The sequence below is a fragment of the Elephas maximus genome, chromosome 10 (assembly GCF_024166365.1).
Source record: "Elephas maximus indicus isolate mEleMax1 chromosome 10, mEleMax1 primary haplotype, whole genome shotgun sequence".
Classification (NCBI taxonomy): domain Eukaryota; kingdom Metazoa; phylum Chordata; class Mammalia; order Proboscidea; family Elephantidae; genus Elephas; species Elephas maximus.
This window is the reverse complement of record NC_064828.1, coordinates 72,636,408-72,708,496: the sequence shown is the minus strand read 5'-3', so window position 1 is coordinate 72,708,496 and position 72,089 is coordinate 72,636,408. Positions and strand designations below refer to the sequence as shown.

The 72,089-nt window shown below is 37.9% G+C and overlaps 1 protein-coding gene across 9 annotated transcripts; it reads right to left on the bottom strand.

Moving 5' to 3' along the window:
* Positions 1–18,957: 18,957 nt before the first annotated feature.
* PPM1A (protein phosphatase, Mg2+/Mn2+ dependent 1A) lies at positions 18,958–66,264 on the bottom strand. Of its 9 annotated transcripts, XM_049897853.1 has the most exons (8): positions 65,520–65,858; positions 65,309–65,410; positions 42,028–42,079; positions 37,345–37,460; positions 34,633–35,486; positions 32,204–32,321; positions 27,905–28,013; positions 25,563–26,557 (listed from the first exon to the last, which is right to left on the bottom strand). In XM_049897853.1, the coding sequence occupies exons 5-8, from the start codon at positions 35,464–35,466 to the stop codon at positions 26,452–26,454; spliced, it is 1,167 nt and encodes a 388-aa protein (XP_049753810.1). In that variant the 5' UTR covers positions 35,467–35,486; positions 37,345–37,460; positions 42,028–42,079; positions 65,309–65,410; positions 65,520–65,858; the 3' UTR covers positions 25,563–26,451. The 9 variants fall into 9 exon arrangements, with proteins under 9 accessions (XP_049753812.1, XP_049753814.1, XP_049753810.1 ...); XM_049897855.1 differs by lacking the exons at positions 37,345–37,460; positions 42,028–42,079 and adding an exon at positions 18,958–25,554 and having other exon boundaries at positions 26,500–26,557; positions 65,520–65,857; XM_049897851.1 differs by lacking the exon at positions 42,028–42,079.
* Between the last annotated feature and the right edge of the window lie 5,825 nt (positions 66,265–72,089).

The following is a 72,089-nucleotide window of genomic DNA, read 5'->3' as shown; positions in this document are numbered from 1 at the left end:
ATTGATTTCCAAAGTGGTTGTACCGTTTTATATTCCCACCAGCAGTGTATAAGTGTTCCAGTCTCTCCACAACCTCTCCGACATTGGTTATTTTGTGTTTTTCGGATTAATGCCAACCTTGTTGGAGTGAGATGGAATCTCACTGTAGTTTTGATTTGCATTTCTCTAATGGCTAATGATCGTGAACATTTCCTCATATATCTGTTAGCTACCTGAATGTCTTCTTTAGTGACATGCCTGTTCATATCCTTTACCCATTTTTTAATTGGGTTGTTTGTCTTTTTGTTGTTGAGTTTTTGCAGTAACATGTAGATTTTAGAGATCAGACGCTGATCGGAAATGTCATAGCTAAAAACTACCCAATATGTAGGTAATCTTTTTACTCTTTTGATGAAGTCTTTGGATGAGCATAAGTGTTTGACTTTTAGGTGCTCCCAGTTATCTAATTTAGAGAACGAGTGGCTTTTATGTCCTGTTTATGTGAATGTCTCTCCAAAACTTTTTTTTTTTTTTCTTCAGATTGTCTTTATACCTCAGGGCCCAGCTGATGTGTCTTTATAAGTCTTTGTGAGTCTAGCTTCAGGTGGGTCACCTTCTGTATGCTCAAGGACAGGGAATAATGATTTCAATATTATTTTCCAAATCATTCCCTCTTGTTCATCAGAGATTGGAGATAACACATCAATGATCAATACCTGGACTTAGTCGAGTTCCTAAGTGGCGGTCACTGCAGGCTCTTTAAACTCACGGTGCTGGTTTTCCACCAGATACCATTTGGTTCTTCACCAGGATAATAAGTAAGAGTGATATTCTCAATCTCGTTGCTGGAGTGGGCAGATTCAATGTACATCAACATTTTAGCCCTTTTAGGTGTGTAAGACAATAGAAGATAAATTTTATTATGCCTAATACTATCAGAATGCAGACTAAGAATATTATCCCTTGCAGTAGTGATCTAGCCCCTGTACTTATTCCTGATAGTAACCAACCAAATAAATCTGGTGTTTGTAAGGGTGTTACAGCGTGTAGCCACTAATTCTGTTTATATCCTGTTCTACTTCTCCTGTGTTATTTATCTAAATGCAACAGGAGGTATTTGCTACAGATAGACTACACTTTCTTGGGCTAATAAAAAATCTTAATGCTATTTTGTTATCTTACATCATCTTGGCTAATGAGGTCAGAAATTATTTCTGTTGTGTCTTTATCTCATTAGCAATTTTGTCTGTTATTTGTCCTATAATGATTGATAAATTTCTTAAAGATTTTTCCAATTCAACTATACTGTAACTAAGAATTAAAGCTACCAACCATACTTTGAGTATTGGACCAACAGATTTCTTTAGACTCTTGTTTTATGGTGTGTAACAATTTAACATTACCTTTTCAATATTTACTAGTATCAGTTCTATGAATATCTGAAGGTAATCTTAAAATTCTCAAAGTGCATTGCTCATGCATTCACCAGGAATCTAAACAAGATATTGTCCATGTAAACTCCCTGTCGGTTGGAAAAAATCCAAAAACCAAACCCACTGCCGTCAAGTCAATTCCAACTCATAGCGACCTATAGGACAGAGTAGAACTGCCCCAAAGAGTTTCCAAGGAGTGGCTGGCAGATTCGAACTGCTGACCTCTTGGTTAGCAGCTGTAGTACTTAACCACTATGCCACCAGGGTTTCCCGTCAGTTGGAAAGGGATCATTTAAAACCAGTACGACTCTAAAACATAAGCAATATTCCCACATAAAACCCACAGTTAATTTTTGTCTACTCAGTCTTATGCAGTTAATTTCTGTTCCATGTGATTTTGGATCAGCCACAGTCAGCTTCTGTATAGGAGTTCTAGAAATGTCATTCAGTCTGGTCACAGTTCTTTTCGCAAGTCCAATTTTTGTTGAGATATTTTTGTCAAACGTTCTCAGCAAATCAGCAAAGTATAAACTTATCTGCAGATGACGAAACTTAATATGGCCATGATTAACTTATAAAAATAATACTCCTTGGCATCTGTGGTCTTAAACGGTAGCAAGCGGCCATCTAAGATACATCAATTGGTCTCAACACACCTGGAGAAAGGAAGAATGAAGAACACCAAACACACAAGGTAATTATGAGCCTAAGAGACAGAAAGGACCACATAAACCAGAGACTACATCAGTCTTAGACCAGAAGAACTAGATGGTGCCCGGCCACAACCGATGACTGCTCTGACAGGCAACACAACACAGAACCCCTGAGGGAGCAGGAGAGCAGTGGGATGCAGACCTCAAATTCTCCTAAAAAGACCAGACTTAATGCTCTGACTGAGACTAGAAGGACCCTGGAGGCCATGGTCCCCAGACCTTCTGTTAGTCCAAGACAGGAATCATTCCTAAAGCCAACTCTTCAGACAGGGATTGGACTGGAATATGGGATGGAAAATGATACTGGTGAAGAAAGAGCTTCTTGGATCAAGTAGACACATGAGACTATGTTGGCATTTTCTGTCTGGAGGGGAGATGAGAGGGCAGAGGGGGCCAGAAACTGCCTGAATGGACACAAGGAGAGAGAGTGGAGGGAAGGACTGTGCTATCTCATTACGGGGAGAGTGATTAGGAGTGTATAGCAAGGTGAATGTAAATTTTTGTATGAGTGACTGACCTGATTTGTAAACTTTCACTTAAAGAACAATAAAAATTAAAAACAAACATAAAACTCTTACAGTGAAAGACCTGATAGACATTAATTACAAGCATAATGTAAAGGACAAATAAAATCAGGTAAAAAAGAAAAAAATCAGATAAACATATCTCTAAATATAACAATTCACTGTATTTTTAAAGATCTTCAGCTATAATACATAATAATCTTGAGACATAATACCAGGATATACCAAGATTATAAAATCTTTAAATACCTGAATAGTAATAAAAGAAAACTTCATAGGTAAATGATGCGAATTCTCAGTCGTACACTTGGCTTTGATAAAGTTGTGAGCAAATGAGCAATTAAGAAATAATAAAATTATGACATAATATGCATTTTCTATCTAATATTAGGCAGAATCATAAAAGGAAATACTAGCATATGAAACTTAACACAAAGAGAATCAGGCATTTTTCTTGATTTTGAAAACACCTTCCACGTAATTTATTAAACCTCTTAAATGTTGTCTTTCTTTGTTGCATACCTCTTATATTGCATCTCTTTAAATGGTGAAAATGAACACACTCATTAGCAGACCCAAATACACACATACACATATATACATCCTTTCTCTTGTGGCATAAAAAGCAAAAGTATATCAGCTTAAATTATGACAAGTATCTATTAACTCAATTTCACATCAGTAAGTTACCTAAAAGGTCTTAGAAAGTGTTTTAAGCCTGTATACCATAAAACATAAAACTATTGTTGAAAGAAAGTCTGTTTAAACATTCTAAATTTTTTATTTAACTTTTACTATTTCCTATATTTTCTCTATTTAATTTTAGCCCTTAAAGATTTTATCAACTGGCTTTAGAAATCACAAAGTCTCTGCTCAACTGACCAATTCATTGATATGGATATAAAGTTTTCCAGACCATTTTAGTTGTGTCTCATTGTGATTTTTATATGACCTTGAAGACTGGTGGCTGGGGAACCCTGATGTTGCCCTACCCTCTCTATTTTTTGACTCATGGTAGAAGACAAGGTTAGGACATTCGGATTCATTTACGTATGTTTAAATTGATCTAGGCATTTTGAAAGACAAGAGATAATTCATTTCTTTCCCTTTTATTATTTTCTTGGAAAGCCGTTTTTATTTCTCTTTATTACAATCTTTTATCTACCTAGTCAATACCTAGCAATTTTTTTCATACTCTAGAACTGTTAGTTTTACTTTAAGACGAAAGTATCCTTTTTTCCTTAAAGGAAACACATTTTATATAATGTCTAGCTTAAGTTACATAGAAAGGCTTTGTTTTCATGATTGACTTAAACATAAGTTTTTCAATATAGCTACTAAAATCTAAATCATAAGACAGACACAAGACACAGTTTTTCTTGACTAAGGAAAGAAATGAGGTTCTAAGACAGCCTTACCAAAAAAAAAAAAAAAAACTCAGCCATAGCCTCCAACCTAATACAAGACAGAAACTTAGACACAGGGCTCTAGAACAAAAGGAAACAGAAAGCCCGCATAAACTCATCGAACAATACCATACAAAACAAGGATATGTGTATAGCAACTTTTGGTAAGTTTGGCTCAATTCAACAGAAAAAAAAAAAAAAAAAAACCGGGTTCTAGATAAAACATTAACTTGCCAGAGCCTCAGATAGAGGACAATTAGACCTTTTGACAAAACCTGAGCATCAAGCAAAGTTCCCCAAAGAGGAAGAAACGACACAAATGACAGCTCATTTTCCCAAAGTAGTCACTGACATTCCAAATTTATTTTAGTATACGCCATTTATAGTGTTTTTAAATATGAACTGCAAACCAGTGTCTTGGTAGCAGGGGGAATTCTAAGCTCATTTATCAAAGATATTAAGCTCTAAGGTTCAAGCTTTTGGTGTCCTTCTTTTGGAACTTAATTCAGTCAGATAGCTAGAGACCTAGTCTCTTATCTCAGACCTTAAATATACTAGTTCCTCTAATTGGAAAGTAAAGTATCTACTGATGATTTTAACATTGTGATTCTTTATTGAGAAACTATATCATAAAACAGGTACAAACCACCACTTCTCCCTGCAAATTTGGCAAAACAGAGTACTATTTTCCAGGTTTTCTCTGAGCCGCAAAAAGAAACCTAAGGAGGAACGCCACAGCATTTGGACAGTGTTTCGCTTAGACCAACGTGTACCTTCATTGCGCAAGCATTATCTTGTAGGTGGCAGGCAGCCTAGTGCCCGCCCTAGCCTTATCCTGTCACGGGAGTCTTTAATGCTCGTGATGAGTGCTGGCAACCACCCTAGTAACTTTTACTGGGTGACCTGTGCCCGAATTTTTGCAGCTTATAGTGGCTCAAGGCTCTTTGAAAATAGAATTACCTCTTTAATGTTTTAAACACCCAAATCTGGATTTAAACTGCAGTTCACCAAGGGTTACTAGATACCACTCTTAAATGATCAAGCAAAATCTAAGAAAGATTCTCCTTAATCAGACAACTGGTTTTTCAAACAAATATGCCAAACAAAACTTAGGAAAACATGAGAGAAAAAAAAAAAATAAGCAAAGGCTCGTTTTCCGAGAGCACTCATCCCCTGGGTGTCAAAGGGACGTGGAATGCGAATGCTTGGGTCCAGAAGGTAGGACCTCTCTTTTTGCTGCCATGTGCTCTGCAGTCCAGGTCTCCTCAAGTTTGCCTGGATTCATGGTTTTAGAATCCCTGCAGCAACTAACGCCTGTAGGGTCAAAACACCACAAAGTTTAGTAAAGCAAAAAGAGAGGTTTTATTGGGCATAAATTAAAAAAGGCAAAAGTGGGAAGCAGACAAGCATGCTGTCAGAGCCATGTCTTTCCACGTCTCTGTTCCCAGTTCTTCAGGATGCGTTTTAGCAGGCGGCATTTCAGGATCCCTTAAACGCTCTACATTCTCTAGGTACGCACACTTAGACACTCACACAGCCTAATCCAGTGCACCAATTTAACAGATACCTGAGCCTTTTATGCCCTTAGCAGTCAATTCCTCCCACTTCTTGAGACTCTTCTAAGGTCTTATCTAGGAATTACCCTGTTACTTCCCAAATAACCTCAGATTCATAATGCCCTCGGTGGTCAATTTCTCCCGCTTCTTGGGACTCTTCTAAGTCCTTACCTAGCCACTTACCAAACAACCCAGGTGGATTTCCTGTCTCTCACAGAGCCATCGTTTGGGTCCTGGCAGGGGGAGGGGGATCAGCTTTCAGAGCTGCCCCAAGGTCTCTAGGAGAAATCTCCTGGTGGCACCAGGTATTGGGGCTTTTCTGTTTTCCCATCCTGGTCAGGAATCAAGCAGATGGCTCCTGGCTGGCTGGCTCTCCAGAAATATTATTAGGTGAAAACCTCAGATTCCTACTCAGCATGACTTTTATTGGCCGATAAACGAGAGACCGAGGTGAGAGAACAAAAAGGGCACCTTTTTTTTCATTGTACAAGGAAATGGAGTCACTTGGAGCCTACTGCTGCCAAGACTGCTTGCCAAGGGCAGGTAGGCATGTTACTTTTAAAAGGGTTTACAACTAGGGAGTTTATACAAGTTATATCGGCAACATTCTTAATCATACTTTGCAGCCGCAATGGAGTTTACATAATAACTTCCAAGGAAAAGCAGGATTCAAATGCAAAGCTGGGGATGGAGGGGGAGCCCAGCAAAGGAAAAGATTTTTCAATACAACACTGTAGGGGAGTAGGGGAGGAAGCCAGGTAAAGAAAACAGCACTGTGGGGGTTCTGTCTCACCTCCTTTGAGTCTTTCTTTAGCAGGCCCAGGAGACCTACTGTTCTGGATTGAGAGCTTGGAATGTCTCCTCCAGCAAATTAAAAGGGATTAGAAAGGAATAATTAGTAAATAACTTTCAACTTGGATGACAGAGGGATGAACACATTTCATATCGTGAGTCAAACACAGGGGACACGACTCTGTGTCTTCAGTGTGTCTCTTCTGCTTTGGAGTTTCTCAGGGGGTGAGATAATGAGTCACAATAGGCATAGGAGTTAGCTGAGGCTACGACAAATCCCCAAGCTCTCTGAAAGGAGGGTCTCCAGTCCCTTTGGGAGCAATGCCTTTTATAAGGAGCCATTTTCGGAGGAGCTAGCCATCCTAGTTTACAAATCAAGTTCCCCTGCTGCCCCTCCCCACCAGTTCTTCTGCAGCCTACACTGCCTTTGAGGAGCTTGTGGCCATGTTCCTTTCTGTCTCAGAGAAAGAGCTCAAGTTAAGAATTTAGGAAACGTGGAATGGTCATGTGGGGTACCTGAGAAAGGGAAGGGAAACGAGGGAGAATTGAAAGTGTGATAATCAGCCACTTCTTCCTTTCCCTCAGTAAGCTGTGAGCCTTTGCCCTCACAATAGCTGAATACATGCTCATCCTCCTTTTAAAAAATAATCATAATTTAAAAATTAGAAATAAGGTCAAATTTAGTCACAGGGATATAATTCATATTCACATCCCTTGACACGAAACTCTTCCCCACCCCCAGTACCAGCTGAATAATCTGACTCATGGTGACCCCATGTGTGTCAGAATAGAACTGTGATCCACAGAGTTTTCAATGGCTGATTGTTCACAAGTAGATCACCAGGCCTTTCTTCCGAGGTATCTCTGGGTGGATTTGAACCACCAATCTTCAAGTTAGCAGCTGAGTGGGTTAAATGTTTGCACCACTCAGGGACTTCCCCCCTTCCACCCCCAGTAAGGAGCAGTTACCGGGGGGTGCCTCTAGTTCCTCTCTCCACCCTCCCCTAGTTCCATCAGGGCTGTAGCAGCATTGGTGGAGAGGCTGGAGAGAGAACTGTGCTCTCCTGGAAGTATTAAAAGGGCTGGCTTCTGTGCTCCCTGGAGGCTGAGAACCTGCTTAAATATATTTCGAAGATTTTTAAAAAGTCGTGATTACACGGTGATCTTGAGTTTCTGTGGTTAAAAGATTAACTGGTCAATTTAAACTTAAGACCAAAATGAACTGGTGCCTTCCATGTTACACAAAATACTCTTTGCTATTCATTCAACACAACGCACCTGATCTGGGAATCATATCTCTGAGCCAAGGGGTCACCCTGTCTGCAAAGTGGTGGGTGGGAGCCCTCCACGTGAACATTCCTCTTACCCGTGGTGATCACAAGGCTGCAGACACCCAAGGAAACAAAGCCACTTGCTATTCAGAAAGGTCCTCCAGCCAACCCCTGTGGTTTAGGGCTTTGAAGAAGTTGAAGGTGCCATAAAAAGCCCAGCAAGGGAAGTTCATCTGAATGTACGAATTCCAAGACAGCCATCTGAGCTGTGCTCCATGAAAGGTGTTAGCTGGCCTGCTGACCAGCCAGAGGTAGGGTGGGTTGGAGAACTGAATCCACTCAAATCTTCTTCCAGTGCTCACTCCTGGGAAGAGAGGAGAGGCCCCAGGTGAGCACCTCACATTAGCCCAGCCAAAGTGCTCCTCTGGCCTCAGAAACTGGAATGATAGTGTTAGTCCCCATGTTCTTTGCCCCTGCCCTGTTCTCTCATTTTGCACAAGCAGCTGCACCTCCACAGCCGGGCTTTGCATTGCTGGCCAATCCTTCTTGGCTCAGCATAACCGGTGGGACACAGAACATGCAGGAAAGCTCTGGGATGGAGCCTTTTCTGCTGCCTCCATGGTGACAATGATTACTTATTGAGCTCACTTTCTGCCTCAGCAGGACTCTGTCATTTTTCCACTCATTGTTCATTCACTGTCTCGTACAGCATCTATCACTGTTCGTCAATGCCAGGAATCATGTCTTTCCCACATCTTTATCTCCTACAAAGATTATCTCAGGGGCTTGCATGTATTGAAGAAAATGTTAAAATCCTTCACTTACATACTAGATATGATATACTGAGTGCCCGCCTGCTCAGTCATCTTTTGGTGGCCTTAAAAGATGCCTTGTTTTATCAACCGTATGTGATTCTGCTGCCTTTGGTCAGAGGTTGGCACCTGAATCTAAGGCAGCTTTTGAACAGGCTGGCCAGTGGCCTGTGAAGTGCTCGAAGGGGGACCTTCGTCCAATAAGGACTCTTGATAATAGATGTTGACTAGCCAGCCACTTAGATCCTCTTGGGGAATTTGGATTAAAGACCCTATGCAGGGAGCCCATCAGTCAATGGCAGCAGACACAGTAGAAAGAGACTGAGTCACAAATGTGGTGGAATCTTGAAAGTGAACAACAATGGTGCCCAGGTATAAGAGGATGCAGCTACACTATTATATCCTTGAATGATGCAACCCTGAGGCTTTGTCTAGCTAAGAATTACATGCAATATTTAGGAACATGTTTACTCTTCAACAGCTGTCACCCAAATGTGTAAATACTGTAAAATAGTTTGGGAACACAAACCAAAATGAAAAACAGCCAAAATGCCAGTTCGTTAGCTGAGCCTCTTGTTTTGAAATTCAGGACAACGCCAACCAGTCTCCATTGCCTGCGTCCTCTCTCTCCCCTTCTCCCTCCCCTTCCTCACTCAATCTGGTGGTCTCACAGCCCTGACTATGGAATGGAATTGCTGGCCAGACAGCTGCTATACCTTGATCTCCAGAGTGGCTGTGTTGAGGAGTGGAGCCCTATTTGAGTAAGTTGTATCTTTAGTTGGCCAGGGAAGAGCATTCTCAGGTCGCAGTAGATCCAGTGTAGAGTCTCCTGTTACTATGTGTTGCTGTTGTTAGGTGCCACTGAGTAGACTTCAACTTACAGTGACCCCATGTGGCAGAGGAGAACTGCTCCATAGAGTTTCCTAGGCTGTATGGTATTTTACGCAAATAACTCTTGTCTTCTGCATTTGTTTGACGGCCTCACCCTCCCCAGCCCAGAGGTATTCTCTATGCTAATTCTTCTAGAGCAACCCAGTAGAAGAGGATTAGCATGGCGGCACTTGTGAGGGTGCCTCACGTGAGGGGTGACGCAGCTGGCAAACAAATGCAGAAAGCCAATGTTACTTGTGTAAAAATACAGTAATCTTTATGGTAGCAGATTCCCATTCTTTCTCCTCAGAGCTGCTGGTTGGGCTAGAACCACCAACCTTTCAGTTAGCAGCCGAGTGCAGTCATGCTACCAGGGCTCCTTGTGTTACTATGTAGGGCCAAACAGTAGATGACTTCCAGGATGTAGGTGCTTTTTCTTGATTGCTAGTAATTTCCAGTTTTTCCCAAAGTATACTGTTTTTTTCTATTCTTCACTATAGTTTACTTGTCCCCAGATAATCGGGAATTGCATATAGTCTAAAACAACACATATCCATACAAGACGCAAACATGTTTACGCAACAGGCATTGTCAACAACTGTGACATGACGATCAACAATAACTGAAAAAAGAAACCAAACCCACTGCCGTCGAGTCAATTCTGACAAATAGCGACCCTATAGGACAGAGTAGAACTGTCCCATAGGACTTCCAAGGCTGTAAATCTTTAGGGATGCAGATTCCTACATCTTTATTCTGCAGAACGGTTGGTGGGTTCGAACGGCCAAACTTTCAATTGGTAGCCAAGTGCTTCAACCACTGTGCCGCCAGGGCTCACTCAATAATGGCTACCTACATTCTATAAAAGAAGTCTTCAGTTTAGCTAACCACATGACCAGCCACTACAAAATTTCTTCTCCCCAAATTATTGTGGACTTGAGGACATCCAACCTGAATGCAGTTAGAAGAAATAAAATATCATGGAGTTTCTGTTGAGGTATTTTTATATAAATGTTGCCTGGAAGAAACAGTGGTTCCTGAAAATACCCCATCACAGGTAGTGCAGTCTCAGGGACTAGATTTATCCTTCCACATGAAGTAACTAAGGAAACAGACAAAATACATGAAGCAAAGGTTCTCAAGTCATTTGACAACCAGGCAGCAAGGTTCAGGGATGGCTGAGAGACAGAAATTTACCAGGCAAGCCCTATGAATGTCCCACTTCCTGCCTGATGCAGGAAGGGGAAACCAGGTGAAGCCCGGTGGCCTCCCTGAGTTGAGCAGATGGAGTTGGTCCAGGGGAGCCATAGCCGCTAAATCCTCAGGGCAGAGTCCTTGAGAGAGCCACAGAGAGGAAGAGCTCTGGAGCTCTGCAGAGGTTCCTTACAATTCTTCATCTGAGTCCTGCTCAGAGCAGGTAAGCACCTAAGATCAGGGCCCAGTGCGGGATGATAGAAATGTTTCATATGTTCAGTAGCAAACTTTAAGTGACTGCAGTTTAACTGAAAAATTTAAAAAGTATCACCCTCTACTTGATGGCTATACATATACATACCAGTTGCCATCAGTTCCGACTCATGGCGACCCATGTGTGTCAGAGCAGAACTGTGCTCCACAGGGTTTTCAGTGGCTGATTTTCTGGAAGTAGATCTCAAGTCTTTCTTCTGAGGCACCTCTGGGTGGACTTGAACCTCCAGCCTTTCAGTTAGCAGCTGACTGCATTAACCATTTGCATCACCCAGGGACTCACCTGGTGAATAAAGACCAGTTAATGATAAAAATCCCTTTTGCACTGGCTACTAGGAAGCTCCAAACCTAGCAAAATCTATATGACATGAATTTTGTTTACTGGTCCAACTCCAGAATTAATCTTACTTTTGCTATCCTCACTTCCTTTAAATCCCAATACCCTCTCTTTAAAAAAAAGAAACAAAATAAAACACTATTGAAAACTACTTTTTAGAATAAGGTATAAACAAAAATGACCAACTCATGTTTTAGACAAATTCTAGTGAGGCAGGAGCATTTTGGGGAGCGTATGAATGTAAAAGATGTAGATGTGGATATTGAGAAACCCAAGGCGTGAATGAAAGCAGAGAGCTGTCATAGATTGTTGCCCAGCATCCTTGCCCTCTTCCCGGTTGCACTCTGAGTTCCTTTTGGAAATCTCTTATACAATATTATGTGTAGTCTTGATGCTTCACTAAATTTTGGTGTCTTCCCACTGTGGAAAGTAACTAAGAGGAGAGTTTCTTTCTCTAGTTACCTTGGTTCTTACCCATTTTCTGCTAGGGTCAGCATCTATTGCCTGGAAACTAAGAACCCTAACCGGTTCATTCATTCACTTTGCTAGGTGTCTTGAATACATTGTCTCATCAATTTGCCCAGCCATCTGCCAAGATCATGGGAAGGCAGGCATGTAAAGGTTGTTAGTGAACAAGAACTGCAGTCCATTTGTTTTGCCAAATTAAAAATTTCAAATGGGAAGTACAAGTGCCATTATTCCAATAGGAACCTGTGTTGATCCTCACCAGCCAGACAGCAGGGAGAGAGAAGCAGCAGCTGGCAAACTTTTTGCCTGCCACCTCTGCCCAGTGCCAGGGGAGGGTGGAAGAGGAATAGCTGAATTCATCGTTGCAAATAAAGCTGGCGAGAACTTCTCCAAGAAGTTAACTGTGGTGGCTAATATTGATCAAAGATGTTTGAAAAATAGTGTTTCTTCTGGCTTTCAGGATATTTTCCTTTTTGGGGGAGGTACAGACTATTTTAAATTATGGTAGGAGATAAATCTAGTATGCTTTAATTATTAATATGTCTTAGCCCTGGTGGCACAGTGGTTAAGAGCTATGGCCGCTAACCAAAATTTAGGCAGACTGAATCCACCAGCTGCTCTGTGGAAACCCTATGGGGCAGTTCTACTCCATCCTATAGGATTGGCTATGAGTCAGAATCAACTCAACAGCCATGGGTTTTTGTTTTAACCTATGCAGTAATCCATATAAGAATTTTTATTTGATTTTTGGTCTTTTCCTGCATCACAAGAAATAATTGCAAAGATTGTCACTAAATTTGGCTTAAGGTAGCCGAACTTCAAATATAGGCTCCCAAAAACACGTCAAAGAGATAAGGAGTCATTATCTAGAGAAGATGAAAATGAGGCCCAAGTAACTGTGGATGCATGGTAGGATGCGGTAGAGAAAACAGTCTCCCATGAGAACTGCAAATCAAGTCTCAAAGGCAGAAATGTAAAATAGTAGGTGTGGATTGTAGTGATGAGGCCTCTGACACAGGCAGCTTACTCTACAGTGTATTTCAGGGGAGTGGCAGCAGGGATTTACTTATTTAATGATGGTTGATAATTCTCCCCAAAAGTATCGGGTAGGACAGCTGGAGCTGCAGTAAGACAAAGTATCTAGTAAGTGCGCAGGGCACCCCCCTGTGAGTTTGTTGTTGTTGTTCACCATTTATATTGAGAGAATTTCTAAAGACTTACATTTACAAAGAAAACATAGTTTTATCCTATGTTGCAGTCACAACTGGTATAGGTTACTGCTTTAGAATGGAAAGACGCAAAGTTCCGTAGGTAGAAGGAAGTTTTCTGATAAAACTAAGAGTCTTACAATGTTTATGTCTAGATGACTATATTCAGAACGAATTGACTTTTGTAATAGCATTAGAAGCAGCTAAAAAAATATGCACATAATACATTTAAAAATAGTCACATCAAAAATGAACTGCCGATAAATTGGAAGCTCTGTTCTATAACATTTTTTTAAATTACAAAATGCATGTTGTCCATTGTGAAAAACTTGACAAATGACAAAGTATCAAATATTTGAATGCCTTTAGCTCTAATTCCAGCTTCTGAATGTGAAGGTGGTTTTGTTTTGCCTTGGAGGGTGGTGGTGGCAGGGGTCAGCAGCAGCAGCAGCAGCAGCAGCAAACAGGAAACCTCAGAGTATTTCATGTGGTCTGAGCCTCTCTACCAAGCACTCATCTCGAAGTGCACAGTTCAGATAAGATCACGTCTCCTGGCATGTTCTGGCCAGACGCCAGCCAGGCCAGCTCAGTTGTGCTCAGCTCTAGTTATGAGAAATGCTTTCTACTGTGGAATCGCTGCCAAGGCAGTCCATATCTCAAGGCTGCAGAACACCCCATTTGGATGGGTGGGAGGATATAACAGATGAATTTTTATGACTGGTTCAGCCAAAATTAAAGACTTCTAGGTTTGGGACAGGTGGCTTAAATGGTTAAATGATGGACTATGAGCTGAATGGTTGGCAGATCTAATCCACCCAGAGATACCTCGGAAGACAGGCCTGGTAATCTGCTTCCGAAAGGTCACAGCCTTGAAAATCTTATGGAGCAGTTCTACTCTGCACACACATGGGGTCACCATGAGTCAGAACTGACTCCACAACCAGCAACAACAGGTTTGGGGCAACACTGCACTGGATGTGTGTGAGAGGAAGTCAACAAAACCCATCAATTACAATTATCCTCTGTTATTAAAATATTGCTGGATTTGAGAGGAAAGCTTCTTTGAGGTAAGCAACCTCTGTTCCTAATCAGGGTGTGTATAAACTTAGTGAAAACTCTTTTTAAGAAGGACTTAAAAACCAGGCCTTTTCTTTAGGGAAGTACCTTTATCTAAACCTCTCTTTCAGCCCCCTTAGGGAAGGGTAAGTTGGCTGAGTGTAGAAACTTCGTGATAAGCCCAACCACCCCACTGGTCTCTGCCCCTTCCCTACACAATGCATTTTCTTTGCTCTTGCTGTTTCCTCTCCTTGGAAAACTCTTCCTACTTCCATTTGCCTATGCAAATTTGATTTCACCATCAAAGCCAAAGTCAAGTACCGCTCTTCCCCAACGATGCGTAACACTGACCTCTTCCTAATAGTTAAGTGCTTACATGAGACCATTGTATGTAGTCCCAGCCTCTCTGCTACAGTGCACTTTTCTGAGTGTACAGTTCAAAAAGACCATGTCTCCTGGCACATATAACACCAATCTCATTTTCTGCAGGTGCACACACATGTATACTTTGTCATCAAATACTTCTTAGGCCCTGTGTTAATTATTAGGGTTGTTCACAAATAATCCAGTTAGTTCCTTTCAGGCCCTCTTGAAGGTAGGTGTCACTTGCTTTGGCCAATGAAACAATCTAGGTGGAAGGATCAGTTACAGCAAGTGCCTGTAAGACCCTAGGACTAAAGGGCCATTTGGCTATAGCAGAGTGAGTGGGGGAAAGAGTAGGTGCAAGTGAGTTTGAGAAGTCACAGGGACCAACCAGATCATATAGGCAGCTTTGTAGGTTCCCTTGTAAGGACTTTGGTTTTTACTCTTACCAAAATGGTAGTCATTGCAGAGATTAGAACAGTGACATGATCTGAAAGCGGCACAGGAGGATGCAATGGGGATGGGGGGGGGGGAGCTTTCAATGTGAACCTCCCAGCTTAATCTTCACTGCTGACTTTTTAAGCTCTCCAGATCATTCTATCTTGCTGGCAGGTTGATAACCACTGCTCCAGAGAAGCCAAGGGACAACAAAAGTCTGCAATCCTTATCTTAAACCTCATTTTAATTGCTTTCCTAATCAAAACCACAAGTGACATTTGACCAATGAAGTTACATCTCCTCGTTTCCCTACCTGTGCCTCCATTCTCTGTAATGCTGTGCGTATGTAAGAACATAATGGAGGGAGAAAACAGATGACTAGTTGACCAAGCAGCGATAACATTAGTGATTGCCATAAACATAAAGATGACATACGGTGCCAGAATTGATAAATTCCATTTTGAACTCAGAAAAATAGAATTTTTCTAAACTTTTTAAACCATGTTACCTTGCTTTTCACTTTAAAATCCCCTCTTCTTGCCCTTAATATTTATCTCCTATTCTTCCTCTCCTACATTGTCTTTTCCTCTTCCATTCTTGCCAGATAGAAAAATGCCAACTTTATTCAAGGACTTTAAAGATCTAAGAAAATCTCAGATCCTAAGATGAAAAAGCACAATTATTTTCACAAAGTATTCAAATTTTTAAACCTGAAAAAATAATTTTTTGAACAAAAGTTTTTGAATTTCAGTGCAAGAAACTAAAACATCAAGACAGTTCCAATAGATTTAGAGAATGAACTATGCAGTCTTCATAAATTGCTACTGCATTCTTCCTAATTTCAAATTGTGGAGTCTTGCCCTCCAGGAAAATTTCTTCTTGAAGCCCTGAGCCTCCTGAGATGAAGTATGCACCCACACTGCGGTCCTGTCAGATGCCAAATCCATTTGGTCGTGAAGCAGGCAAACCTCTCTGAAGGTCAAGTTGAACCGGTACCACCACCGAAAGGTACTGTGGAGTGGACCTTGAACGAGGATACTTACACACGTTCATCTAGTACACTTAGAACCATATTGCCCTTACAGTCTGGCCTATATGTTGTAAAAATCAGGACAGAGCACATGGCACGTAACCCTTACAATGTCCAAGGATGCAGAAAGTGATGACCTTAGACTTTTCTAAAAAATACTTACAGAGGCCCTAAACCAGAATGTAGTGAGTGAACCTTTACATTAAAAAAACAAAAAAAAAAAAAAGGAGAAAACACACAAACTTTGAGTCTTGAAGAGGCAAACAATTCTTATTTTAGATATATAATACAAAGGAAGGATACCAGACAAGCTTCCTTTCTGTGATCTAGGCAGTTTCATTGCCCTTATTAAAAGCAAAGACCTGTTTTTATTTTATTAGGGGTCACTGCAACAAGGTGTCTGCCTATTGAAATACATAAAAAAAAAAAAAAGTGGACACAAAAGCTGAATTTATATCAGTTACCTGAAGACTTTTATTTGCTCCTAAGTTTTTTTAAAAAAGTCTCTTCCAATGTGCCTCTACTATATACAATCACTAGAGAATTTTAGTTATTTTGTTAGGAGTTTCTGGAACTTTTGGTTAAAACTTAAAAATTCAATGGCTAAAATGATCGAGAAGAACTTTGCTCTTATGATATACACTGAATCTTCGCAAAAATACTTTCTTTATTAAATGGAGTCAAATACACATTCATCCCTGAATAGTTTCAGTATGCTAATGTAAGGTATATACATCACCCTCTTTGACCCAGAACAGTCACAAACTCTTTGTAAGTTTTAAATACTAGACAATTTTAGTCCACTATACCAAGATAGGAGCCCTGGTGGCGCAGTGGTTAAGAGGTGGGCTGCTAACCAAAAGGCTGGCAGTTCAAATCCAACAGCCACTCCTTGGAAACTCTGTGGGGCAGTTCTACTCTATCCTATAGGGTTGCTGTAAGTCAGATTTGATTTGACAGCTACAGGTTTGGTTTTTGGGTTTTATATCAAGATTAACACAAATAGCAAAATATAATACAAGAAAGATCTTCACAAAGGGCCCTGCATGGCCACAGCTTTGGCCAGAGTTTGCCACCTAGAATAAAGCTAGACTTCTCATCCACCTTTAAGAAAGAACATTTTCAGAGACTTCTTCAGTGACATCTCAGTTGTAGACTGAGCTAGATCCATACATCTCAACACCTAATAAAATATTAGAAAGGAACTCTTCGCTCACCTCACTTCGTTATGTAATTTGAAATAAATCCTTAAAATCATTCCCCACCTTATTGTTGCTCTTTATTATAATCCTGCCCTGAACATCTAAATTCAATGCTATTTCCTTTCCTGGTCTCTGCTGGATAGTGGTTCACAATAGTGTCTAGGAAAAGCTGGGATGACAAAAAATATGTTGGTGATTTAAAATAAAAAGTGATCTTAGGGGCTTTCACTTAATTTCAAGGTAAAGATTATAAATTTGGCACTGTACATATTTATAAAACTTCATATTTGCAAATTTGTTCATCCAAAACTCAGTTCTAGGGAGATACACTTAAATTGAAACAGAAGTACCAAGTACTGAGTTGCAAACTGATCATTTAAGAACTAATTTCAGATACTATTAAATTGAACCAGATAAAACTGTCATTTTTGTAGATAAAAATGGGTCAGATATTGGAAATTTTTCTGGTTCATATTAATACCTGGAAACCTTTTTGGTAGCTGTAAGGAAAGCCACAGAGAAAGTGCTTTGGTCTGGAAGACCCAAGCCCATACCTAAACTACAGCAGAGAATGACACACATGTATTATTTTTAGCTGATCCACTGTTAAGGGAATGGCATTAACTATCAACATGAAACACAATCTTATAAAAAAGTTTTTAATTTTCTTTTAAACAGATACCATATCCTGTAAATAACCTTTTCAGGATATCAGAACAAATAAATATATAGCGAAGAGCCAGCCAGCAGAGTACAGATCTTTTCCAGGTTTCTGTTAAGTTGCTGTATATGGCAAGTAAACAAAGCCCTAGAGAGGGCATGTAGGCCAAGGTTTCTGGGGTGGCTCATCAAAGAACAAACTTTTCAACTAGAATCAACATTTGTGTTTTGATGGAAAGTTTGGTCAGAGCTATTAAGTGGTTAGGAAGGAAAAAGAGAAGAGTACCCCAACATTAGTTTTTCAGTAGTTGATTAACAGAACCAAAAAATAAAAAAACCTAAAAAAGACTATTTTTACTAAAACTAGCTTTAAATTTCAAAAACATGACTACAAAAGCAAACTATCTAAACTTCTGACAAGTGAAGAGGTATGTACCGTTTACACATAAGCCAAATAAATCCTTACTGAGACTTGCTGCCTTTGGCTAGGATGCCTTGTTATTGTTATTTTCATTACACATTTTACAACAAGCAAAATGAGCTCTCGCAGCTCTTAGGATTTCACTTACATCACCAGTTCAAGTGTTCTAAAATCCCTCTGTTTGATTCAATTAAGACTATACCCCAAACTCATTGCCACAGAGTTTATTCCAACTCAAAAGTGACCCTATTGGACAGAATAGAACTACCCCGTAGGGTTTCCAAAGCTGTGCTCTTTAAGGAAGAAGACTAACACATCTTTCTCCCGTGGAGTGGCTGGTGAGTTCTAACCACTGACTTTTTGATTACATAGCTGCCGCACGCTTAACCACTGTGCCACCAGGGCTCTTTCAATTAAGACTAGACACACTCAAACCCATGAAATAAGCAACACTTTCAGACACTAATGAATACAAGTAGATGTAATACAATCAATTATCAAAATTAGCAGAGGAAATAAGCACCTCCCATCCGCATCCTAAATATAATTTAAGTGTCTACTAGAAGCAGGCACTATACCAGGGTACTAGGTCCTTTCCCAGACCACTCCCAATTCCCAATCTCAACTTATCAAAGGAGTAAGAACTACATCTATAAGAAGACAGACATCTAGAAATGTTCTTATCAAAGAACAACAACTTCTAGCTTCTTGATTTCTGGAACGTTTTAATGACAATAAATACCAACTCAAACTTACTGGCTTTCAGTAATCTTTCTAAATTCAGGAAGGGACAAGTCTAGTTCAAGTTGTATCAGATTTAGCAAACTAACCAAGTTCAGTTGAAAAATGAATTCTGTTAAGGTCTCCCAATAACTAATTTCAAAACTTCCAGGTTTCTTGGCAGAACAAAAATGCTGCTTGCAATATTAAACAATCATAAATACACACACATTATGCAATTGCCTGTTTATTTAGTGGCACCGTTTTTCATTTTTGCAAACTAGAAGTACTTTCTACTTTTCATCTCACATACAATCAGCAACCATTCACAGGCTCAATGCAATTTCTTCATCGGACTTGAAAACAAAAAGTACATTCTTAAAGTTAGAACTAAATTCACATATTTTCTTTGGACCAGGAAATGGTACATAATACAAAATATACATTTATGGAACTTCTTTGAACAGTTTAGATCACATAAACTGCAAACAGTGGGTGAGTTACTATGGAAAACTTTGTTACACAGTGTGTTTAAGAAAAATATTTCTGCCGTTGTATTAGTCTTACATTTATAAATTTAAAAAATGAATCTATATATAATGCAATATGCTTTTAACACGTACATGTCTCTCCATTCATAACATTCATACAAATTGAGTGAAATAAATCATTTCAAGAGTGAAACCAACCAAAATTGGGGCATATCACTACATTTTCCTGCAGTTAGGCTTGAATTAGTCAAGGGCTAACCAGGTAAACCACGGTTCCCACAAATGGGAATTAAACAACCTGTAACTGAACAACCAATTTTGGCAACAAATGTTTAACAGTTTAATCAATTTTTCATTGCAGGTATATTTTAGTAGAAATCTCACAAACCCTGAACATTGGTGGCTGTCCATAGGAGATCTACTTTAATATTCTGTATTAGTACTTAAATTCCTAATTCCTTACAATCTGAAATAAATTAAACATTTCATAAACTCTAATACCAGGAAGTTCAAAGTCATAAAACCTGAGTGAGATTTGACAGTTAAATGTATCATTTGTTAATACATTATATCTGCACGATAAGGGTCAGAAGCATTTCAAAAGTGTTAACTATTTCCCTGTTTTATCTTTTTCCTGTTGAATTTCAAAAGCTGCAAACCTTATTAAAGACAATATCCTCCAAAACCAGTCCTAATACTACATTTAAAAACCTTTAATCACTCTCCCTTTTTTCCAAACACCTTAAAAAAAGAAAAAAAAAAAAAAGACATTTTAACATCAGGTTCTAGCCCAGGCCTCGACCCACCTCCCATCTTTTAAAAACTGAAACAATTGCTTAAAATAGACTAGTTGTTTTTATGTCCTTGAAATACTTTTTATGGACTTTGCAGGAAAAAACTGTAATACCCTATTATGCTAAAGTGTGAAATCATTAGGGGATCCCTGAATCATTGCAACACTGAAAACTTGGGGGGGGGGGTTATGTACATTATGTGCATTTTCCTGGGTGAGGGAGACCATAGGATTCATCAGTCTCAAAGGGCCTCAGATCCCAAAAGGTTAAGAACCATTGCTATAATGAATTTGTGCTAGTCACTGTACCTAATTAGGACATTAATTTTGTTTTGCAGTTACCCAATCTCTTACGTAAATCTAATTTACTTCAGACAGTACAACATAAATACAAATGTTACAAAAGAGTTCTTTACTGGATCAGGAGGACTATGTAAAAAGAAAGGAAAAACTCTAAACAACTTTTCTATAACATTTGATTTAATGAGAAAGCCATTAGTAGAAAACTGGGTTTTCAGGCAATGAAAAGAACTTGAAGGGTTGGACTTTGTGGTGAAGAAAATGCATTTACTTTTCTCAGTTGCTTCTATGTTGAAGAAGCAGTAACTTTTCTCATTGTATCCCTTGCTGGAAAAATCCAATTATTTCAAGCAGTAAAGGTTGGTTCTTGCTGGTTATGTCCTTCACAGCTGGATTCATGGAAGACATTCCTATGGCTTCTGAGAAAATTAAGAGTAATCATCCCTTTCCCTCCTCACTGACATCTTCCCATCCCTCTATTCCCCAATTCCCTTACTTTGAGCATTAATTGATGAGGCAATGCATTAAGCTCTACCTCAAGAAAACTGAACTGGCCTGTTTTAGTTTGGAAGAAAGAGAAAGAAGGAAGGAGGAGAAGAAAGAGACAAACAGATACAACCAAGAAGGAAGGAGAGGAAATGGAGGTAAAATGTCATGGGGGAGAAAAAATCTGCCACTGTGTTGTTTTATCAACTTAAACAACCTTTCCCCTCCATCTAATAAAGTATACGTTGTCAACAACAACTTTAACACCATCTGAGTTTTTCTAACTAGCACACCTGCCTACTGGTATTGTAAATAGGAAAGCAGTGAAAGCAGAGGCCGCTAGCTTAATATACAAAGCAGGTAAAAGGGAAAAACTCTGCTGAGGTGAACAAAAGTGAATGAAAAAGTTCACTGGGCAGTGAAGTGGAAGCAAATGCCTCTCATTCCTGTAACTGCATTTTGATGATAAGCAGTAACTAACACTTTACTGAGTCTTATTATTTTGGCCAACAATACAGTATTACACATTTAGAAAATGTATTCTTAAATATTTCAAGCATATTCTGAAGTAATTACATAATTCAAAACAATCCAAAACACATGGCACGTTGACAGAAATAAGATAAAATTAAGATTCTAAAAATTTAAACAATAAAGAAGCCTTCTCAATGCCTATAAGAAAAATTAATTAGAAGACTAAAAAAACTCAATTAAAAAGTGGTCATCTCACCAGCAGGATCTGCAAGCAAAAGTATATGAAACTCTTTTAAGGTCCCTTCAAAGAAAAACCTCAAGTGAGGAACATTTATAAAGTCTTTTCTAGTAACAAATTCTAAATATAATACTGTACAAACAGGAATCAAAACAGTAACAGCTTAAGCCTCTCATTCAAACTTTATGAACCAAAAGTATACACCATGAAACTCAAAATTAAAAAACCACAAAATAGAAAACACGTATCCAATTTCATCAGTTTTCTTCATAAACCAAATGGAATTCCCAGATGAAATCTGTCCACTGACGATAGGCAGTGAAATTATTTTTTTAAAATACTAAAGCATATAGTAATTATTTGGCTAAAATTGGGTATCAACAGTGAATGTGTTTTCAATAAAAGAGCAGAGTTTTACTTAAACAACCTTAACTATATTCATATTTAAATGCTTTAAACTGAAACCCCACCTGTATGTATTTCCAGGGTTGGAAAATTCTAAGAAATCCATTATCTATTTCTCTGAATTGCTGCTGTCAGCAGGAATTGTAAAGGCCATTTGTTATAGGCAGTTGAGCATACTGAATGGGTTTTAAGCCTCATCAGTCCAATTTTATTCCTAATGCTGAGTAAAATTTTCTCTTGAATGAAATTTTTAACTTTTAGGAGAAGAAAATAAACAAAGAGAGTTCAGGTGAATCAAGGAAGTACAAATGAACTCTTTGAGGCCAGGCCCCTACCTTGTCCAGGAAAATACCTGGCATATAGTAGGAGGGCAATAACTACTTTTTTTTGGACAAGTGATCCAGTTATAATATTAACATACACTAGGTTATAAATTATATTCAAATGTAAACTCCTTGAGGGCAAGAACCTATTCATCTCTTTACAATCCCAAAGTAATTAGACTAGAGTTTTGCATATAGCAATACATTGTGGAAGAGCTAAGTTATTTGCTGGACTAATAATACACGGCCAAAGAGATGATGTCTAAAAGTACTGTTCTAATTCAGATTAATTATATAACTGATTTATTCTTTAATTCAAATTTGTTTATGTTATGAAGTTAGAAAAAAAATAAGTGGCTGGTGCAGTACTGACTGCACAGTACTCTAGAACCAAGCTAATGTACTATATAGCTCAAAATATGTTTGAAACCGGTTTAATGCAGTATAGAAAAAAATACCACTTTGATTTTTAAAAGTTAATATGTTGAGAACTGCTTCTGTTGTTTGTAAGAGTATATTCCCCAAGAGAGTGGGTATTAAGACATCTTATTTTGCTAAAACAATAAGAGATAGATCAGTGAACATGAATCTGCTATTAAAAACTAAATTTCCTTTTAAAAGCAGCAAATTAGAGTCATCCTATTAAAATATTTAAATCAAAGTATTTTTGAATACTATATTATCATCACACATTAACTTTTTCCTTCCAAAGAAAATAACATAGAACACATCAAAAATTTTGAGGCATTGCCCTGAGATGCTAATTAGCACAAAAAGGACAGAGTGGGGTCAAGAATTTAAGTGGTACAAAAACGAAGTGCACAACAGAGGTACGAAAGTGCCTTTTAAAAGTGGGGGTAGTTCCCCACCACCACCACTACCTCCAGGATCAGGAACACACATAGTCTGCTGTCAGAATGTATACTTCCTGTATCTATTATAATGAATCCTATCTAGTATGGCAGTGCTGACTCGTGGAAAAGATTCAGTCTTCTTAGATCACATTTTAATTTTCTCTCACTTCCAAGCCTAATTTCAGTACTGGTAATTTTAAAGAGAGGAATATTTTAATCTCCTTTTTCTTATTTACTAAAGATTTCCAAATTAAAAAAGGGCTCTAAATATGTTATAGTTTGAAACATAGCTTTCCATCACATTATCTTGTGATTTAAGATTCTGCATCTCAAAAGATTCCACAGCCCCGTTCAAGGTTTTGAAATTTCCAGAACTAAAAACTTAAGTCTACTTAAAAAACAAAGAAACTGTTTTGTTGTAATAGGAAATTTAATTTTCAGTACTATCTATACTAGAAGCACTGTTACTCATTAAATGCACATTTAGATGCCTGCAAAGCCCTAACTTAGAACATTATCATACTTTGCACTCTCCCACAGATTTAGTCACTAAGCATTTATTTGTAAGTACGGAATTAGTTCTTTAATTCCAACTGTTACGAATTTCTAAATATAAATAGTACTTCAATATTTTTTCAGTCATGCTGGATTAAAATATAAATTAAATACAATTAAGTTACATTTAACCACCTCACAAATAAAAGGGATAATAAAAAGATTTTGCTGGTTTGTAACTACTTAAAACTGAGACATTTCACATTATTTTTCCCACTACTCCCTAAACTTTACATTAGTTTTAAGGCTATATATACAAATGTGTATATTTCCAAGTTAGGGAAAAAAACAAATATAACAAAATGGATTTTACTACCTTTTATACACAAAGTTTTACTTTTGTTTTCAATATCGTATTTTGATCTTACAATGTAATAGTTTTCTGGTGGGAAATCTGCCTACTGAACGATTAAATTACATAGTGATAAATACAATATTCAACCTAAAGAGACAAAAATACAGAAGGGCACAGAACAGTAGTCTTTTCAATGTGACAGATTTAAAAACTTACTTTCACATGCTTAATCTGAGGAATTTAAGCCTAAATTAAATTGTTATTTTTATATCTACAATTCCTTAAGCTTTGAAAGTTATTTTTAAAGGCCAACAGCTAAATATTATCAACATGCTATATTTCAAATCACAAATATATCTTAACCACTGTATTCTAAAGACATGGGCCAATTAAAAGTCACAGGCAAACACACACTCACAAACACACATAACCTACCATAGAGTGTTAGATTGTCAAGCTTTGACAATTATTTTAATAAAACAGTAGGCAAATTCAAGCTGATGCACACCTTCATGAAAAATAACACTCAGAAAAAACAACAGAGACTTAAATCTTATAGTTTTTTTCTAGGAAGGGAAACAGTTCTATCTATGCCATTAGTAACATTATTGTCCGTTTAATAAAGACTAACATCTTTCCCCATGAGAACTTCTTATTTACAATGGCATGGTGTTTTAAAAGGCCGGGATAAAAGAGGAATTACACATACATGATTAAATGTCTTGTTTGTTAAATCAAGCTTTATTGATAAAATGGAATTCAGAATATCTTACTAGGAACAGCAGCAGGGTCAGCCAATCATGATAGCAAAAATGTGGCAGTCTCCCACCAGATGTAGGAAGCTGCTGCTTATCCATTAGTAATTGAATGTAAGGACTTGTAAAAGAGGTGCAAAGAATCAAGGCATTCTAGCCCCAAGATTGATATTCTTAAGAATATACTGTATTACCTTCAATACTCACGGCAAACAAGGAGAGAACATCCTGAAGACAGTTAAATGAAGGGACTGGCTTTAACAACAATGCCAATCCCACCTTCAAGAACATTAAAATAGTTTTCAAAAACTCCCTGGATGTTCAGCTTTGTAAGATTTTGAAATTATTCTCCATAATTGCATGCACGTTTGGCCATCTAGCTGATGTGGCTGCTGCTCTCCCTGTTCCAACCTCAAAACACAACATGACTTGAAAGGGCTGTACGTCTGTTGCATCACACAACAAGCCAAACATTTCTTGTAACTTTCATAGTGATTTAAAGCAGTTCATAATTAAATATGAGCATTTTGTACAAGGACAATTACACTTTACAAAAAACAAAATCATACAACAAAAATTGCTGGAGTCTGATTTACAACATGAATTATGGTTTGAAATCACGTTTACATAAGTCTCAAATTTACAACAACAAGAAAAAAAATCTGTTCTGGGCTAGCTGTTGTTCTGCTGAAGGTCTCTGGTGTAATCACTCTCACCCATGTCATATCCCCTTCTTTAAAGTTGAGGATGGACGTTAAAAAGATTCAACAAAGTTGAGCTGTACTCTCCTTTGGAGGTGAAGGTAAACTCCATGGCTAGATGAGCAGTTTTACCACATATCATCAGTTGATGCAGAGTCCTTTATAAAAGGAAACAAAACAAGAAACTAAATTAAAGCTTGCAGGTGCCAAAACATTACTTTCTGGGTAATGCAGACAGATAAGGTTTTGCAAAGTTGGCCTTTACACTATGTCTTCTAAAGTATATGTGTATGTGTAAAATATCAGTGTTTAATTTGTTCAAAGAAATGTTAAACCTTTGATTTTAAAATATTTGAAATCTGGTTTCACCATGAGGTTGACAATTTTATTTCTAAACCAATAAAGCTACTAAAAAGTGTTTTGTTTTTTTCCTTTGATAAAACCCACTTATGTTTAGGACTCCACTTCTACTGCATAAGAAGAAATTATGACCTCGGCTAATATAAGGTTTCAAAATGTAATACATAAAATATTTGAGTTGTGCCCAAAAGATGTTAAGTTTCCACCTTTCTATAAAAATCATACTATAGCAGAATTGCAACAGGAAACTTGAATGGAGAATGTGGCATTTAATATCTATATAAACACAACTTTCCATTTTCATACTTAAATAGAGTATACATTTTAGGGTTCTTGGCAAACATAAAAACCATTTAGTGGAGACAAACATTCTAAAATTAAATGTTGCAGCTGCTTACAAAACTCTGAAAAATTCAAGATTCTAAGTAGAGATATTATTCCCAAGTTAAAAAAAAAAAAACAAAAAACACTTAGTGGAGGCAAACCTGAAGTTGATTGCTTGTAGAGGCTTATAAAATCCAGAATAATTCAAAAGGACTTTCTTCTTTTCTGAGAGAGGTGGACACTCACCATGATTATGTCCTCAATCACTAGGACTGTGGTACAGGCAGATATCAGGGCAATCAATCAGGGGTGTGTGTAAGAGAGTGGGTGCAGTGAACAGCTCTGCAAAAACAGGTATGAAGGATATGCATTTAGAGTGGAGGGGAAGGGTAAGCAGAGGGCACTGAAGTGCTACTTACAGTGTCATCATTTTTGTAAGGATTCAGTCTATTGTAAACGGCTTCAATTACATTCCGCCTAAATTGGAAAAAAAATACAGAAAATTAATCCTTCTTTGGAAAGCAAAACATTGCCTAATAACTCATAGCCAGGTGTTCATTAAAATGTCAGAGATAATCTATAGTTATAGGAATTATTTTAGTTCTATTTCTTGCTCTTAACAAGTGAGCTTCACTTTAAGATATCTGAGTTCCAAAGACAAAGCTGAGGTGAATGCACTCCCAAATGCGGCATTCCACCAATTCTGTTAACAGAAGATGGAAGTCATGGTTTAAAAATTAGTCTACACAATCTGCTTCTCTATGAGCTGGCTGAAGAGGTCATGAGTCAGCAACGACAACGCAGTTCTTACAAGTATTCTAGGAATATATACTAAAGAGTCACACTTTAGTTTTGAAGTAGAAGTAACTTCAACATATGTTATAGTAAATTGACTTAGATGTATTTTGTATTTAAGTTTCTGTTTTTCTTAATGCTTTAAAAAAAAAACTTTGTTAAAACTGAAATGCCAAATATGACATTTCCACGACAAGGCTAGGAATTAGTTTTTGAGCAGTATTTTGTTAAAAAAATCTGTGATGGTATTTATAAGTTATAGCCTCCCTACTTCCAAAATTGATTTAAAGCAATTTTAGACGGTCATTTCACAGAAGGTCATATTGGAAGGAAAAAAAGTTTCCAAAAAATAAAAGCTTCAAATAAGAACTTTTACAATGACCATTTAGTAAAACGATTATAAAGAACATGGCTATACTTGCAAAACACAGTTGAGAATCAAGAAAACTGTTGAATAATAAACCTTTATAGGTCAAATACAGCTACTTGAGGTAAAAAATGTTTTGAGGTGTAAATTATAAAACTGCTTCAATTCTCCACTTAAAGACATAAGCTTTAATATTTAACACAAATTAGTCCAGTTCTATCAGCTAAAATAGAAAGGGAAAAAGGCAAGAAATGCATCCTGTCTTCCTTGACTCCAAAAGCCAACCAACCAGCAATCAACAACCAAAGACACTGAAAAAAATCAGAGATGTAGAAAGATGGCCCAGATAGAGGATAATGACTCTTAAAATTTTATAGTGCTATGCAGTTTAAAAAGCGGTTTCACGGTTTCATTTATGCTACATGAGGAAATCGATGTTATCCAAGCCTCCACTGAAGACAAGTCTTTAGTGTAATTATTTACCATTACATTCTGATATCTATTCTAAACAAGTAAAGTCACTGATACTGGAAAACACTGAACCACAGGTTACATAAAATATTTTAAAAACATAGATAATTGCATCACTTTACAAATTAGATCAACATGCACCTAATATTTTCATAGACTGAAAGCATTAGAGTGTGCTGAATATAACTTACTTGCTTGCCAGTTCACCCCCTGGTGGGAGGCTGGGGATGTTCTCACTCGCTAATGTGCGCATCACATGGACTAAGTCAGGGACGCCTTCCCCCTGCTTCTTTATGATTTCTGGGAATCAGAAGTACTTTTTTTGTAAGTGCTATCCAAATTTAATTTAAAAAACTGAAACAAAGATAACTTAGTTTTTTTAAAAGATGGCATTTACATCTGAGATTTTCTAAACCAGTGTCATTAAAAAAAAAAGTTGACCTTTTAAAGTTTATGACAAAGCGGTGTACAAAATAACACAAAAGATGAAATACTTTCCAGATAACTTTAAAGAATGAAATTAATCAAGATACAAATGTGAAAAGAAAAATATTTCATGTTAAATCGATGTATTACATAATCAGGGATATGTGTACACAAATGAGAATATCCTTCTTAAGATGCCAAGAAGTTACTTCTGAGGAGATCAACTCCTCTCTTTAGACTGGAAACATGTTTCCTGAACTTTGTCCTGTAAAATACACGGCACAAGTTGTTTTTGTTTTTTTTTAAACAATTTCAAGATTTGAAAAAAATTACCTTTAAGTATAGGGAGATTTATTGACTACTACTCCAAAACATTTTTATATATGTATTTATATTTGCAAAATGACAGTTAAGTAGCACGCACAGATAAGGTTATGTACTTGAACATCACTCTCAACTTAATCTCTGTCTAAAGTATCTTTTAATGATAAGTAACTATACAATACCACTTTCTCAGTTGATTATTTGAACAAAGCCTTGAATGAAAACAGTATAAATTTCATGACATTTTTTAAAAGAAAAAGATCCGACAAACCATGCAACTGCATTTTAAAATAATTAATTCCAAACATCCAGTTATTAAGTGGGTACAGTGATACGATCTGCAATGTTGTCGTGCAGATGTGTATTGTTACTCATACCACAGAATACCAAAAATGATGTACAAGGAACATAACAAAGGATTCTAAACTCCTCCACTTTAAGTACAAAAGTCTTCATTTGGAGTTTTTGCACACTTATTCTAAGTGCAAGATCATACCAAAGGTATTTCTAACTTACAATTTCAAGCTTTGTTCAGTTTTTTTGTTTTTCAATGTTTACAAAAAAATTTTCTTTTAGTCATCACTGGGTCAAGAAAATTATCATTCTAGTTCTCAATTTGTAAATATCTTTGAAAATAACAATGTATATAAAGATCTTTCATTTTCTGATCAAGCCTCAAAATATTAATTCACCATTAAAGGTACATTTTAAAAGACAGACATTGCTACCCGTATTTCTTTAAACGGCTCAAACTGTCCTTCTAGAGTTAAGGCCAAATTTTACCATCTATTATTTTTTGTCTTTTTTTAAAACCACTCTTAAATCTGAACAAAAAGCAAGGATCTCAGATTTGGTTTGCCAAGTTCCTTTATTGTATAATCTTTAACATCTAGTATATTTATTCTACAGGATTCTAATGCTGAAAATTTGCTTTACAAAAATAAAGGGATTTGATGTTTACCTAAACTGCACAATTTCACAATCTAAAGCTGTAACACACTTGACATACAGTCTCTGCTAAGCCAATACAATTATTTGGATAGATAACTAGATACAATAGAAATGAACACTGATGATAAATGCAATCAATGTGGTTTTAGGTCTAAAAAATATTACCTTGAGTCGCCTATATTTGATGTATCTTACATCTCTTTTGTTAAAAAATATAAATTAGGATATTTTAACTGTGAAGAAAATTACAGGAAAATAAACAAGTTTTTTTAAAAAAAATAATGTAAGGCTTTATAAATCGTTAATATCCCTATTCCACACGGGGCAGTCCATTTAAACTACCTGACCATTTACACTACACCAGCCTTGCTTCTTTCTGCTTTTTTAAAAAAGAAAATGAATTTTAAGAAATATTTCTTTAACTGCTCTTACACTGTAAATTTTAACTAGAACTGTAAAAAAGACTGAATAATTTTATTAAATGATATATATGCATAGAAGATCCACATTTCACATACATATACAAACATCTTCTGCTCCTCCCCCGGTCCCCTCCCCCAAATCTGAGGGATTCTATCAGTTATCTCCAAATTAGCAATTTTAAAGCTGGGGCAATCAGTAGCAAATATTTAAAATAATCACTGTGCAAATATAACCTTAAATTGGCTAACAAAGACCACACGCTTAATAGAGATATGGTTTAAATTATAAGTTAATCTTTTCACGCTCCCAGAAAGGCAAGTATTCAGTAAGAGCACAGATGATATAGGAGGAAAGGAGAGCTAAAAAGCCTTTGTCCTTTTCTATGTTGTGGACAGAGAAGCAAAAAATGTTCAAAGCAAACAAAATGACGTTTAGCAGGTCACAACAATCTAGTGAAGGCATGTATTTTAAAAACAGAAAAGAAAGAAAATGGTATTTGGTGCCTGCTTTGGAAGTTAAATGCAGTATTTTAAGACATAACTTTTACATTGCAAACAGTTACATTCTTTCTGTATTCTTTAATAGCAGCAGTTTTTATTAATATTTATTTTCTAGTTGCAGTTTCATCCAATCTGCCTCAGTAAAGAATACCACAGATTTATCACACATAATAATTTCCAATTGAATGGTACAAGTATAATAACATTTCAATATATAAAAAATATCGAGTATTAACAAACTTTGCTCAGGTAGCAACTCTCTTGTTAATAAGCAATATAAAACCTAATTGTAACAAAATTGTGTCTAAAGTAAATATTTCATAATTCCATCAAAAAATTACTTTAAAAGACTGTGCTCCATAAGTAGCATGATTCCCTTCTAAAATTTCATTCCATTTCATAGTAAATGACACTAAACTACGCATTTCTGTTTCTTTAAATCAGTAAGAAAACATCTACACTCCTCCCCGAGTTAAAGTGCTAATACATTAAATACCGACTTATTCCTATACATATTATTCTTACGGTTTCTTATTTTTCTACTAACGAGCAGTTTGAACTGATGTGATATGATATTGTAACATTCTAAATATTGATATTTTACTGTATTTTGTATAAATAACTCATATTAAAATGATTCATTTAAAATATAAAATTTCCAAGATCCTTGGTAATATTAAGAAAACAAATTCATTGACTAATTTAATGTCCAACAAATGAAATACTAAACAGTACATACATATACTAGATCTAACACTATATCAAGGTGGAAGAGGACAATAAAAACAAAATAGCAGCCCTAGACAATGATTCTAATATCAGACTGGTTATGACTGATATCAAACAGTTAAAGGGAAGAAAACAAAAATTAAAGTGCACATTAATTTTTATAATGTAGGCACAGATGGATGTAATAGTGTGGTAGGTCAAGGCTTACATGCTATCAGAGAGTCTTTAATGTGAGAATTAATGGCATTAGAAGCCCGAAATGCATTTTAATACTATCATACTCAAGTTTTTCTGTTTTTAAAGGAACTGCATAATCTATATGCTATTGCATATTTGCAATAAACTGGCATTCATTGGGGAGTTTAACTTTTATACTAAATAGTAGCTGCATCACGGATAATTTAAATTTTTTTCAAAGATTTAAAGGCACTACATGAGAGTTAAAAACATCTAATTGTCTCAAAGTAATTTTCAAAATTATGACAAATACACTAGAATTCCCAACTTATTTCTTGATCTTAGTTAACATTTACATTTCTGCCAGGTAGAGACCTAGTATGTTTTTTATTCAGGCCTATCTCATTTACATAAAAGAAATTAGGTTTAGACAAGCCTTGAAACAATTTTAGAAAAAAAATTTAAAAAGCTGTGGCATAGGAAAGTTGCTAATAAACAGGCTATGACCTGAGAGTTACCAAAAATAAAAAATTAAAAAAACCCTCACACTAGTAAATTCATGTACACAGCTTTTCACAGAAAGATGGTATTCAAATTATCACCATCACAAATAATTTCTGAATTTTTAATTAAATAACCACAAATTAGATTGTCCTGGCATAAAATTACTCAAGCCAGTGAAGTCAGTAAGCATTTTCAAAGCACACAAACGTTTTAGTCTTTTTAAAGAAAAGTGTCCTGGACAAGCTGTACAGCGTCACATTAGCAGTTTCTAATATAACTGTGACAGGACAACCGACATCTACCTTAACTGCTAAAGAAATGTCCTTTCCCGTGTCTGTACACTAAACACTAGATGTCAAAGGCATGTAAAGATCTAAAAGCTAAAATGTTAAAATCTGATTGTGTTGAAGGCTTTTCTCTAATATAAAGTTACTTATTTTTTGTTAAAAGATCCACCTTCTACTCTGCATTCCAGGTACTTGTCCAACTCTGCCTCCTTCTTCACTGCTTCTGGTGATACTTTGGGTGCATTTGGAAAACAGATCAATATCACACTCATGTTGTCTCGACTTCCCTGGAAAGAAAAAAGTTTGAGAAAATATTTCCGCTTTCTTTTTGCCCTTCCATACATCCTCTTCAAAGCCTAAAGAATCTTTACAGCACGCCAGTAATAACTACACTTGTTCTAGTGAGATTATATATTAATTTTAAGGAGAAAAAAACACATGTATGTGTTTGGGTACCCTCCCCAACATATGGTACATATAGTATATAGTATAACCAACATTCTAAAAGACACGAGAGAAACATTACAGGTTAAATCCCACTGCAATAATCATTTTTCAAAAATTCTATAAAACAAAACATTTCTAAGCATTTACTGGTGGCCTACTTAACCTGAAGCAATACCTAACACACACACTCACTCAGTGCAATAACACTTCCAAGCATACTCCTAACAACAGGATCTGACCTGTAGTTACATGCATATTTGAAAAATTTACATTAAAAAATAATAATAAGCAATGTAAGGCTAATTCATTCACTTCATAAGAAGTAGAGATATAGAATCAGAAATTAAACGATGTATGTAAACTGGCTTAACTTTTAGAAAACAAATTCATTTTTTAAAGATATGTAAGTACTTAAAATGCTGCAATTAAAATGCCTGAATCCTGCTGGCTTCCCCACAGCCTCCTTCCAATTAGTAACTGAAGATAACATTTACATTTTAAGTATTTAATTTTGTTATATAGAAAAACTGACCTTACACTATTAGCTGCAACAACAAACCATACAAAGAAAAAAAAAATCTTTAGATGAACTGTATAAAATGGGGTAAGTGACAAGGTACTGAATAATTTTTAAAATACAGCAGAGCACAAATGAGACAATGTAGAGCCCGAGCCATAATTTACTCATACATGAATCTGACAATTCTCTCAAGAAAACAGTTTTTAACCTAGCTAAGAAGTATTTAATTCTCAAGAGCTACAGAATAAATCCATGGTCACTACTTTCATGCATATCAAGGACAAAGAACGTATGTACCATAAAATCATTTTTTAGTTCTTCCAAAACTCAGAAACTGGTATCAATGTGCACTATGAACTTTTTACTCTATTTTTTTTTTTTAAAACATATGGTTGGTTGGATGTTATACAAACCTGGTTTCTAAGTACAATCAGATTTTAATTAAGATTTTAAGTAGAGGTGGCAGTGTGCATATAAAACTAAAGAATATTATGTTGGATTTTTGTATGCTAAAAGAAAATCAAATATATAGCCTCAGAAGAGTTTTATAAAAATCAACATTTGTTCTAAAAAAAAAAAAACAAAGAATTAGTTAATGAGCATTATTAACAGAACAGAATATAGTAGAAAGGACACTAGATTCTAGTCTTAGTGCTGCTATTAAAGAAGTAAATTGTGTAACCCTGGAGAAATTGTTTCACTTCTCTAGGAAAGGGAACAGCTTGTATCAAATATTATTGGCTAAAGTAAGCACTTTACATATATACATACTAGTTCATTAATTTAATTCCTCAATGTCCTACGAGTTACATACTATTATCTCCATTTTTACAGCTGACAAAATTAAAGCTGAGCAATTTGTTCAAGACTGTAGAGCACGAATGTAATAAAGTTAAGTCTTGCTCCAGGTTGGCCTGACTCCACAGAGAATTCTCTGGCTTCAGCTTCTTCATCTGTAAAATAAAGGAGCTGAGATAGCTCATCTACATAAGTGACTGCATTTGATTGTCTTAACAACCCCATGAGGTAGAGTAATGTATCAGTCTTACCCTTTTACAATTAAAGAAAGTCATTTTCCAAATAGTTTAAGTAGCTTACCTGAAGTCACATAGTCTCAAACCAAGTTCTTCTGACTCTACAATCCAAGGCTATTTCTAGCACATCACACAGGATGATTCCTAAAGTCCCTTGGTTAGTAACATGGATTCATTAGACTACATTCTCAAAGTATTGCCACAAATGTACTGCGAAATCACACTGTAAAAATATTAAAATTCTAAAATGCTTTTCATTTATAGACACTGAGGCCTAGCCCTCCCCACCACTTGCCTTTCTTTTAAAACATGCACTGTAATGGAATCACCTTATCTCTGATCATTTCCACATGATTAAAAAGCTCAAATAGTCCCAGTTATTAATAGACTAAACATTCAGATTGTAACTCTTGCATAGATGGTAACTGAGTAATTTACTTCTAAAAACTGTTCCTACGATGTATTTTCATAGTTGGTGAAGATTATTCTACATTGTGTCAAAAACTTATTTCTAAGAACTAAAGGTTTTAAGATTAAATACCAGAGTAGCAATTAAAATGACAAATAGTTTAATCTTTTTTTAAAAAGTCTAGCTACCTTATACAAACAGGTGTCGACTACTTCATTGCAAACTTTCTCAAGGTCATCAGTGACTTCAAGCCTGGATCTTACAAAATCACAGAGCTCTTCATTTCCCATAACATCCCAGATACCATCACATGCAAGGATAATGAACTGGTCATCTTCTTCAGATCTTTCAATATCATAGACTTCAGGCTCTGGTGAGACAAGCTGCTCTGTAGGACCTTTTCCATGGACACATTTGTAATCAAAGTCACCAAGGGCTCTTGATACAGCCAGAGAGCCATTCACACGCTGAATCATCACAGAACCCCCTGCATTCTGAATGCGTTCTTTTTCCAGCGGATTACTTGGTTTGTGATCTTGTGTGAAGAAGTGAACTTTCCTGTTCCTACAAAGTAAACCTCTTGAGTCTCCACAGTTAATGAAATAAGTATGGTGGGGAGAAATTAAGACACCCACGGCTGTTGACCCACTTCTATCTGCACCATGTTTCTTCTCTGACATAACTCTCATGTGTTCATCAATCTCCAGAAAACCTGTTCTGATTCCATTCTTTACATTTTCCACAGAAGGTGCTCCTGCAGACCCTTTAAAATCTTGGTTATTGGTGATGTGATCTAACAAATGCTCACAGCAGTATTTGGCAACCTGAGAACCAGCATGCCCATCATACACAGCAAAGAATGACCAGGTTTCAAGTCCACTTGGCAAACCGATCACAGCTGTATGTGCATCCTCCATTTCAACACGCCAGCCTTGCATGCTGCTTAGTCCATATCGCAGCCCATTACCCTGCCCCTGGGCATTATGTTTTTCCATCTTTGGCTTGTCTAAAAATGCTCCCATTATGTCTTGATATTCTAGGTCTGCAAAGGAAGAGGAACAAGAAAGTTAGGAACTCTTTTATAAACAAAACACACATCCAACAACTTTTTTTCAGAGTGAAGGAGATAAATGGGAAGTTTTAAATAAGAATTCACAACTCTTGTGATAAGCAGATACTCGCTGCGTTGCCAACTTGAAATCTAGAGATTACAAGGAAAAACTGGGGAAAAGGCTGGTCAGACAGAGCTCAGAACTGGCAACAGGCACATAAGGATGAAAGCTGACCGGCCAGCCACTGTCCTTAAGGTACAACTTGAGGTGGAAAGGAGACCTGGCAATAGCCACCAGCTTACATGAACCAGGCCAAGCTTTTAAGGATGTACCAAACATGTGCAACCTCTTAGGGAATCTCAAAACTAAGTTGTGTGTATAAGTCAATCAAGAAGAAGCCTACTAATTTAAACATCTTAGTCAAGCATTCAGAATTTTCTATGTGATTCCAAACTATCTAGTTTTACTCTCCCACACACACTCTCTGCAATAGTCAAAATGATCTACTCATGATGCTCCATATTTGCATACCCTTTAATCCTGTGCTTGTGTCAGTTCCCTTAGCTGGAATCCCTAGTGCTCTACTTATAGAAAAGAAGTATATCCATCCTTTAAAATCTAGCTCAAATTTTATCTTTTCTATGAGATTTTTCAGTTTTTCATAAAGCCAGTAAGTTATTAAGTACTATAAATGATCCAACCTCAATTTTTAAGTTGCATGAAATTATACATGTGTATCACAAAGCTTATATACAAATAAAATTAATCTATTGGTAGTTTATTAATATAATGGCAACAATGTGTACCAGTACTAGTCCACTCTATAATCATAAGGTATAAATGGTGAAGGAGATCAGTGGGTCTAGTGACAGCCTTGCTGACAAGCCTGAAAGCTCAACTAATCTAATCCTTTCCAGTACTCAAAGTTAAAACCCCTGGTCTGGAATGGTCCTCACAATGCAAGAAGACAGTTGGTCAGGATTTAGATCAGCCCTTACTTGAGTAATAGTCTGGGAATGTAGTGACTTGGGGTTCTCTACAAAGTCACCAAATGAGCTGCAATTCAACTCAAAGCAATCAGAAAGAAAGAGTGATGAACAGGGCTTAAACGGAGATGAAGAGCAATCAGGTAGTAAGGGTAGAGGTGGGGGAAAATACCTAGGCAAATAATCAGGATGCAGTTCTGAGACCATAGGATTGTGACACAGTGATGCTACGCTCAGAGAGGAAGCTGGGAGAGAAAGAGCAAGGAAAAAACCCTTTAGGAGGGAAATAAAAACATTTGGTTTCCTAGCAATCTTTTTCTTCTTTTTCCAGCTAGAGCCAAATTGATCCACGGGCAAAGAAGACTGGCTGACTGGTGTGATAAAACAATCTCTTGCTTGCTCCCCTGCCCCCTATGACAATTCCACTAATGGAAGGTAAACAATGAAAACTAGACATCATTCACCCCTTATGGTGGTATTAATCAAATTATTTTCCTGACAGCAGGCTGAGACACATTATGGATGAGCTTTGATTGGAGAGAGGATAACATAATGACGACACCTTATTCACAGACAATATTTAAAAAGAATTCTAAATCACTCTGCTAACTGCTTTACAAGTATTAACTCATTTATCTCCTCAACAACCCTCTAAGGTGGGTGATAATATCTCCAATTTATACATGAATAATTTACACTTAAACAACTTGGCTAATGTCACTCGACTATTAAGTTTAGGAGAATCAGTATTCTAATTCAAGTCTACATGACTGCAAAGCACCCTTAACCACTAAAGCAATGTGTCTCAATCATGGCTGTACAACAGAATTATTTATGGGGCTTTTGAAAAATAAATACTTACAAATCAGAATTCCCACAGTAGGGCTGAAATCTAGGCATCTGTGTATTTAAAAAGCTTCAAGTGTGACTGTATGGTACAGCAGGGCTGCAACCTACTGGGAAGATGAGATGGAATGCCTGGGTAGAAGATGGGGAAAGGAGTCAGGCCAGATGAGGGGTGAACGGAAAGAATCATTCAAAACATGGTCAGTCAAGACCACTACCCTAGTATATAAGTAACAAGGAGAAGTCTTACAAGAGAGAAGGCTCCACTATCCTGAAGAAGGATAAAAATGAATGAAACTCAAATCTGGCTCTACTATTTGACTACTTAACCTTTCTGATTCTCTCTCTTCATATGTATAATGAAGATAGTACTCATCTTACAGGGTTCTTGTGAGAATTAAGTAAAATATTTATATGCACTTAGTATAGTAACTATTATAAAACTATTATTTTTGTCATGCCAGAGGGAGGAATCAGTCACAACAACGTTTTTCTTGCCACCAGCTTTGACTATGCTCATATTAAAATGTTCTGCACTATATATCTTTTTTTTTAATTTTTATTGAGCTTCAAGTGAACATTTACAAATATGTCAGTCTGTCACATATAAGTTTATATACACCTTACTCCATACTCCCACTTGCTCTCCCCCTAATGAGTCAGTCCTTCCAGTCTCTCCTTTTGTGACAATTTTGCCAGCTTCCAACCCTCTCTACCCTCCCATCCCCCCTCCAGACAGGAGATGCCAACACAGTCTCAAGTGTCTACCTGATACAAGTAGCTCACTCTTCAGCATCTCTCTCCTACCCACTGTCCAGTCCCTTCCATGTCTGATGAGTTGTCTTCGGGAATGGTTCCTGTCCTGGGCCAACAGAAGGTTTGGGGACCATGACCGCCGGGATTCCTCTAGTCTCAGTCAGACCATTAAGTATGGTCTTTTTGTGAGAATTTGGGGTCTGCATCCCACTGATCTCCTGCTCCCTCAGGGGTTCTCTGTTGTGCTCCCTGTCAGGGCAGTCATTGGTTGTGGCCGGGCACCAACTTGTTCTTCTGGTCTCAGGATGGTGTAAGTCTCTGGTTCATGGGGCCCTTTCTGTCTCTTGGGCTCATAGTTATCGTGTGACCTTGGTGTTCTTCATTCTCCTTTGATCCAGGTGGGCTGAGACCAATTGATGCATCTTAGATGGCCGCTTGTTAGCATTTAATACCCCAGATGCCACATTTCTAAGTGGGATGCAGAATGTTTTCATAATAGAATTATTTTGCCAATTGACTTAGAAGTCCCCTTAAGCCATAGTCCCCAAACCCCTGCCCTTGCTCCGCTGACTTTTGAAGCATTCAGTTTATCCAGGAAACTTATTTGCTTTTGGTCCAGTCCAGTTGAGCTGACCTTCCATGTATTGAGTATTGTCCTTCCCTTCACCTAAAGTAGTTCTTATCTACTAACTAATCAGTAAAAAACCCTCTACCACCCTCCCCCGCCCCGTAACCACAAAAGTATGTGTTCTTCTCAGTTTATACTATTTCTCAAGATCTTATAATAGTGGTCTTATACAATATTTGTCCTTTTGCCTCTGACTCATTTCACTCAGCATAACGCCTTCCAGGTTCCTCCATGTTATGAAATGTTTCACAGATTCGTCACTGTTCTTTATCAATGCGTAGTATTCCATCGTGTGAATATACCACAATTTATTTATCCATTCATCCGTTGATGGACACCTTGGTTGCTTCCAGCTTTTTGCTATTGTAAACAGAGCTGCAATAAACGTGGGTGTGCATATATCTGTTTGTGTGAAGGCTCTTATTTCTCTAGGGTATATTCCGAGGAGTGGGATTTCTGAGTTGTATGGCAGTTCTATTTCTAACTGTTTAAGATAACGCCAGATAGATTTCCAAAGTGGTTGTACCATTTTACATTCCCACCAGCAGTGTATAAGAGTTCCAATCTCTCTGCAGCCTCTCTGATATTTATTATTTTGTGTTTTTTGGATTAATGCCAGCCTTGTTGGAGTGAGATGGAATCTCATCGTAGTTTTAATTTGCATTCCTCTAATGGCTAATGATCGAGAGCATTTTCTCATGTATCTGTTAGCTGCCTGAATATCTTCTTTACTGAAGTCTGCACTATATATCTTAAAATACACTTTTAACCTCTCTAGTAAATATCAAACCAAATCTGTTGCTAGTGAGTTGATTCTGACTTACAGCAACCCTACAGGACAGAGGAGAACTGCCCCCATTGGGTTTCTAGGGAGTGATTGGTAGATTCGAACTGACAACCTTTTGGTTATCAATGGCCGAGCACTTAACCACTACGCCAACAGGGGTCATCAAGGTAAATTTAAAACAAAATACCGTTTCACATCCATCTGGCAATACCAAGAGCAGGTACAAATGTGGGGAAATAGAAACTCCTCAATACTGCTAATGGAGTTATTAACTGGTACAAGTACTCTGAAGAGTTGCAGTTGGCAACAGCTAGTAAAGTTCAAGATGTACATAAGCAACTATTCAGCAATTCCACTTCTGATTATATATCTGAGAGCAATGTTTTACAAGCTGTTAGACATGGATGGTGAAATTAATTTAACTGGCTGTATGTGATCTGCCATCGAGTCCAACTCATAGTGACCCTACAGGACAGAGTAGAAACCTACAGGACAGAGTGGAAACCCTGGTGGCGCAGTGGTTAAGTGCTACGGCTGCTAACCAAAAGGTCGGCAGTTCGAATCCACCAAGCGCTCCTTGGAAACTCTACGGGGCAGTTCTACTCTGTCCTATATGGTCGCTATGAGTCGGAATCTACTCGACGGCAGTGGGTTTTTTGGGTTTTACGTGATCTGCATTTTAAGAAATGAAATACAGTCTATCTCATAAGGTAAAGGTAAGTAAACCTTGTTTCTTGAAGTTTTTTTTTCACATGTACATGTGTTTACTGAGTTGAGGCACATAATTCTTACAGTCAAAAAGCTTGAAACACATTGCCTTAAAGAAATTCTTCCATTTGCCCAAGATGCACAACCATTTTTTTAAAAGAGAACTGTAATAGCAAACAACTGGAAACAACCTAACTGCTCATTATTAACAGAAAAATGAACTATATCTACATAGATCAATGGCTATTTCTCAAAAACAAAAAGGCAATATGCTTAATAATCCAGCAAAATAATTCTATATATACATTTGGCAAAAGTATAAAAACGAGGTTGGGGAGAATACATGCCAACTTCAGAACAGTGGCTGTGAGTTCCATGAGGGCAAGGTCTTTTTGTTTTATTCCTAATGTCTCCCCAGCATTTAGAACAGTGCCTAACACATAGCAGAACCTCAATAATATGTGTTGAATTCTCTCTGGGGAGAAAAACAGAATGGCCTCAGGAAAGGGTCCAAAAAGGGGATTCAACTGTATCTATAACTGTGTTTCCCAGACGTGGAAGGAACAACAGGGACTTCCATGGACATCTGCTTTACCTCTTAGTTCTTCTTTGGCTTAACTAAGATATGTTGAAGTCCTTCAAATATTAACTTTTACTAAGAAATAAAAAGAAAACCTAATCAAGAACCAAAGAAAAGGAAACCAAGAATTAAAAAAGTATATAGGATTCTCTTAAAACTTAACTAGATTTACCTTTAAGTTAGACAAGTTAAGAGCCTGGTTTTCTCCCTGATTCTTCCTATAGCCTACCACCTCACCTCTGAACAACTAGTTAACAGGTGTTTACAGGCTTAACAATCACATCTAACATTTACAGAGGGGTTATTACCAGCCAAGCATTGTTCTAAACACTTATATATGTATAAACTCCTTTAATCTTTACACCATCCCTTTAAAAAAAAAAATTTTTTTTTTTTTTTTTTGCTGTGAAGTTCATTCTGAGTCCTGGTGATCCTATATGTTTCATAGGGTTTTCAATGGCTTCTTTCAAAAGTAGATCACCAGGCCTTTCTTCTGAGGTGCCTCTGGGTGGATTCGGACTGCTAGCTTTTTAGTTAGTAGCCAAGTGCTTAACCATTTGCACCATCCAGGGACTCCTCCATTTCTAAAAGGTAGGTACTATTATTATCCCTAACTTACTGATGAGCAAGCTGAGCCAAGTAAACTGCTCAAGGTCAACGGCAAGTTGCACTGTATCATCTCTAGGTCTCAATTCCCTTAGCTAGACTGGGGAGAGGAGGGAGGTATTACACTTAAGACACTTGACACCTACTAATCTCTAGTACCCCCAATTTCCTCATCTGTATAACGGGCATATTAATACCTCTGAATGTTACTGCAAGGTTTAAATGAAATAATATCTACAAAACAACCTGGCACAAATGAGACACTCAGCAAATGGAAACTATTGCAATGACTACTACATTGCTCCATACAGAGCCACATCTAGACTCTGCCTCACTTGACAAAGACCATACTCTCCCTTTTATAGAAAAGCCCAGTGCATTTTTTTCCAGGTATGTATATGAAACAATCAAATAAATAAGTAGGGTTTATTTTATAATAACAAAATCAAGACTTTAAAAAAATATATATTAGAGATGTAAAAATAGCAACTCAAGTCAACCATCTGATAAAATTGTAAGTCCAGCTCAATGCAACTATAAAAACATAAAAAAAAAAAAAAAAAAGTCAAGGGAAAATTAGTGATTTTGTGGTTGGACTTTTGCATACTGAAAACAGGCAATTCAAAAATCTTACCTTCTTGGGTTCTGAGTGATTTGAAGAGTCCTGATAAAGCAGCCAACTATAGCTACATAAATACAGCAGATGGTTATGTAAATACAGTATTTACCAGAAGTATTTACTTATTACAAATACTATGTTTATATAGTCATTTTCCATAGGTGGACTACTAAAGAATATTTTATTTAGTCAAATTATTAAATGGGCATATATCTATAAATAGTGAACATTATGAATGTTTAAGTTGGTTTCCGAGAGAAATATTAGCTCTTGACTAGAGTCGTGGTGAAGTTTTATATATACTCTGAGCACATGCTGGGTCTCATCATAGCACTAGCATAGTCAGTTATTCTAAACTCTTCAAAACAAAGTGCTGTCACAACCATATGACTGGTTCATCTTTGATATAATCAGAAAACTTGGCAAGCATTTTATTATGTCTTTTAAAACCAAACTAATCCCTAAATTAAAAAAATTCTAAGGCTTGGTCAGGAAGTCATTCATGTTAAAGTTTAGCTATTGCCTTTTATGAAGCAATGCTGATATAATCATTGCAAAGAGTCTTAAAACTGGTCACCTGGTTTAGTCCATTCACAATTATTCCAAATAAAAAAGTTCCAAAGATTGTACTGTTAAGATCCTAAGCAATTTATTAGCCAAAAGTAACAAGAATTACTCAACTCACAATTTAGACAGTCCTTTGATAAAAAAAAAAAATTGAATAAAACCTACAAGGTATTTTTCTATCTACCTACTGGATACATGGTCTAATACAGAACTCCCTCCCAGTTCCACAAGTAGCAGATGAAACAGACACATGTAAACAATATTGAGAAAATTACATTCTCTTAGCAAATGATAACAGAATTATTCTTAGAGCAAGACCTACTTTTCAGAGGAACTCTACTCTGATCAGACAATTAAGGTAGGGGGTAAGGCTTGAAAAATATACTCAAATAACAAAGTATTATCACTAAACAGGTATCCCAAAAGGGGTAAATGCTAGAAATTAAAGGCCCCTTTTTTGTTTTGTTTGATGAGCATAAAGATAGGTTCGGTTATCAAATTTGGGAGGAGAATCTGGAGGAGGCCTGCATAAGAGAAACAAGAAATGTACAGGTTTAAGGAAAATCCAAAGGGAAAAAACTATATAGCAAGAGAAGACTAGATGCTATTGGGGGAAGGAAGAAAAAAGTAACTCTGGCTAGCAACATAGGTAGCAGTATGTAACATGGCAACATTCAAGATATTTACAATGGGATGTGGTATATGTAAACTCACTACTGCTACCAAATCTTCAGTATATTCTACATTGCTCACTAATGCTTACATACAGAATGACTTTGTTTTCAAGGATGAGGCTAAACAGTCAGCTGTCCTTTGGAATGCACATTTTATTGAATTATAGAATATTTTTTAAGCAACATACTACACAGCTGGGGTTTAGTGAAGAAACATACCACTTGTGGCCATCTCCCTGTAAAGGATCATTTAGGATACACAAACTACTTTTAACTCCCCAAATTATATTTTTATAATGCAAGGCAGCCATCTCAAGGTTACCTATGCTAATGAGAAACAAGCACAGGAATGCAACTTTCTATTAAAAAAAAAAAAAAAGGCTAATCTTTGGGTAAGTTTTCTCCCATTTGGAGTCTGAAATTCTCATTGATTATTGATTACTGCTTTAAAAAATGATTATATATATTTATAGTTAAATTTCATTTTGACAACCTGTGTAGTTAATTAGAGCCAAATGCAGAAATGATCTGTCTAAACCTATTTTACAAATGAGATGAACTAGGGAAAAAGAATGATTTGCCCAAGGTCACAAAGCTAGTTCAGCAGTAAAGCTGAGAACAGGACCTAGATTTCTGTACTTGCAATCCAATTCTCCTACATATGCTATACTGTATACTTAAAATAAAAAATTGGAAATCTAAAATCTTAGGCTTTTAAGTACAAGACGCAGGCAAAGATGTAGAGAAGGCTGTCACAGCACAAAGCTAAACCTTCCTGCAGTGCCCTTTCTCCCTCAGCCTACAAGGCTCCCCTACTCGACACAGCTCTCTAAACTGCCAAAGAGAAATGACAAGGAAGGAATAAAGGGAGAGACGGAAGGAAAGGAAAGGAGTGGAGGAATGGAGGGAGGGAAAGGCAGCCAAAAAATCTAATCTTTCTGTTTGGCACTGAAAGAATAGAACTGCAAACTTAACTATGATTTCTGCCAAAGCCAATCTCAGGTACTCAGGCTAAATAAAATATTAAAATGAGCACAGAAAAACAAAAGGATCTTAAAAAAAAAAAAAATCCAGAAGTTAAAAAAGCAGGACTCACTTATTCATTAGCTCCAAACTAGAAACTACCCAAATGTCCATCAACATTACAATGGACAATCTACAACCACATACTAAAATGTGGCTGAATGTCATAAACAGTGTTGAGCAAAAGAAACCAGGCACGAAAACATACTATATGATTCCATATAAAAACAGGCAAAATTAATCTTTTGTTTATTAAAAGGCAGGATAGTGGTAGGGGATGGGAGAAGGGAAGGAAGAGTAGTAACTAGAAGTGAGCATGTGGAGAGGGTTTCTGAGGAACTGGTAATGTTTTGTTTTTTGATTCCAGTTGCTGGTTATATGGGTGTGTTTAGTTTATGAACATTCATATACGAGTAAGTATATCTATCATAATATACTTCAATACAAAGTTTAGAAAGGGAAGAGAAAATGGGCCTCCAGTAAGAGTTAATACTGAAAACAATCCTTTAGTGAGATATTTGAAGCTGTCAATTAAAAAAAAAAAAAAATACAGCACTCTGAAAGTAAGTTCAAGGAGAGGAAAATCAATTACTGAGCTGAACATTTCAATAGAGACAATGAATAGCAGACTGGATACCACAGAAAACTCAAATCAATAAAGGAGATCACCTCAAGGAATTCTGTCAAAACATACAAACTCACCACATCTACACCCATCCTATCCTCTTACCTTTCTGTTACAATAGAGGATTCTACTTGAGCTTTGGAGAGCAAGCTTCAAAAGAATCTTATACTACTTACATGACTTCTCAGGAACCATATACTATTTCGCTTTCTTTCCTTTATAATATTCAACCTCTCTCTTTACAATGGAATGTGACTTTTAAAGACACTCAAGTGTTTACCATTAAAAATAAGTTTTCCTGTGAGTTAATCCCTCTAGCTACCCATCTGCTTCTCTCCTCCCTTTACAGTTAAACTCCGTGAAAAAAAATGTTCATTTTCCAAACCACTGTTTGGCCATTTCACCAAAACAAACTCCTCCAAGTCACTTAATCCCATGGACATTTTTAGCCCTGATCTAATTGACTGCTCACAGTAGTACTCAATACAACACTCCCTTCTCCTAAATCATTCTTCCCATTGGCTTTTCAAGATGGCACACACTACCAGCTTTCTCCTCCCTAAACTTAATTTTTCCATCCATGTCTCTGTTGCAGGCTCATTCTCATCTACCAAGTCATTAAATATCAGCACTACAGATGGCTCAGACCTAGGCTCTCTTTTCATTTGATGCCCTCTCCCTAGGTACTTTTTCACATCTTGGCAACCTGTACCACCATCCATCAAGGTGAACGGAAACCAAGACGCTATCTTTTAGAACCTCTCTCTACCTCATCTTCCATACAAGTCCAGCATGAAACCCCATGAATTATACTTCCTAAATATTGTCAAATCTGTCCACTTTTTTTCTATTACACCCCAGTCTCCAAGCTACCATCATCTTTCACCGCAATTATTCTAACCAGTCTCCTAATTTGTCCTTCCACACGCATGCTGGCCTCCCTCCAATTCATTCTCAAAACTGCATGCTATAAATTGCACCCTATCACTTCTATACTAAAAGTTTTTCAATGACTTTTCACTGTTTTGGGGGATCCCTGAGTGGTCAGGCCCCTACCTACCTTTTCCTATCTCATCTCACTCCATGCTGCTCCTCTCTACACATTCTCTACTCCAACAAGTTCCTAGTACTTGCCGTTCTCCCTTCCACCAACTATATAAGCAAACGCTGTTTCCTCTACCTAAAAAATTATTCCCTCATCTTTTAGTCTTGTTAATTCCTATTCATTCTTCAATACCAACTCAAGCATCAGTGTTTTAGAAGAGCCTGCTTTAACTCCCCTAAGTTAATTCTCCTGCAGCACGAAGCATACTGCAGACCTCCGATAAACAGTTCCTGAATAAATGAACAAAAAAAAAGCAGATGCAAATGATAAAAATTTTATGAGTGTATCCAGAGAGTAAACATACACACACACAAAAAATTTCTGAAGGAGAAAACGAAGATATTTTAATCAAAGAAATAAGAAATCTTCTGTGTGTTGAAGTCTTTTCAAACTTAAAAAGGTCCCTGAGTATCAGGCAGGTTTAATTCCTAAAATCTCACACCTAGAAGCCCAATCCTGGTGGCGTAGTGGTTAAGAGCTACGGCTGCTAACTAAAAGGTCAGCATTTTAAATCCACCAGGCGCTCCTTAGAAATGATATGGGGTGGTTCTACTCTGTCCTATAGAGTCGCTATGAGTCAGAATCGACTGGACAGCAATGGGTTAGTAGCCCACAACCAAAGAAATTCAAGGAAAAGATAAATAAAAATAATGTAAGCTTCTAGACAGAAAACATGGATAATCTTCAAAGGAAAAAAAAAAAAAACTCTGCTGCCGAGTCAATTCCAACTCATGGCAACCCCATGTGTTACAGAGTAGAACTGCTCCAGGGGGTTTTCTTGGCAGTAATCTTTAAGGAAGCAGATCGCCAGGCCTTTCCCCCACAGTGCTGCCAGGTGGGTCCAAACTGCCAATGTTTAGGTTAGTAGACAAGTGCAAACCATTTGTGTCACCCAGGGACACCATCCTCAAAGGAAAGGGTATCAAATTGATATTAGCCATCTCAACTGCAAAACTGAATCCTAAAAGACAACAGAAAATAAAGAGTTCTAAGAGCAGAATCGACTCGACGGCACTGGATTGGTTTTAAGAAGTAAAGAATAATAACTTAGCGTTCTATAATCATCCAAACTATTACATATGTGTGGGGGAGGGGAAGAAAGACATTTAAGACAAAGACTCCAAGTATACCACCCATACCCTCATTATGGAAAAAAAAAAAAAAAGAAAAAATTCCAACCATACAAACACCTATTCACCATGTTTTAAAACTATTTTCATATTATCTGTCATTAGTTTAACTCTTTAATAATGTTAGCGGGGGAAAGAAAAAATATATATATATTGTAAAAGAACTTAGAAAATTGCCCAATTATCCATTTAGTAGGAAGACACTCCTTCCACATCTTTAGAATCATCATCAAGAGCAAAACAAATATGAAACATCAAAAAAATGGAAATACCTCTCATAAGATTAAAGTTAAGTTATAGGTCTGTCCAATATGACAGTGGACAAATCCTTTCGATAAATGCCTAGCTTTTCTCATTAATAAATACACAACCTTCATTACTTGCCGATGGCCTTGATCTAAGAAATGTATAAGAAATTGAGAAGACTAAAGTTCTAGAAATACCTAGGTAAACATCATTACTAAATTAATACTATAGCTTAAAATCATGCTGATAAATTCCTATCTAAAAACTCTCATTCTCAACAAAAAGCTGAAGATTATGATATACAATTATTTTACAAAAACACCAACTTGTAAGAAATAAAATCAAATTTGCTCTATGAATTATCTTTAAAACAATGTAGCCCATTATGTAAAAGAAATGAGAGAAGATTAAGCCCTCTGGTAACCACTGTGAAAATACGAGAAAAAAAAAATACTCATTTAAATTAACTGACAGGTATTTTAAAATTAAAAGTAGAGCAAGGAAAGATAGTGGCTTAAGTATAGCTAACAGGCTTCCCTTCTACAAAGTGACCAAAATGAATTAAAAAAAAAAAAAAAAGCCAAAAAAGGGAGAAAATGCCACCAAGGTGAAATATCAGAACATCTACCAGTACCATCTAAATGACACAGAGATAGAGATCACATTGGAAGATATTACAGAATTATATAATTATGCAAAATTATATATACATAATTATACAAAAATGTGGAGACTATCTGAAGACTTATACTAATATCTCCCAATTCAGAGAAATTAGAGCTGAAAGAAAGGGCTGAAAGAGACAGAACCCATTTTGGAGCTCCTTTCCCACCTTGGTACAATAATAGTTTTTGTTTTGTTTTTCTGATGTGGCTTTCTTAATAGTCCTGGGCTCGGTTGAGAGGGGACTTCTCTATACTAGAAAAATAAAATCTATAGATGGAGGTTAACAGTGGGAACCTTCACATTACAGACATTAAAAAAAAAAAAGGCAACTGCAAACTGGTAGCCTGAATTTGACCTTCACTTATGTTGTTAGCTCCTTTCTGCATCATGCATTCTCCATATTGCCCACCACTGCCTATTAACTGCATCCATCCCATTTCATCTACTTTCCTGCAGTGACATCTGAGTTTGCGTCATTGTACAGAGGAAAATACCTGTGATTCTAACAGCCAGTCCATAGTTCACAGGGACTTATTCTAACCTGATCTTTCACTCATGTGGCCAACTCATCCCAAAGTAGAGAAACAAAATGACACTTGCAGTAAGCTGATTAAATGGCCCCAAAGATATCAGGTCCTAGTCCTAGGAACCTGTAAAGTTACCTTATTTGGAGAAAAGGTCTTTGCAAATGTGATTAAGGATTTTGAGATGAGAAGATTATCCTGGATTAATGATGCTGATGGCCTTAAATACAATAACAAGTATCCTTGTAAGAGAGAAGCAGAGGGAGATTTGACATGCACAGAGGAGAAAAGTGATATGAAAACTCGGCAGGGAGAGATCTGAAGATGCCGGCCTTGGAAAAAGTGATGAGACCACAAGCTAAAGAATGCTAAGCCAGCAGAAGCTGGAAAAGGCAAGGAATTGATTCTCTCCTAAAGCCTCTGGAGTGAGTACGTTCCTGCTAACACCTTGATTTTGGCCAGGGGAAACAGATTTTGGACTTCTGGCCTCCAGAACTTTTAAGAGAATAAATGTATGTTGTTTTAAGCCACCAAGTTTGTGATAATCTATTACAGTAGCTATAGGAACCCTATACAAAACGCAACAGTCAAGCTCCCCTGCTGGGAAAGAAAACTCCTCAAATTGATGAAGATAGAAATCTGCAGTCATTTCAACAAGTATCAAGAGAAAAGCAACGGAGACAACATTTCTTACCTACAAAAGCCTAAAAGGATCAGCTCCCAATCATCTCTCTCAAAAAAGTGAACATCATAACTGAAATTATAATTCTACATCATCAGCCAGTCAAGTTTAAATCCCAAGGGATATGAACGATGTCCAAGTATTCTGAATAGAGCCAAGGAGTATCTAGACCCAGTATTTTAGGGGCAAATAACAGAGCAAACTTCATCCTTCAAATCAAAAACATAAAATTCATAGAACCACACAACAATTCTGAAACAAACACATTTGTTAAGGATCCTCCCAAAGTTAAAAAGAAAGGAACAATAGCCATGAAGGGGAAAGAAATAAGGAACAGGCAGAAATCAAACCAGAATAGGTGGCTATTAAAAAAAAAATTGGGGGGGGGGGGGGGACATGAGAAAAACATTTACTGAGGAAAAAAACAACTAAGGCCACACAAACTCTAGCTGGACCAAGTCAAGGTGAGAATCAGGTAACTGGCAAATAATACTGAGGAACTGCCTAAAACGTAACACAGAGACTAAGAAAAAAAATTAATGAAGTTCCTGGGTGGCGCAAATGGTTAAGCACTGGACTACTAGCCAAAAGGTTTGAACTCACCCAGAGGTGCTCAGGAAAACAGGCATGGTAACCTGCTTTCAAGAGGTCACACCCTTGGAAAGCCTATGGAGCAGTTCAATTCTATACACACAGGGTTGCCAGGAGGTGGAACTGACTCGGCGGCAACTAACAACAAGGGTGTCAAATATCGGAATTAGTGAATGTTAAGATATAAAATATGTATGAAACATATAATGAGCTTTTATTAAAACAGGATAAAAAGAGAGAAAGGAGAAATAAAATTATCAGACTGATTGAAAAGAACTAAGTGCCACTTCCAGAAAAAAAGAAAAAAAAAGTTGCTGATATTAAACTCTAAGGATGAGTTAAACAACGGATTATACACAAGTGTAGTAAATTGGATGACTGAGCTGAAGAAATTAAAGAAAAAGAATTTTTTTCTCTTCTTAAAACCTACAAAGGATAAGGGAACGGGGGAAGGAGAAAAAGAAAACAAAATTCTCCAGCAGCAGTAAATGCATTAATAGTACACAGATGTAGGCTCTAAGAAATCTAGAGCTTAATCTCATTTAACCAATGTTTCTCTGGTATAATCTCATATTTTCTGAGTATACTGAGATCATGTTGTTGTTGCTGTTAGTTGCCATCAAGTCTGCTCCGACTCATGATGACCTTATATATGACACAATGAAACACTGCCCAGTCTTGTGCCATCTCCATCATCTTTGGTATGTTTTAAACCACTGTTGTGGCTATTGTGTCAATCCATCTTCTTGCAGATGACACAACTCTGCTTGCTAAATATGAAGATGACTTGAAACACTTACTGATGAAGGTCAAAGCCTTCAGTATAGATTACATATGAACATGAAGAAAAAACAAACATCCTCACAATCGGACCGATAAACATCATGATAAATAAAGAAGAAATTGAAGTTGTTAAGGGTTTCATTCTACCTGGATCAATAATCAATGCCCATGGACGCAGCAGTCAAGAAATCAGATGTATTGTATTGGGCAAATCTGCTATAAAAGCCCTCTTTAAAGTTCTAAAAAGCAAAGACATCACTTTGATAACTAAGGTGCGCATGACCCAAGGAATGATCTTTTCAACAGGCTCATATATATACGAAAGCTGCACAATGAAAAAAGAAGACAAAAGAATTGGTGCGCTCGCATTGTGGTATATGCAAACAAAATTTAATGTACTGTGGACTGCCAAAAAAGTGAACAAATCAGTTTTAGAAAAAATACAATCAGAATGCTCCTTAGAAACTAGGATGATGAAACTTCATCTTGCTTACTTTGGATACATCATCAGGAAAGACCAATCTGTAGAAAAGACATATTTGGTAAAGTAAACAGTCAGCAAAAGAGGGAAATCTTCAATGAGACTGATTAACACAACAGCTGCAACATGGACTCAAACATACCAATGATCATGAACATGGCACAAGACGGGCAATGTTTTGTTCTGTTATACATAAGGTCACCATGAGTTAGAGCCGACTTGACAACAATGAACTACAACATATTGCTACAGTAATCAGAACAGTTTGGCACTAGTATAAGGGTAGAACACTGTAATAGAACTAAGAGTTCAGAAATAATTCATCTGTGAACAACTGATTTTTGACAAGAGTGCCAAGTTCATCAAATAGGAAAGAATAGTCTCTTCAATAAACAGTGCTGGGAAACTGGATCGCTCTATGCAAAATAATGAAGCTGAACCAATACTTCACACCATATATGAAAATTAAATGGACCAATGACCTAAATATAAGAAAACCAAGAAACTCTTAGAAAAAAAGTAGAGGTAAAATCTTAAGACCTTGTTTTAGACAACAGATTCTCAGATTTGACACCAAAAGCATGAGCAACGAAAGAAAAAATAAACTGGCCATCAAAATAAGAAGTTTTTTGAACATTAAAGGACTTTATCAACAAAGTGAAGAGGCAAACTACAGAACGGGAAAGTATTTGGGAACCACGTACCTTATACAGGTTTAATATCCAGAATATATGAAGGACTCCTACAAGCCAACAACAAACAACCCAATTAAACTAAATAATGGGCAAAGTATTTGAATAGGCATTTACCCAAAGATATACAAATGGCCAACAAGCACACGAAAAGATGTTCAAGATCATTAGTTGTTCAACCTGCTGCCAATCCTATAGGTCAGAGCAGAGCTGCCCCATACGGTTTCCAAGGTTCTTCACAGAACCACTGACCTTTCAGTTTGCAGCCAAATGCTTAACCACTGCACCACCAGGGCTCCTCATTAGTTATTAGGGAAACGCAAATCAAAACCACAAGGAGATACCACTTCATATCCATTAGGATAGCTATTATAAGAAAAATGGAAACTAACAACGTTGGTCAGGATATGGAGATATTGGAACCCGAGTGCACTGCTGGTGGGAATGTAAAATGGTATAACTGCTGTGTCCTCAAAAAGTTAAACACACAATTACCATATCACCCAGGCAATTCTATTCTACTCTTAGGTCTATACTCAAGAGACTGGAAAGCAGAGGCTCTAAAATAAACTTGTACATCAATATTCATTGTAGCATTATTCACAATAACCAAAAGGTAGAAACAACCGAAGTATCCATCAACAAATGAACGGATAAACAAAACATGATGTATACACACACACAACGGAATATTACTCAACCATAATGGGAAATTAAATTCTGATACATTTTATGACATGGATGAACCTTGAAAACATTATGCTGGGTGAAATAAGTCAGATGCAAAAGGACAAATATCATATGATCCCACTTATATGACATATCTAGAATAGGCAAACGCTTACTAGTGGTTACCACAGACTGGTGGAAGAAGGGAGTGGGAGTTATTGCTCAACAGGCACTGAGTTTCTGTTTCAGGTGATGTAAAACTTTTGGAATGGATAGTGGTGAAGGAAACACAACGTGGTAAAAGTAATTAATGTCAGTGAATTGTACACTTAAAGATGGCTTAAATGGCAAACTTTTGCTGTATATATATTTACCATAACATATTAAAAAAAAATTTTAAGGTTAAAAAAAAAGTTATCTGGATTCCATTTATATGAAATGTTCAGAATAGGAGACAGAAAGATGAGTGGTTTATAGGAGCCAGGGGAAAAGGGGATGGGGAGTGACTGCTAATGGATATGGGTTTCTTTTGGGGGTGATGAAAATGTTCTAAAATTAAATTGTAGCAATGGTCACATAATTCTATGAATATACTGAAAACCACTGAAGTGTAAACTTTAAATGGGTTAATTTTGTATTATATGAATTATATCTCAATAAAGCTGTTAAAAATTACTGTTGTTTTTATATGGCTTTCTGTTATCTATATTTTACTTTACATAAAATGATGACTATGGATTCTGCATTGCAATATGGAAAATACACTACAACAGTTTTTAAAAGATTAAAAAAAAGTTATCTGGAAATTTCTCAGCTGCCAAATACTTTTGCATCTTATAGCTTCAATTATTTATTCCACTCTTCCTTCAAGTAAATATTCACTTCCTCCAACTAACTAAACTTCACCTAAATGAATTCTAATGCAAATGAACTGTTATAGAATTAAATATGCCCTAATTAAGACCTTAAAAACAAAATTTCAAAAAGCAAACCAAAATCAACGAACTGCACCAATCAAATTAAGAGTCAGATAAAGCTCTTCTATGCTAAAGAATATTCTGTAAAACCCATGACATAAAGGCCATTTTTTTCTACCCCAAAATTACTAAAAATAGTTACCGTCAAAGTACGTGACACAGAATTTGCCACCTTTGATGTTTCTTTCTTGTTTTACTATTTTTTTTATGTATCAACATCTTCTAGACATGCACTATAATCTGAATTATATACTCCATAAACTGGTCTTCTTCAATTTCTACAAAAGTATATATTATACAGTTTTTTAAAAGTTAATTCTATAAGTATATAATTGCCTGAAAGATGTCTGAACTAAATTTAGTTGGAGGGTTCTAGTAACTGTAGGAATTAGATACTGACCTATTTTCACTATTACAGTATGATGAGGAGCCCTGGTGGCACAGTGGTTAAGTACTCAGCTGATAACTGAAAGGTCAGTGGTTGGAACTCACCAGCTGCTCTTCGGAAGAAAGATGTAGCATTCTGCTTCGGTAAAGATTTACAGCCTTGGAAACCCTATGGGGGCAGTTATACTTTTTTAATCTCTGCATATTTGAGAATTCAGACTTTGACTGACTCAGAAAACAGTTAACTGATTTCCTCAACCAATCCATTCCCTTTTCCCTTTGCTTAACACACACAAACAAAACCCCTCAAACTCAGAGCATCTGTGTTTGCTAATAACCTTGTATATTCAAGCTGAAAGAAGGGACAAATACAATTTATTAAATGTTTAAGATGGTGAAAGTTTCATTCATATACAAAATATTTGGGGATTCTAAATATTTTTTCACACATATGAAATGTTCCTGATGGAAAAGAGAAATAAAGTGTGACATACAAATGACATCTTTGCTTACCGAAAAGGAAGATGACTTAGAACACTGATAAAGACCAACGACTACAGCCTTCAGTATGGATTACACATAAACGTAAAGATCTTAAAGACTAAGGAGACAGACACTTGGACTAGACCTTTAAGGCAGAAGTTTTTTGTTTTATTTGCTTTGTGGGTTTCCTACCACAAAGTACCAAACATACTCAAAAACCTTGAGCAGTATTAGTATTCCAGCATGCATCACTTTAAAAAAGATAATTTACCACCATGAGTAAACAGAAGCAAGAGATTTAAACTGTGAAAAAAAAAAATTTTAAATATTTAATATTACACATTTATTTTCTCTCCTTAACTAATTATTCCACCTTTGGCTCCATTCTGAGGAGCCCTGGTGGTACAGTGGTTAAAGCACTCGGCTGCTAACCGAAAGGTCAGAGGTTAGAACCCACCGGTGCTCTGCAGGAGAAAGATGTGGCAGTCTGCTTCCATAAAGATTTACAGCCTTGGAAACCCCATGGAACAGTTCTACTCTGTCCTATAGGAGTTGCTATGAGTCGGAATCAACTTGATGGCAATGGGTTTTTTTGGGTTTGGCTCCATTCTCCTGCTTCAATAGGATCTCACTCTATACATTTACCTATCCCCTCTTTCCTGTACTTTCACCTTTTCTCTCACCATCACTGCTCACCATGTTCAATTATCTCCCATTTTTAAAAGAAAAAACAAAAAGCCTCCTTGACTGCGCATGTTTCCCTGGCTGTTAACCTTTCCCCTCCGACTTCACAAACATCTTAAACCAGCAGTTCACTCTCTGAACCTCACCTTCCACTCAATCTTCAAACTACACAACAAGGTTTCCACTGTGACTATTTTACTGATTGCTCCTCCCACTGTAGCCCATGATCTCTTCCTAGATAAATCCAAGGGACAAGTTTCAATCTTTAGTTGATCTCTCAGGAGTAATTCACACTACTGATACTTTCTCCTCCTTGAAATAGTCTCCTCCTTTACCTCACACTACTACATTGTCCTGATTTTCCTCCTTCCTCTCTGGCCATTCCTCTCCTTTCCTAAATAGGCATCATAGCAACAGACAAGCCACGAGAGTATCACAAACTGACAGATTCTTTTCTATCCAGAAGTTATTCCCACAGAAGTTAACCTGCCAACAAACTGTATCCTATCATTCCTATTTTGTTTCGTCTCTAGAACACATAGTTCTATTTTTATCTCTACAGAAATATCACAATTGATTTCTAGTATGAAAATATTGGATCCTAAAGCAAACCTGCACTAATCAGGCTTATCAATCAAAAACTTGATTTTCAGATTACTGGTCATTATAATATTTTTCAACATCATTAGAGACACGCTCTCCATTATTTAAAAATGCCACATAAGATATACTGGAGGGAACAAAAGAGAAAAGATGTCATTATGACATTAGAACCCACACATTTTCTTTCCCTGAGCTATTTATTTATTCATCTATTCATTCATTCAGCATTCATGGATGGACACATTTTTTGAAGGCTTTTCTATGTGAGAAGTATAAGGTAATTGAGACACAAAAGAGAAATAATTTCTAAGAAATGGGAAATCTACTTTCAATGGGTTTTGGACAAAAATGTCTTTAACTTATTAATCTTGGCGTTTTGCTGGATAAGAAATTAATGATCCATTTGGTGTGTATATTTTCACCACAATAAAAATAAATAACCTACTTGCAAGAAAAAAAAAAATAACAATCTCATTTGCACTTAAAAAAAACCCCAAAACCAAACCCGTTGCTGTCAAGTTGATTTTGACTCATAGCAACTGTTAGAGGACAGAGCACAACTGCCCCGTTGGGTTTCCAAGTAGCAGCTAATGGATTCAAACTGCCAGCCTTTTGGTTAGCAGCCAAATGCTCAGCCACTGCGCCACCAGGGCTCCTACCCATTGCCGTTGAGTTGATTTCGACTCATAGTGACCCTATAGGACAGAGTAAAACTGCCCCACAGGGTTTCCAAGGTGTGCCTGGTGGATTCGAACCGCCGACCTTTTGGTTAGCAGCCGTAGCTCTTAACCACTATGCCACCAGGGTTTCCACTATATTATTCCATATCTTCGTTCTTCTCTGTTGGGATAAATGCTTCCTGATACTATCAGCAATTACTTCAATAATTAGTCAGCTATCTATTGTGATCTTGTACTGGTTAGCTACAGTCAGAATAAGGAGCACCAAGAAACTCTGGTGGTACAGTGGTTAACTGCTACGGCTGCTAACCAAAAGGCTGGCAGTTCGAATCTACCAGGCACTCCTTGGAAGCTCTATCGGGTGGTTCTACCCTATCCTAATACAGGGTCGCTATGAGTCGGAGTGGACTAGACAGCAACAGGCAGGGAGCTCCCTGATGCTCCTAATTCTACTGACTATAGTAACCAGTACGAGATCACGATAAAACCAAACCAAACCCAGCGCCAACGAGTCGATTCTGACTCATAGCGACCCTATAGGACAGAGTAGAATTGGCCCATAGAGTTTCCAAGGAGCGCCTGGCGGATTCAAACTGCTGACCCTTTGGTTAGCAGCCGTAGCACTTAACCACTACACCACCAGAGTTTCCCAAGATCACAACAAACAGCTAATTATTGACAGAATTGCTTATAGTATCAGGAAGCATTTATGCCGACAGAGAAAAATGAAGACGACAGATGTGGAATAACACACAGGGTGGGTTGACACATAACAAAATCTGCCACTTCTAAGACTGGCCCCTGAATACTCAAACAGCCTTATAATCTCTCTACAATGATAATGTTCTACTGCATTACAAAAAGTGAATATTTTATTTTCTATCTATTTTTATATTTTGAAGCATGATGGTATACTGAAAAAATGTTTTTCTAAAGCCTAGTAACCTTTGATATTATTTGCAAAAGCAAAAATTAAATATTTAGCCACTCCTTATTTTTCTTTATCATTAATATTTTTGTTCCTGAATTTTAGTGACAAAGGTAGACAAACTCCATTTTTTACAGACATAATACAAATTTGATGCAATTTTCTACCACTATGGCAAAGAAAGGAAGCAATGCTCAGAAGCCAAGACATTCAAAGTTGGTAACAAATTATGTTTTATTCCCTGAAACAGTACAACAGCCAATTATTGGACAATCTTTTAAATAATTAAGCCACATAAAGCATGACCAAAAAAAGAAAAAGAAACTGTTTATCTATGTCCCTGAGACAGTCAAATCACAGATAATTACAAAGCACCAGCCTAAATTTAAACTAGATTATACTTATATTTCTGGCTCACATTCAATTTTCTGTCATGTGTTCATCAGAAAGTAAGCAGGGAGATTAGGAAGATTAAATAATCACATGTGGAACATCTATTTAAAATGAATGAAACAAGGTCTCTGATCTAAAGGCATTTATTTTCAATAAATTTTAGCAGTAAAATGTCCCATTTACAATGTAATCTTATTCTAAGCCTAATTAGGTAGCTCCAATTTAAAACTATTTTATTAAATTCACTAAAAACTTCATTTGAATAAAGAACTGATGAAATAATTTACATCTGTGGGTTGCAAAGTAGTGGACATGAATAAGGGAGGCCATAAGATAGTATTGTGGAATTAGTCATATATAGCCATATTTTATACGCTTTTTTATATTAAAAAATTTAAGTTACTGTTGGTGAAAAGTTCTAAAGGGAGCTGACACCAACACATGACAATGTACTTTTCAAATTTAGTGTACTTCCACTTCAGATTCCAACTCAATCACAAGATTCCCTCTGAGTATAATGAAACTATATTCATATCCTTCATGTACAAAGATTTTCTGACTCATCACAACTGCCCACAGACTTTATTTCAGCGGTAGCAATAAACTGCAGTGATACACATATATAATTATTTTTAAAAGTTCAAGAGCACATATTTAGCTTCCCCTGTTACTATCTGTGAAGCCTTGGGCAAGTAACATAACCTCTCTTTCTCAATTTCCTCATCTGTAAGATACAAATTGTAATAGTATCTATTTTATGTCGTTGTTAGGTGTTGCCAAGTTGATTTCCACTCACAGTGACCCTATATGAGAGTAGAACTGCCCCACAGGATTTTCTAATTATATTTTTAATCTTTATGGGAGGAAGCCTGGTGTAGTGGTTAAGCCACTCGGCTGCTAACTTAAAGGTCAGTGGTTTGAACCCACTAGCTGCCCCGCTGGAGGACGATGAGGTAGTCTGTTTTGTAAAGATTTATAGCCTTGGAAACCCTATGGGGCAGTTCTACTCTGTCCTATAGGGTTGCTGTGAGTCAGAACCGGACTTAATGGCAAAGGTTTTTGGTTTTTTAATCTAAATTTACAGAAGCAGATGGCCAGATCTTTTCCTCTGGGTGAATTCAAACCACCGACCTTTGGGTTAGCAGCCTGGCACTTAACTGTTTGCGCCACCCAGGCTCCTTATCTATCTCATAAACTAAATCAAACTCATTGCTGTTGAATCAATTCCAACTCATAAGGACCCTATAGGACAGAGCAGAACTGCCCCGTAGTGTTTTCAAGGCTGTAATCTTTACAGAAGCAGACTGTCAAATCTTTCTCCCATGGAGTAGCTGGTGGGATAGAACTGCCAACCTTTCAGTTAGCAGCCAAGCGTTTCATCTACTGTGCCACCAGGCTTCCATTTCACAAGAGTGTTTTAAACCTTTCATAAAGACAAAGTTTAGTTAAGAGTTTTATATGAACACAGACTATTCATATATTAGACTTTTTTTGGTTCACATTAAACCAGTTGATATTTATCTTCTTTAACTAAGGCATTGTCTAATTCCTGTGTTTCCACACTTCTTTAACTAAGGCATTGTCTAATTCCTGCGTTTCCACAAATCCTTTCTGGTTGAAAGGACACCTAGTTCTTAATGTCTGCAAATGTAAAACCCTGGAAAGACATGCATGATTATGAATGTCCTGTTAATGCTCAAAGCCAAAATGTAGAAAATTAAAATTAAACCTTAAGGTCTCAATCAGTCAACCTAGTTTTTTACAACATAAACACTCTGCCACACTTCCAATCTGTATAATTTCAACACTTTAAATATCTAAACTTCTTAGCTAAAATAACAAAAAGGAACTGACAAAACCAACCCTATGCCGTCGAATCAATTCTGACTCATAGCAACCCTATAGGACAGAGTAAAACTGCCCCATAGGATTTCCAAGGAGGGGCTCGATAGATGCGAACTGCTGACCTTTTGGTTAGCAGCCAACCTCTTAACCACTGCGCCACCAGAGCTCCAACACATAGGAAGTCAAAACATCCACTACCAGAAAGCTCATAACTACTTCCACTACCTCCTATAGCAATCATGCCCAATCTCAGAGCTTGTCCAATATTTACCAAATATCTGAGTGTTCACTGTCCACAAGGCACTATGCTAGGCTTTGGGTATAATAAAAAAAACTGTATTATCCCTTCAGAAGTTTATAATTAATTGAACATACAATTATAATTAAGCCACAAATACCTAGAAATAAAATACATAATTAAAGCCATACAAATAATACACATAGACATTGCTATAGAAGCTCAAAGAAAGGAGATGAAACACTCTGGTGGTTAGAGAAGGCTTTGCAGAGTAGGAAATATTAGAAAAGAGCTTTGATACAAACACAAAACAAAAGCTGCAGAAGGTAGAACAAGAATTCCAGGGTGTGAAATAGCATGAACAAAAATCCACGGAAAGAAATGTACAGGGTGTGTTCCAGAGACGGCGGGTATACCAGCTTGGTTGACGTAAATCAATACCGAAGTCCTATCATGGAAAATGTCAAAAGTCAAATCAAAAATTCTCAACTATATGCTAGAGGCAAAAGGGAATCACTGAAGTATACTGAGAAATAATATGATGAAAGCCATATTTTACATAGAATTTTTTGATGGTTTATAGAATGAGGGAGGTATATGCAATACAAAATGCTAGTAGGAAAGAGATCAGTTAGGGCACCAAAAACCATGGTGTAGGTTTGAGGTAATACAACATTTTCACCTTAATGTCTTTTATGAAGCCTCCATATATACATACATGCATATATTCATACATACGTGTTTATATCTATGGAACATTCATATATTTTCTTTTTTTTAAACAGGACGGACTCAATCGGAATAGTTTCCTTACTCTCTAGCATCCTCTCCTGTAGCAATATCTTCTTGCCCATTTCTAATTAAAAAAAATTCTTCAAAATACCAACCCTTGTCCTTCCTCACTGATCGTTCACCTTTGCTTTATTACTTTCTCTCTTTATCCTCGATTTAACCAACTACTCCTACCTAATCATTAACTCCAAACCCATGGCTTCTTTCCAGCCTCATAGAGCCAAATAAATCTATCCCATACTCAACATTCTCTTTCTTCTATTACTCCTGAGCTTCAGTCCATTCATATGTAAGCATAATAGGCTCTGTGTATCCACAAGGAGCCCTGATGGTGCAGTAGTTACGTGCTTAGCTGCTAAGAGAAAGGTTGGCAGCTCAAATCCACCAGCGACTCCGCAGGAGAAAGATGTGGCAGTCTGCTTCCATAAAGATTTATAGCTGTGGAAACACTACGGGGCACTATTCTGTCCTATAGGGTTGTTATGAGTTGAAATCAACCCGGTGTCAATGGTTTTTTTTTTTTTTTTTTAATATATCCAGAGCCTTTACAACCTCTTCTACAGTCTCTATTCAATCTTTTCCTGTTTGGCTTCCAGGTGCACCACAGAAATTATACCCAAAGACCACCCTCTCATATTCAGCAAGTCTTTATTCCCCCAAATAACCAAGGTTTCAAATGCTCAACAATAATAATAGCTACCATTTATCTGACCTTTTCTTCGTGGTAGAACATATGTCAAGTACTTTATACATATATTATCTCATTTAATCTTTTAGACAATCCTATGAAAAAGGCCTTTCCATCTGACAAAGAAAACTAAAGCTTAGAGAAACCAAATAGCTTGCCCAAGATCATCCCACTTGGAAGTGGGAGAGCAGGGATTCGAACTCAGTCCTATCTGACTTTTAAGGGCTGGTTTTACCACCTTCTCTCTGAACCTTAATGTGGTTCTACTATCTACTGAGAAACATTTCCCTTCATCCCTCCTGAAGGGTATCAATCACTGGAGAATTAATATCAACTCTATTCCTCAATCTAAACAAGGATAGCTAAAGTCATGAAATTTTTAGGTAAGTTTCCAAAATTTTTGAGATCAGAAAATGAATTTAATTTTTCAACTCTCTTCTGAATGTTTTAGAAGGGACTCTTGCATTTGGAAGATTTAACTACATAAAATTAGAAGGTCTCTTTTATATCTAGGAACCTATGATTCAGAAGTGTTAATATTCAGCTTTTTAAATTTTGGTTCCTAGGAAAAAGAAGGCTCATCTAATTGGGAAAAATCCACTCAGGAATATTTTGAGAATACTTTTGTATCTACACATATCCAATTCCAAGCATGTAACTTAGCTTCTCTCATTCTATTTTTCTTCATTTGTAAGATGGAGATGGCATCTCATACTTTAGAGCATTATGGTAAAAAATGAAAGCCTTGCACAAATAAATGTTCAATAAATAATGGCTCTTACAATTCACTTTCTTCTGCGTCTAGTTGTTCAGACTCACAGGATTTTAACTGAAATCACGACAGCCATAAAGGCTCGAGTGACTTTTAATCCAGATCCTAAATATGAATACCATACAAATTTGATCAACAGATTCCTGATAGACATATTAAGAGTTGTAAGAACTCAAGCTCTTCCTTTACACACATTTATTCAAAGAATGTTTAAAAACATTTTTAATTTTATAAACATAATAACAGTTTATTTCTTTGATAAACATTAATACCCAATGGCACGGTGGTGTTTGGCTGCTAACCAAAAGGCTGGCAGTTTGAATTCACCAGCTGTTCCTTGGAAACTGTATAGGGCAGTTCTACTCCGTCCTATAGGGTCGCTATGCGTCAGAATCAACTCAATGGCAACGAGTTTTGTTTTTTTCACTCAGTTTCTTACAAAATTCTAAAGTCTATTTCATTTTAAATAAAAATACACAGACGCTCACCTCTTTTAGTCATTTACTTTCTCTAGCTCCTCCTACCTGCCTCAACAAAAGAGAAGCAAGGTAAAAAGATTATCTAATACACAGATAACCAGAACATGCAAAGGTCAAATCATTACAGAAAATATTCTGAAGGCTCACAACAAACTATAAAATTGTTATTTGTGTAATATGGAGTGCATCAGACATTAGAAAGAGCAAAGGAATTAAGAATACAAACAAACAACATTTTGACTTTGATATGGGTTAACCCAAGCTTCTTTCACGTAAGGATGGTTGGTTATTAATCAATAATCGGAGGTGGAGATTCAAAGAGCTTAGTATATACACATCCAGGCTAATAGTGAAATAATAAATGAAGCAACTCAATTAAAAAAATTTGTCGCCAATATTATTTGAGATGGAAAGAGGGTATATTGTGACATAAAATTACTACCCAAGGTACAGGAGGACACAAATTTTACCTAGTTGCCTCATAAGCCCTCCCTCTCCTTCAACGTCCATGTATATCACAGGACCATGCCTTGTTTTATCTTCTTGCTTAACTTTTATAATGCTATGCTTGCGCTGATTTTCTTACGTGGCCATCTCCTTATTCCTATTTGATTAAGGATAAAAAATTGTCAAAAGTACCAGGCAGAGTCTAGTGCCCAGGCAACAGTTAATAATTTGGGGGGAAATCATCAAAATATCACTTTGTAATTCATGATCAGATTTATAATTTTAAAAATTAATCCAGCTCTTATGGGTGAGCATTTCAGAGATAAGCTCCATGTGGACATATGTCTCTAGTTCATAGTTTTAAAATAAATAAGCATTCGTAGTTAAACCAGAATCAGCTATACATTCTGAGCCATTACAATAAAGCCTAGGTTTAATCGGAACAAATTCAAAGACTACAGGTTTTTAGTTAAGTGCTGAGCAATATTTACCATGTGACATAATGATGTTGCTATAGATTTGTTATATACTCTATCCTACAGAGTCGCTATTGAGTTGGAATCTACTTGAGAGCAATGGGTTTGGATTTGGTTTATAGGTTTTTTTGGAAAAAAAAAATCAGGCACTAGGAACAAATTTTCAAATGAAGGTTTAGTAAGTCAAGATAAGCAAGACCGAGCATGAACTGTCAGCAAAACTCTTACAATGTCCTTCATATCAAACTACCCAGGGCAGAGCACTTGTTCAAACCTGTTGTCTTAGCTATCTTTTGTCCCTCGGAATCTCTGTCCTTTCTCCCAGGAGTTTCTTCCCAATCTCAACAGAGAAATCAATAAAGTTTATTTACTAGAGTATCTTTCCTAACAAACACTGAACAACTTAAAGTTCTCTTAAATAAAACACAACCCAGAAAGAAAATCAGCTTTAGAATGTTGAAGCATCTAAGTGCCTAGTACGTACCAGGCATTTGGTCATAGTACATTGAATGTCGGACACACAATGTTGACGCCAAAAAAAAAAGAAACCAAACTGGTTGCCCATCAAGTCGATTTCAACTCAGCACCCCTACAAGACACAGGAGAATTGCCCCATAGGATTTCCAAGGAGTGGCTGGTGGATTCAAACTGCCAATCTTTTGGTTAGCAGCCAAGCTCCTAACCACTGTGCCACCAGGGCTCCATAATGTTGATGAGAGAATAAAAAATTTAACATTTGATAAATAAAATAATCTGCCCCTTTCACTTTAGGGTTTTTGGAAACCGAGAATCAAAAGGTTAAAGGACTTGTCCATGGACACAGATTATTTTGGAGCACAGCCATGACTAAACAATTCTTGCCTCCTAGTAGTGTCCCCTTCAAAAGATCATACTGACTAAAAAAAAAAAAGATCATACTGTAAGTATAGTCACCACTTCTACCCTTCATACTAAATATAAAAAGATACAACCCATGTAAAAAGCAATGTTGATGACTCTGGCACTCAACCATAGTATTTCTCAAATATAACACAGATTGAAGTAGCTAACTTCAAACTATTAGTCTTAATATACAGCTCCACATAATTACTTCACACAAAATTACTTCACTGATGAGGAAAATGTTTATCAAATAAAAAATGTCTTAAGCAACTTCCATGTGCAGTTCATTATAATTTTAATAATGTGGTATTTGCTGTAAACTTGCAGGTTAAAACTAATCATTCCAACATGACTGAATGTTTAACCAGATATACGCGAGTTACACATAAGAACAGAACTATAATTTCATGAAACAAATGTTACTGTGTGCTTCAAATTACTTATTGGCAAAAGAAACATTAAGTAATTAACATCCAGGGTTAGAAAACTGGGGGGGAGGGGAGGAGGAATGAAAGTTTCAGAGAGTGGTCACTATCTTCTTACTCTTATTTTCTCTTCTGTAAAGTTACAGAAATACAATCTTTGGAAGAGGCCCAATATTAAAAAGATAAAAATATAAAAGTGAAGTTGTTCCAGTTAAAAAGGGAGTTAGGGACCAAGCTCTGCCAGCTGGACTCCTGAGAGCTCTGAAGCCCCTAAGGCTCAGCAGAGTACTGTTTAAATAAATAAATTCTCTGTCTCTTCAGCGCTCTCTGTACTTGAAACATGGTTGTGTTTAAAACCAGAACGTGCAAGTCTGAAAAGTTTTTAGATTTTTTTCGTAAGAACAATTAAAAAAATTTCTAATCTCTTTCAATAATCTCAAAATCATTTATTCTGGGAAAGAAATACACATCTCCCATGGATTTTTACACTTCCCATACTCTTTCAATAACTTCTTAAAACACAGTCTGCTCATTATTCCAATTAGCAGAAAACTTGGGACCGGGGGCGGCGCATATGTTTCCTGGCTTGGACAACTGAAGCACGACCTTTGCGGATTTGTAAGTACCATGTGGTGCTGGAGAAGAGAGAACGAAAATACCTCAGGTGATGAAATTTCCAAAAGATATCTAAAACTGCAGTTGGTAGAAGGCTCTCCACAGCCAGCTGTCTTTCAAGAAAAGGCTCCAAGTTTATTTAAAATCTACAAAGCAGAAGAGAACCATACCTTAACCAAGCTCTAACACTAAGAACTTTTACCCAAACAATTTCCACGATTAAAAAGACGAGGAGGAAAAATCAGTATAATTTACTTCAATGATTCGGTTCGATGTCTTAACATGAATGAATTGGAGGCGTCACCGACTCGAGTTCTGAAGCAGCCTCACTCTCAGCCCTGCTCCCTATAAAGCCTGAAGCAAATCCCCCAGAATCTGGTGTTTCGAGGGCTAGTCCGGTCCAAAGGACGCCTCTCCCTTTCTTCCTCCCGGCCTCCCTCCCAGGGGCTGGAGCCCAGGGCAGCGCGGCCGGGTGGGGGGGCGGCAGCCGCGAGGCCCGCTCCTCGCTCCGAAAAAGTTCCGCCGGCCGCTCTCGGGCCAGGCCGACCCGCGGCCCCCGCCCGCACGGCCGCCGCAAACACCCCGCCCGGGCCGTGGGAGGGTCGCGCTCCCTCCCAGCGCCGCCACCACAAACACCCCGCCCCCGCCCTCGCGGAGCGTTAACCCCTCGGCGCCCGCCGCCTGGCTCCGGGAAGGAGGCCGGCCAGGGGGTGGAGTTGTCGCGTCTCCTCTCGGGAGCGCCCGGGCAGACGCCCGGCTTGTTTACAGGCCCCAGGCCTGGCCGCGCCGCCGCTGCGCAGGCCCGCGCCGCTCGCCCGCCCGCCTTCAGCCCGAGCGCCGCGCTTACCCGGAGCAAGCCGCGGACTGGCAGGTCCCTGGTCGGCCGAGGCGGCGGCGGCAGCCGGGGGAGGGGCGGGGAGGGGGTCACCTCGGCGGCGGTCCGCCGGGTCAGGCAGGGGAGGGGGCGGAGGCGGGGAGGAGCCGGGCTGCGTCCGGGCCCCCGGCTCTCGGCGCCCTCGCGGCTCAGATCATCCGGGCGTTGGAGCGGGAGACGGAGAGCGGGTCCCGGAGAAAGAGGAGGAAGACCCGAGGATTCATCGCGTTCGCGCCCCACCTGCCTGGCGCCCCCCCACCCCCCACCCCGGCCACCCGTTCCGGAGCCGTAGGCGCCCGAGCTCCCAAAGCTCCGGGCCGGGCCGGCGCCGAGACCACTGCTCCCTCGCTCCCGCGCGCGCTCCCGTCCCCAGCGCCGCCGCTGTCTCTAGCGCGCCCCCGCGCAGGCGCGCTCACGACGGAGCCGCGCTGCCCCTCCCCCGCCCCGTGCCGCCCCGCCCCGCCGCCGCTACAGCTGCGGCGCGGCGGAGCAGCTGGAGAGACCCGGATGTCGTTGGGCAGGAACTGCGGCTAGCGCCGGTGGGAGGGGGAGGGGGAGGGGGAGGGGGAGGGGCGGCCCTGAATGACGTCACTACCATGCTTCGCCTGCCGCTGCTGCCACCTCCCCACCGAGGCTCCAGGCCGAGGCCGAGGGGAGCGTCCGGATTCCGGATAGGAACTGGGACCGGAGCTTGAATGGAATGTGCTACTCTTCGGGCCCGGTGGATTCGAGAGCCTTTCAAAGCCCGGCTTTCGGCCCTAGGGGATCTCGGAAGAGCCCCCCAGGGCGGCCGCACCTCCTCTCCTGGAGTTTCCACCTGTCTGCAGATGCACGCCCCACTCCCTGCCCCTCGACAGTCCCTGCTGAGACGCCGCCCACGGAGTCCCAAGGACTGACCTCGAGCTTTCCACCCTTCTCTGATTTAGTCGCGGCCTGGCCACTGCTCTTAGGACGCTCGTTTGGTCTCGTGCCCCAACCAGACCCCCTTCCCCGGTGCCCCGGTTTTCACAGAGCCATCCTACCCCAGGTGACCCAGGGAGGCCCACGGTGGTGCCACGGCCAAACACCTCGCTCTCCAAAGAGCAAGAACACACACACCCTACCACCACCCACCCACACTCGGGTGCAACTTATTCACGCACGGGGCACGTGTTCTGAGTTTCTGGCAGGTTTTCAGTTTGTAACTCATGGGATTCCACATTCGCACATGCTAGACATAACGTTATTCTGTAACAGGGGACCTACAACGACCTCCTTTGGGGTTAAGAAACGGAGGGTTCAAAATCCGGAGAATCAGAAGCGTAACAGCTGTTTCTATTAAGAATTAGAGATGAGCTAAACTTAGTTGAAACTGCACGTGCAGATGGCTAAAATCCAGTTCAGCTAGCTAGACTTCAGAAAATGTGACCCACGCTACTTGCAGACGCTGGGGGTAGAATGACAAACCTTAGGTGGCCAATGAATCAGAACTAAGAGCAATACATCACCAGCACGTTCCCATTGGCTGTGGCGCCTTTCTCTTGTTGGAGGATTAACCGGTTAGTGGGTTTCATCTACACCACTTTTGCAGTCACAGAAGTTTAAAAGAAAAATCCGTGGAGCTTTAAAAGATGCTTTGGTGTATGCAAAGAAAAATCAAATACTTCGTTGTAGGAGGGAGGTACTCTAAAAAGAACACCTGAAAATATTAGTCAAATTGAGCCCTGGCCAATAGGAAAGTAAGTTTGTGGTGAGGCCTTTCCATTTTATCTCCGGAGCTTACTGTAGCATTTTGCACCCTGGTACTCTTTATCTCCTAAAACCACTTTGTTGCCTCAACTCTTAGATCAAAAGAGAGTTATTTATTATGTCATTCTGTCATTCAGCTAGCATTATTTAGCTGCTTTTAAAGTTGTAAGAGCCCTGTCTAATTTTTTCAATTTGTCTTTTGTGGGAAGGTTCTGTGCCTTCCACTTTTAGACCTGGGACCTAACTACAGCAACAACAGTATCAAACAGTATTGCCAAATGGTCACTGACTGGTCAAATCTCCAAGGAACCCCAAAATCACTCTACCCAATATTTTTGGGTTTGAGATTTCTTAGAGTAAGATGAAGATGGATCATTTCCAGATATGCAAAGTAAAAAAATTCACTTATGCATTTGATCCCATCTGAGGACACATTTCCTAATTACTTCTCCACACACCTGCCAACAAAAGAAATTGGAACGAAGATCTTCGAAATTCTGCCCTACTGAAATCCTTAATACGTCAGACAAGTAATAGCACAATTAGCATGATGGTGGAGTCGTTATCACTCTGAAATAGAAAAGCCCATGTGGCAACCATGATTTGGCATGCTCTTAAAAAAAAAAACTAATTTTCTTATTCATGAGGTAGAAGCTGGTTCATCAACGGCAGTAGTGGGCCACAGAGAACTTGAAGGTCTTGCCCATCTTTCTGTGCCCTTCCTTTAGGTTTCCACCCCTTTCTTTTCTCTGCTCTACACTTATAGAAGGATCTGGCCAAATTGTAGCAGAAGTGGGAGAAAAATAGAAAATACGAGCACAGAGAGATTTATAAGTAATCTTCACAGTGTACCACAGACTACCAATAAACCTGCACCTTCCTGTTATTTATTTCTGGATACATTTTGGTATGAACTAAAAAACTCATGAATTATAAGATTAACGTTGTAAAATTCAGAACAAAAGTGTCAATAGTTTCTGATTAAATATGCTTGCTATTATAATATCCCTGTCATTAAATCTCATACTAAGGAAAAATTTTAAATATTTAGAAGGAAAAAAATTGAAAAAGAGTTAAAGGGTTTTGTTTGTTTTTCTCTTTTCAGCCTTGTCTGGGTGTTGTACACATATTTGGGCTCTTCATAGTAAGTTTTTGTGGAACATCAAAAACCAAACCAAAACCATTGCTGTTGAGTTGATTCCGACTCATAGCAACCCTATAGGGCAGAGTAGAACTACCCCCATAGGGTGTTTCCAAGGCTGTAAATCTTTATGGAAGCAGACTGCCACATCTTTCTCCCATGGTGGGTTTGAACTGTTAACCTTTTATTTGGTCTGCAGTGGAATGCTTAACCACTGTGCCACCAGGGCTCCTTTGTGGAACATCAGTAGGGTATATATTGCCATAACTGTATTTTAGTAATTTTTATAGATATAAAACTATGCTACTCTGCTTTAGAAATCTGTTTGAATTTCATTTAACAGAAAATATTTCTGAAAGTTGGCTTTAATGTCCTGAATTTAACTTGGTGCTATTAACCTAGTAATTGAGACGTTTGGGGTAAGGACAGGGTTTGTGGTGGAGAGTATAAAAACTTAAACTGGTCAGCAATACTCTCTTCCCCTTTTCTCACAACCATGACTTAAAGAAGAGGTTTACACTCTTTGTTGCCAAATTACTATAGTGAAAGCACCCAGGAGAATCATCCTGAGACAGCCTTGCCTGGGCCTCTCAAAACAATCTCAGCAATTTAAGTGACCTCTGGCGGGGGGGGGGGGGGGGGGGGGCGGAGACCTAGAATCCCCTTCACCTGAGCCATCCATCCATTCACACCAAAGCCAGTTAACTACCCAAGAGTTACAAAGCCAAGCAGAACAGCTTCGAGTCTTCCTACCTCCTGCTCTTTCACTACGTGTTTCACGCCTTTTTCTCACACACATCTTCTTCAGTTGTCTTTCTCTTCTCTCTTTTCTCTTCCTTATCGCTCTTCTCATTTTCTTCTGTTCACTCTCCATCTTCTTCACCTTTCTTTTCCCCATTCTTCTATTCTCTCTTTTTTAGCTTAGTCCAAATTACGGCATCTGCTCCCCACTCGCTCCTGGAGTAGTACATGTGAACTGATAATGCCCCCAAACTAATTTTGTTTGGGGGGTGTGAGCCCCCCCATCCTAGTGCTCCTTCCTCCCTCCCCCCCAACCATATCGTATCATGAAAAACTTAGCTGTTTAGAAGATTGTCATAGAATGATAAGGATTAGAGAATCTAGTCCTGTGTGACATCACTGGGGCACCCCCAGGCTGCACTGTGGCCCTTCCTAAGCCCTGAGCAACTTATTATGAAACATGGGCTACTATGAGGGCCACAGTTGAAGTCCTAGATGGTTTTTAAGTTAGGCTGTCGCATTAAGATAACCATGTATGTATGTCCACAGCCTTACAACATTGGTGTGCATCTTGTTAGACAAGTTCATCTGTTCAACAGATAGTTATTGTATACCTGGTGTTGTGCTGGATGCTGGGGGTAGATAATGACATCAGTGGGCAAGATCCCAGCCCCCAAGGAGCTGACGTTAGAGTGGAGGATACAAAGAAGTAAATAAATAAACAAGAAAATTACAGATTGTGATCAGTGCTGGGAAGGAAATAAATATGGAAATAGATGAGAAGAAGTTTTGAAGCGGATGTTCAGGGCAGATCTTTCTAAGGAGATAGCATTTGAACTGAAGGATGAGAAGGAGTCAGCTCTGCAAAGAATCAGGGGAAAGCTTTCCAGGAGAGGGATCAGCGTGGGCAAAGGGCCTGAGGTAGGAAAGAGAGTGCCAGAAAAGAATTATTCATACAACCTAGGAGAAGCACACCAAACCCAAGGTAAATTTTTTTTAATTGTCAAGAATATGTATATAACATAGCAGCTGCCAATATAACATTTTTCAGATGTACAATTTAGTGATATCCGTTACATTAATCGTTTTGAGCAGCCATACCCATAATCATTGCCAAATTTCCTATCACCATAAACAGAAGCTCACTGTTTCTTAAACAGTGGGTCCTCCTTTCCCCCTCCCTCTCGCTCCTGGTAACCACTGATAAACTTTGGTCTCTATACATTTTTCAAGGCAAATTTTTATAAAGTCACAAAAGTTTAGATGGAGTTTCAGTTTAGGATAACCCATTGCTGTCAAGCTGATTTCAACTCACAGCCATCCTATAAGAGAGTAGAGCTGCCCCATAGGGTTTCCAAGGAGTGCCTGGTGGATTCTAACTGCCGACCTTTTGGTTAGCAGCTGAACACTTAACCAGGTCTCCTCAATTTAGGATACTGGGGATATTTACTCCAACTTAAAATTAAGAAACCGCCTTGAGCAGAGGGGTATAATCCATAGAAAATAACTTGGTGAGTTTTTCCAGCCACAGAAGCAAAGCAACTTTGAAGAATCAAAATTAAACATCAAAGGACTCTTAACTATTGAAATTGAGAAACATGCCACAAACCCAGGAATAGGACTCTCCAGATAATCCATCAGCAGCTAGAGATGATGAATAAACTATAAGCTTTGGGGAGAAAAAGCTTTTCTCCCAATGTGTTGTCATTGTCATTGTAAGGAGCCATCAAGTTAGTTCTGACTCATAGCAACCCTATGTACAACAGAATGAAACACCACCTGGTCCCGTGCCATCCTCATAATCATTATGCTTGAGCCCATTGTTGCAGCCACTGTGTCAATCCATCCATCTTGTTGAGGTTCTTTTGTGCTGATCCTCTACTTTATCAACCATGATATCCTTCTCCAGGGACTGGTCCCTCCTGATAACATGTCCAAAGTATGTGAGACACAGTCTCACCATCCTCGCTTCTAAGGAGCATTCTGATTGTACTTCTTCCAAGACAGATTTGTTTGTTCTTTTGGCAGTCCATGGCATATTCAGTGTTCTTCACCAATACCATTGTTCAAAGGCATCAATTCTTCTTCTCCCAGTATACCAGGTACCAATCGCTGTTGAGTGGATTCCAACTCATGGTAACCCCATATGTTGCAGAAAAGAACTGCGCTCCATAAAGATTTCAAAGTTGTGACCTTTTGGAAGCAGATTGCCAGGCCTTTCTTCCAAGGCATCTCTGGGTGGGTTCGAATTACCAACCTTTCAGTTCGTAGTCAAGTGCTTAACCGGCTATGCCACCCAATATAGATAGCTATTATTAAGTAAAGACTAGCAACCATTTGA

Excerpts from the sequence above, each read along its gene's own strand:
- PPM1A (XM_049897856.1), bottom strand. The coding sequence starts at position 35,466 with ATGGGAGCATTTTTAGACAAGCCAAAGATGGAAAAACATAATGCCCAG. Across the intron at positions 32,322-34,632 it reads TCGACACCTGTTTGTATAAG|GGAAGTCGAGACAACATGAG; the intron begins GTAGCTAGACTT and ends TTTTCTTTCCAG. Across the intron at positions 28,014-32,203 it reads CCTGGAATGCAGAGTAGAAG|AAATCATAAAGAAGCAGGGG; the intron begins GTGGATCTTTTA and ends TCTGATTCCCAG.